The sequence below is a fragment of the Eubalaena glacialis genome, chromosome 11, assembly GCF_028564815.1.
Source record: "Eubalaena glacialis isolate mEubGla1 chromosome 11, mEubGla1.1.hap2.+ XY, whole genome shotgun sequence".
Classification (NCBI taxonomy): Eukaryota; Metazoa; Chordata; class Mammalia; order Artiodactyla; family Balaenidae; genus Eubalaena; species Eubalaena glacialis.
This window is the reverse complement of record NC_083726.1, coordinates 60,917,592-60,989,680: the sequence shown is the minus strand read 5'-3', so window position 1 is coordinate 60,989,680 and position 72,089 is coordinate 60,917,592. Positions and strand designations below refer to the sequence as shown.

Below are 72,089 nucleotides of genomic sequence, written 5' to 3'. Positions count from 1 at the left end.
ATCATTTTGAGAAGAAAAGCCCTGTTCCTGAAAGAATGGGTTGAAGACTAGCCACCTTAGGAGAAGCAGCCCCCCTTCTGCAGGGAACAGGCTGAAGGCTAGTCAGTTTCAGTGGAACAGTCTGATCTCAAATCTTACCAAAGTGCCAAACGAGTACTAACCTAAAGAACAACGCCTTAACCAGAAAGACAAAACCTTTGTATAGATCCCAAATAAAGCCTGGAGATCTTCAAATGCAAAGAGGGTGCAAGCTCAGATCCAGGAGAAAGCCACACATTCAAACTCCAGGGTAGGTGAGAAAAACAGTAAGCAACAATGGGCTCAAATGAGGGTACTGCACCTGTTTGCTCACCAGTCCCAGAACTGTCGGTAGTCTTCTCTGGTCCCTGTATGGGCCACCGAAATGTTCCCCTGAAACAAATAGACTGCCAGGTATTTCTCCAGCAAACATGGGTTTACTGGGGAGCAGCAGAGAACCGCAATTCAGGGTCTGCAACCATGGCAAGACACGTGTAAGTCCCTGAATGGCAAGGGAAGGAGAACTCTTTTAAAGAAGGAAAAAGAAAGATTGGGTGCTATTGTGAACAAAGGGTCCCTGGCTTTTCATTGGCTGGGTCCTTGACAGGAAGGAAGAGGAGTCTCTGTCCTTCCTGCTGAGCTCTGTTTTTGTTGTTGGGCGTGAGAGCTCCCCTCTCTCTGAGCTTCCAACTCTATTTAACTGAGGTTTCTGTTGACTCATTTTTTTACAATCATTGCTGAATTTTCACTATTTTATACATGTTCTATCAAGAAGAAGTAATAAGAAGAAACAAACAATAAATAATCTTCATTATAGGCATTAACTTGGGAAATTGTATATTGAGTGTGTCTGAGGCCCTGCTTGTTGCTGGATCCTAAAATAAAGAACCAAAGTGGGGGACAGAGATATACAAACATTTTTGAGCAATCATTCCCTCAACTGGATCTTCATAATTCTTTCCTATATTAATTATTTAAGGAATATTTAATGAAAGTATAGAAGTCAGGCATTCATCAAAATAGACTGTGACCCAAAATTTACTATGTCTCTGTATCTTCATTTATTTGATTAATTTTATTTACTCTCTGTGTAATATGTTCTGGTCTTGTGGTAGGCTCAGGTATAAATAACCTTATTCTTTAGGGAATCTACAATTTAATGTGGGAATCAGATCCTTGGACAGATAATTAAAATCTGGAGATTTTATTTTATTGTTTATTGTATGCGAACAATAAACATAGAGATTTATTGTGGGGTGGGGTGCCTGAGAGTGGGTGTCGGCGATCAGGGAAAGTCTTCTTAGGGTTATATGGAAAATATATTTAAAGGACATAAGATTGGAGTCAGGGAAACTGCTGTATCACTTTATATTATTGATGGGGCTTGAAGTATGCAAATGTAAATTTTAAAAGGCTTATTTAAAAATGACAGGTGAAATACACAGAACATAATAACTGATTAGTATGAGGGGAATGTACCAAAGGAGGTGTGTCTCATCTTTTTTAACTTGAATGATGTGTGTGGTGATGGTACAAACACATAAAAAGTAAAGGAGCTCTTAGCAAACTACAAATAGAAGGGAATTTCCTTAACTTGAAAAGTAACATCTACCAAAAACCTAGAGCTAAGATCATATTTAATGGTGAGAAACCAGAAGATTTCTTGCTAAGATTAGGAACAAGGCAAGGAAGTCCCCACTACAAAACCTTTTCAACATCCAGCTGTAAGTCTTAGCTAATGCAATAGACAAGAAAAGGAAAGTGTTATGGGCTGAATTATGTTTTTCAAAACTCATATTTTGAAGCCCTAACCCCAGTACTGTAGTATATGACTATAGAGTTGAACCTTGAACAACACGGGTTTAAACTGTGCAGATCCACTTATACACGAATTTTTTTGTTCAATAAATGTATTAGAAATTTGTTTGATATTTGCGACAAAAAACTTGCAGACGAACTATGTAGCCTAGAAATATTGAAAAAATTAAGAAAAAGTTAGGTATGTCATGAATACATAAAATGTATGTAGATACTACTCTATTTTATCATGTACTACCATAAAGTATACACAAATCTATTATAAAAAGTTAAAATTTATCAAAACTGATGCACACACTTTACAGACCATACTTGGCACCATTCTCAGTTGAGAGAAATATAAAAAACATAAAGATGCAGTATTAAGTCATAACTACAGGAAATTGATTGTAGTACACACGGTACTACCGTAATAATTTTGCAGCCACCTCCTGTTGCTGTTGTGTTGAGCTCAAATGCTGTGAGTATCCACTTAAAAACACCATGTGACACTAATCATCTCCGTGTGAGCAGTTAGTCTCTCCGGTGAACTGGGTACCACAATAAAAAGTGATTTTTCCCAGTTCTCATGTATTTTTCATCATGTTTAGTGCAATACCTTGAATAACTTAAGTAACACCATGGGACTCCTACGAAATGCCACTAGTGATGCCAGAAGTGCTCCTAAAAAGCAGAGAATAGTCATGACGTTACAAGAAAAAGTTGAATTGCTTGGTATATACTGAAGATTGAGGTCTGTAGCTATGACTGCCTGCCATTTTAAGATGAATGAATCCAGTGTAAGGACTATTATAAAAAAAGAAAAAGAAATTTGTGAAGCTGTTGTAGTAGCTATGCCAGCAGGCATGAAAACCTTGCACTTTGTGAAATACTTTATCTTGTATTAAAAATGCAGCTTTTATTGGGTGTAGGATTGCTATAAGAAAGCCATATCTTACAGACTCTGATATGATTTGAGAAAAAATGAAGTCATTACACAACAACTTAAAGCAAAAGGAAGGTGGAGGATCTAAAACTGGAGAATTTGATGCCAGCAAAGGATGGTCTGATAATTTTAGAAAGAGGTTTGGCTTAAAAAGTGTCAAGATAACAGGGGAAGCAGCTTCTGCTGACCAAGAGGCAGCAGATGAGTTCCCAAATGCCATTAAGAAAATCACTGAGGAGAGAGGATGTTTGCCTGAACCAGTTTTTAAAACAGATAAAAGTGCCTTATTCTGGGGGAAAAATGCCGCAAAGGATATTTATTAGTAAGGAAGAGAAGCGAACACCAGGATTTAAGGCAGGAATGGATAGGCTCACCCTACTGTTTTGTGCAAATGCATTCAGGTTTATGATCAGGACTGTCCTTAGCTATAAAATTACTCACCCCCAAGTCTTAAAGGGAAGAGATAAACTCCAGCTGCCAATCTTTTGGTTGTACAGCAAGAAGGACTAGACAAGTACCCTCTTTTTTTCTGGACTGGTTCAGTTGATGCTTTGTCCCTAAAGTCAGGAAGTACCTTGCCAGTAAGGGTCTGCCTTAAACATTTTTTCTTTTTGATATTGGACAGTGTCCCTGGCCACACAGAACCCCATGAGTTAAACACCAAAGGTATCTACTTGCTCCCTGAACACACCATCTCTAATTCAGCCCCTTGATTAGGGGGCATATGGATCTTTAAGGCTCATTATACGTGATACCCTATGGAACGGATTGTCAATGCTATGGAAGAGAATGTCAACAGACAGAACATTATGAAAGTCTGAAAGGATTACACCATTGAAGATGCCATCATTGTTATAGAAAAAGCTGTGAAAGCCATCAAGCCTGAAACAGTAAACTCCTGCTGGAGAAAACTCTGTCCAGATGTCGTGCATGACTTCACGTGATTTACAACAGAGCCAATCAAAAAAATCATGAAAGATATTGAGGATATGGAAAAAAAGGTGGTGAGGTGGGTAAAGTGTTTCAAGATATGGATCTTGTAGAGAATGGACTTGAGGACACGGGGAGGGGGAAGGGTAAGCTGGGACAAAGTGAGAAAGTGGCATGGACATGTATACACTACCAAATGTAAAATAGATAGTTAGTGGGAAGCAGCCGCATAGCACAGGGAGATCAGCTCAGTGCTTTGTGACCACCTAGAGAGGTGGAATAGGGAAGGTGGGAGGGAGATGTAAGAGGAAGGGGATATGGGAATATGTGTATATGTATAGCTGATTCACTTAGTTATACAGCAGAAACTAACACAACATTGTAAAGCAATTATACTCCAATAAAGATGTTTAAAAAATAATAAATAAATAAATAAACATGGGAAGCACACATTAAAAAAAAAAGATATGGATCTTGGAGAAATTCAAGAGCTAATAATTGAAGGAGAAAAACCATATGATCACCTCAATAGATGCAGAGAAAGCTTTCAACAAAATTCAACACCCATTTATGATAAAAACCCTCCAGAAAGTAGGCATAGAGAGAACTTTCCTCAACATAATAAAGGTCATATATGACAAACCTACAGCCAACATCGTCCTCAACGGTGAAAAACTGAAACCATTTCCACTAAGAGCAGGAACAAGACAAGGTTGCCCACTCTCACCACTATTATTCATCATAGTTTTGGAAGTTTTAACCATAGTAATCAGAGAAGAAAAAGAAATAAAAGGAATCCAAATCGGAAAAGAAGAAGTAAAGCTGTCACTGTTTGCAGATGACATGATACTATACATAGAGAATCCTAAAGATGTTACCAGAAAACTACTAGAGCTAATCAATGAATTTGGTAAAGTAGCAGGATACAAAATTAATGCACAGAAATCTCTTGCATTCCTATACACTAATGATGAAAAATCTGAAAGTGAAATTAAGAAAACACTCTCATCTACCATTGCAACCAAAAGAATAAAATATCTAGGAATAAACCTACCTAAGGAGACAAAAGACCTGTAGGCAGAAAATTATAAGACACTGATGAAAGAAATTAAAGATGATACAAATAGATGGAGAGATATACCATGCTCTTGGATTGGAAGAATCAACATTGTGAAAATGACTCTACTACCCAAAGCAATCTACAGATTCAATGCAATCCCTATCAAACTACCACTGGCATTTTTCACAGAACTAGAACAAAAAATTTCACAATTTGTACGGAAACACAAAAGACCCCGAATAGCCAAAGCAATCTTGAGAAAGAAAAACGGAGCTGGAGGAATCAGGCTCCCTGACTTCAGACTATATTACAAAGCTACAGTAATCAAGGCAGTATGGTACTGGCACAAAAACAGAAATATAGATCAATGGAACAGGATAGAAAGCCCAGAGATAAACCCATGCACATATGGTCACCTTATCTTTGATAAAGGAGGCAAGAATATACACTGGAGAAAAGACAGCCTCTTCAATAAATGGTGCTGGGAAAACCGGACCGCTACATGTAAAAGAATGAAATTAGAACACTCCCTAACACCATACACAAAAATAAACTCAAAATGGATTAAAGACCTAAATGTAAGGCTAGACACTATAAAACTCTTAGAGGAAGTCATAGGCAGAACACTCTATGACATAAATCACAGCAAGATCCTTTTTGACCCACCTCCTAGAGAAATGGAAATAAAAACAAAAATAAACAAATGGGACCTAATGAAACTTAAAAGCTTTTGCACAGCAAAGGAAACCATAAACAAGGCAAAAAGACAACCCTCAGAATGGGAGAAAATATTTGCAAATGAAGCAACTGACAAAGGATTAATCTCCAAAACATACAAGCAACTCATGCACCTCAATATCAAAATAACAAACAACCCAATCCAAAAACGGGCAGAAGACCTAAACAGACATTTCTCCAAAGAAGATACACAGATTGCCAACAAACACATGAAAGAATGCTCAACATCATTAATCATTAGAGAAATGCAAATCAAAACTACAATGAGATATCATCTCACACCAGTCAGAATGGCCATCATCAAAAAATCTACAAACATTAAATGTTGGAGAGGGTGTGGAGAAAAGGGAACCCTCTTGCACTGTTGGTGGGAATGTAAATTGATACAGCCACTATAGAGAACAGTATGGAGGTTCCTTAAAAAACTAAAAGTAGAACTACCATACAACCCAGCAATCCCACTACTGGGCATATACCTTGAGAAAACCATAATTCAAAAAGAGTCATGTATCAAAATGTTCATTGCAGCTCTATTTACAATACCCAGGACATGGAAGCAACCTGTGTCCATCAACAGATGAATGGATAAAGAAGATGTGGCACATATATACAATGGAATATTACTCAGCCATAAAAAGGAACAAAACTGAGTTATTTGTAGTGAGGTGGATGGACCTAGAGACTGTCATACAGAGTGAAGTAAGTCAGAAAGAGAAAAACAAATACCGTATGCTAAGACATATATATGGAATCTAAAAAAAAAAAAAAAAAGGAAAAAAAAGCAATGGTCAGAAGAACCTAGGGGCAAGATGGGAATAAAGATGCAGACCTACTAGAGAATGGACTTGAGGATATGGGGAGGGGGAAGGGTAAGCTGGGACAAAGTGAGAGGTGGCATGGACATATATACACTACCAAATGTAAAATAGGTAGCTAGTGGGAAGCAGCTGCATAGCACAGGGAGATCAGCTCGGTGTTTTGTCACCACCTAGAGGGGTGGGGTAGGGAGGGTGGGAGGGAGGGAGATGCAAGAGGGAAGAGATATGGGGACATATGTATATGCATAACTGATTCACTTTGTTATAAAGCAGAAACTAACACACCATTGTAAACCAATTATACTCAAAGATGTTAAAAAAAAAAAAAGAGCTAATAAACACGACAACAGAGGAGTTAACAGAAGATGATTTGACGGAGATGAGTGCTTCTGAACCAGTGCCAGATGATGAGGATGAAGATGTAGAAGAAGCAGCGCCAGAAGACAAATTGACATTAGACAATCTGGCAGAAGGGCTCCAATTATTTAAGAGTGCTTTTGACTTCTTTTAGGACATAAACCTTTCTATTATACAGGAACTGAAACTAAAGCAAAAGGTGGAAGAAGGATTGCTACTGTATAGAAACATTTTTAGAGAAATAAAAAAACAAAACTGTCAAACAGAAATTATGATGTATTTCTGTAAAACTACACTGAGTGTGCCTGCCTCTCTTGCCCCCTCTTCCACCTCTCCACGTCTTCCACCTCTGCCACCCTGAGACAGCAAGACCAACTCCTCCTCTTCCTCCTCTTCCTCAGCCCACCCAACGTGAAGACAAAAGGGATGAAGGCCTTTATGATAATCCATTTCGCTTAATGAATAATAACCATCATGATGTACAGTTAATAAACTTATCTGCTGTGTATGTGTGTCTTTGTGTGAAACTCTAATAACTGTACAGCAAGAACTGTATGAGTTGTTTTTGTGCCATCATCATCATCATTGCCTAAGTATTCATCATACAGAATGCTGTGTGCAAGACTTGCATTGAAGTGGATAGCCTATCCTTACATAGAAATAAGGTGAGTGATATTTAATATAGAATTAGTAATGTGTAAATTTTCTTACTGTTTTATAACTTTGCTTTCAAAGAATTACATTATGGTACAATATGTGTATCTCTCTCTCTTGTAATTGGAGAAACTGCATATTAGCATCATAGGTAAGTGGGTTTTTAAAAATGTAACAATGTTTCTGATACTGTACTATGAATATGACTATAATACTGTATGTCATAAAATGTTTAAATGATTCATTCATTACTTGTGTAGGTTAGGACACCATGAAGCAATTATATCAATTACACAGTTTTCATAAAGCAATCATATTGCTGCTTCTTAGTTATCAACAGATGAATCCTTAAATAAATAAATCCTAAATAAATATGAATTTCTTTTTCACATGTCTTTTCTTTTTTTTTGAATTTTTGAGTTTTATTTATTTTTTTATACAGCAGGTTCTTATTAGTCATCCATTTTATATACATCAGTGTATACACATCAATCCCAATCTCCCAATTCATCACACCACCACCCCCACCCGCTGTCGCTTTCCCCCCTTGGTGTCCCTACGTTTGTTCTCTACATCTGTGTCTCCATTTCTGCCCTGCAAACCGGTTCACCTGTACCATTTTTCTCGGTTCCACATATATGCGTTAATATACAATATTTGTTTATCTCTTTCTGACTTACTTCACTCTGTATGACAGTCTCTAGATTCATCCATGTCTCAAAAAATGGCCCAATTTCATTCCTTTTATGGTTGAGTAATATTCCATTGTATGTATCACATCTTCTTTAGCCATTCGTCTGTTGATGAGCATTTAGGTTGCTTCCATGACCTGGCTATTGTAAATAGTGCTGCAATGAACATTGGGGTGCATGTGTCTTTTTGAATTATGGTTTTCTCTGGGTATATGCCCAGTAGTGGGATTGCTGGGTCATATGGTAATTCTATTTTTAGTTTTTTAAGGAACCTCCATACTGTTCTCCATAGTGGCTGTATCAATTTACATTCTCACCAAAAGTGCAAGAGGGTTCCCTTTTCTCCACACCCTCTCCAGCATTTGTTGTTTGTAGATTTTCTGATGATGCCCACTCTAACTGGTGTGAGGTGATACTTCATTGTAGTTTTGATTTGCATTTCTCTAATAATTAGTGATGTTGAGCAGCTTTTCATGTGCTTCTTGGCCATCTGTATGTCTTTTTTGGAGAAATGTCTATTTAGGTCTTCTGCCCATTTTTGGATTGCGTTGTTTTTGAGATGTTGAGCGGCATGAGCTATTTATATATTTTGGAGATTAATCCTTTGTCCATTGATTCGTTTGCAAATATTTTCTCCCATTCTGTGGGTTGTCTTTTTGTCTTGTTTATGGTTTCCTTTGCTGTGCAAAAGCTTTTAAGTTTCATTAGGTCCCATTTGTTTATTTATTTATTTTTTTTTTTTAAAGCTTGATGGTATTCACATTGCTTAATTTGTGTCATGCTTCATTTATTTTTATTTATTTATGGCTGTGTTGGGTCTTTGTTTCTGTGCGAGGGCTTTCTCTAGTTGTGGCAAGCGGGGGCCACTCTTCATCGCGGTGCACGGGCCGCTCACTATCGCGGCCTCTCTTGTTGCGGAGCACAGGCTCCAGACGCGCAGCCTCAGTAATTGTGGCTCACGGGTCCAGCCACTCTGCGGCATGTGGGATCTTCCCAGACCAGGGCTCAAACCCGTGTCCCCGGCACTGGCAGGCAGATTCTCAACCACTGCGCCACCAGGGAAGCCCCCCATTTGTTTATTTTTGTTTTTACTTCCATTACTCTAGGAGGCGGATCAAAAAAGATCTTGCTGTGATTCATGTCAAAGAGTGTTCTTCCTATGTTTTCCTCTAAGAGTTTTATAGTGTCAGGTGTTACATTTAGGTCTCGAATCCATTTTGAGTTTATTTTTGTGCATGGTGTTAGGGAGTGTTCTAATTTCATTCTTTTACATGTAGCTGTCCAGTTTTCCCAGCACCACTTATTGAAGAGACTGTCTTTTCTCCATTGTATATCCTTGCCTCCTTTGTCATAGATTAGTTGACCATAGGTGTGTGGGTTTATCTCTGGGCTTTCTACCCTCTTCCATTGATCTATATTTCTGTTTTTGTGCCAGTACCATACTGTCTTGATTACTGTAGCTTTGTAGTATAGTCTGAAATCAGGGAGTCTGATTCCTCCAGCTCCGTTTTTTTCCCTCAAGACTGCTTTGGCTATTCAGGGTCTTTTGTGTTTCCATACAAATTTTAAGATTTTTTGTTCTAGTTCCGTAAAAAATGCCATTGGTAATTTGATAGGGATTGCATTGAATCTGTAGATTGCTTGGGTAGTAGAGTCATTTTCACAGTATTGATTCTTCCAATCCAAGAACATGGCATATCTCTCCATCTGTTGGTATCATCTTTAATTTCTTTCAACAGTGTCTTATAGTTTTCTGCATACAGGTCTTTGTCTCCCTAGGTAGGTTTATTCCTAGGTATTTCATTCTTTTTGTTACAGTGGTAAATGGGAGTGTTTCCTTAATTTCTCTTTCAGATTTTTCATCAGTACTGTATAGGAATGCAAGAGATTTCTGTGCATTAATTTTGCATCCTTCAACTTTACCAAATTCATTGATTAGCTCTAGTAGTTTTCTGGTGCCATCTTTAGGATTCTCTATGTATAGTATCATCTCATCTGCAAACAGTGACAGTTTTACTTCTTCTTTTCCAATTTGTATTCCTTTTATTTCTTTTTCTTCTCTGATTGCCATGGCTAGGACTTCCAAAACTATGTTGAATAATAGTGGTGAGAGTGGACATCCTTGTCTTGTTCCTGATCTTAGAGGAAATGCTTTCAGTTTTTCACCATTGAGAATGATGTTTGCTGTGGGTTTGTCATATATGGCTTTATTATGTTGAGGTTGGTTCCCTCTATGCCCACTTTCTGGAGAGTTTTTATCATAAATGGGTGTTGAATTTTGTCAAAAGCTTTTTCAGCATCTATTGAGATGATCATATGGTTTTTATTCTTCAATTTGTTAATATGGTGTATCACACTGATTGATTTGCGTATATTGAAGAATCCCTGAATCCCTGGGATAAATCCCTCTTGATCACGGTGTATGATTCTTTTAATGTGTTGTTGGATTCTGTTTGCTAGTATTTTGTTGAGGATTTTTCCATCTATATTTATCAGTGATATTGGTCTGTAATTTTCTTTTTTCGTAGTATCTTTGTCTGGTTTTGGTATCAGGGTGATGGTGGCCTCAGAGAATGAGTTTGGGAGTTTTCCTCCCTCTGCAATTTTTTGGAAGAGTTTGAGAAGGATGGGTGTTAGCTCTTCTCTAAATGTTTGATAGAATACACCTGTGAAGCCATCTGGTCCTGGACTTTTGTTTGTTGGAAGATTTTTAATCACAGTTTCAATTTCATTACTTGTGATTGGTCTGTTCATATGTTCTATTTCTTCCTGATTCAGTCTTGGAAGGTTATACCTTTCTAAGCATTTGTCCATTTCTTCCAGGTTGTCCATTTTATTAGCATAGAGTTGCTTGTAGTAGTCTCTTAGGATACTTTGTATTTCTGTGGTGTCTGCTGTAACTTCTCCTTTTTCATTTCTAATTTTATTGATTTGAGTCTCTCCCTCTTTTTCTTGATGAGTCTGGCTAATGGTTTATCAATTTTGTTTATCTTCTCAAAGAACCAGCTTCTAGTTTTATTGATCTTTGCTATTGTTTTCTTTCATTTATTTCTGCTTTGGTCTTTATGATTTCTTTCCTTCTGCTAACTTTGGGTTTTGTTTGTTCTTTCTGTATTTCCTTTAGGTGTAAGGTTAGATTGTTTATTTGAGATTTTTCTTGTTTCTTGAGGTAGGCTTATATAGCTATAAACTTCCCTCTTAGAACTGCTTTTGCTGCATCCCATAGGTTTTGGATCATCGTGTTTTCATTGTCATTTGTCTCTAGGTATTTTTTGATTTTCTCTTTGATTTCTTCAGTGATCTCTTGGTTATTTAGTAACGTATTGTTTAGCCTCCATGTGTTTGTGTTTTTTACGTTTTTTTCCCTGTAATTCATTTCTAATCTCATAGCGTTGTGGTCAGAAAAGATGCTTGATATGATTTCAATTTTCTTAAATTAACTGAGGTTTGATTTGTGACCCAAGATGTGAACTATCCTGGAGAATGTTCCATGCACACTTGAGGAGAAAATGTAATCTGCTGTTTTTGGATGGAATGTCCTATAAATATCAATTAAATCCATCTGGTCTATTGTGTCATTTAAAGCTTGTGTTTCCTTATTAATTTTGTTTGGATGATCTGTCCATTGGTGTAAGTGAGGTGTTAAAAGTCCCCCACTATTATTGTGTTACTGTCGATTTCCTCTTTTATAGCTGTTAGCAGTTGCCTTATGTATTGAGGTGTTCCTATGTTGGGTGCATATATATTTATAATTATTATATCTTCTTCTTGGATTGATCCCTTGATCATTACGTAGTGTCCTTCCTTGTCTCTTGTAACATTCTTTATTTTAAAGTCTATTTTATCTGATATGAGTATTGCTACTCCAGCTTTCTTTTGATTTCCATTTGCATGGAATATCTTTTTCCATCCCCTCACTTTCAGTCTGTATGTGTCCCTAGGTCTGAAGTGGGTCTCTTGTAGACAGCATGTATACGGGTCTTGTTTTTGTATCCATTCAGCCAGTCTATGCCTTTTGGTTGGAGCATTTAATCCATTCACATTTAAGGTAATTGTCGATGTGTATGTTCCTATGACCATTTTCTTAATTGTTTTGGATTTGTTTTTGTAGGTCCTTTTCTTCTCTTGTGTTTCCCACTTAGAGAAGTTCCTTTAGCATTTGTTGTAGAGCAGGTTTGGTGGTGCTGAATTCTCTTAGCTTTTGCTTGTCGGTAAAGCTTTTGATTTCTCCATCAAATGTGAATGAGATCCTTGCCAGGTAGAGTACTCTTGGTTGTAGGTTCTTCCCTTTCATCACTTTAAATATGTCATGCCACTCCCTTCTGGCTTATAGAGTTTCTGCTGAGAAATCAGCTGTTAACCTTATGGGAGTTCCCTTGTATGTTATTTGTCGTTTTTGCCTTGTTGCTTTCAATAATGTTTCTTTGTCTTTAATTTTTGCCTGTTTGATTACTATGTGTCTCAGTGTGTTTCTCCTTGGGTTTATCCTGTATAGGACTCTCTGCACTTCCTGGACTTGCGTGGCTATTTCCTTTCCCATGTTAGGGAAGTTTTTGACTATAATCTCTTCAAATATTTTCTCGGGTCCTTTCTCTCTCTCTTCTCCTTCTGGGACCCCTATAATGCAAATGTTGTTGCATTTAATGTTGTCCCAGAGGTCTCTCAGGCTGTCTTCATTTCTTTTCATTCTTTTTTCTTTATTCTGTTCTGCAGCAGTGAATTCCACCATTCTGTCTTCCAGGGCATTTATCCGTTCTTCTGCCTCAGTTATTCTGCTATTGATTCCTCTAGTGTATTTTTCATTTCAGTTATTGTACTGTTCATCTCTGTTTGTTTGTTCTTTAATTCTTCTAGGTCTTTGTTAAACATTTCTTGCATCTTCTTGATCTTTGCCTCCATTCTTTTTCTGAGGTCCTGGATCATCTTCACTATCATTATTCTGAATTCTTTTTCTGGAAGCTTGCCTATCTCCACTTCATTTAGTTGTTTTTCTGGGTTTTTATCTTGTTCCTTCATCTGGTACATAGCCCTCTGCCTTTTCATCTTGTCTATCTTTTTGTGAATGTGGTTTTTGTTCCACAGGCTGCAGGATTGTAGTTCTTTTGCTTCTGCTGTCTGCCCTCTGGTGGATGAGGCTATCTAAGAGGCTTGTGCAAGTTTTCTGATGGGAGGGACTCCCTACCAGCTTTATAAATGGTTGATCTACTACTTTTAATATATGTTTTTCTTTGCCAATGAGATTTTTTCTTTCAAAATATTCCCATTTCTAGTGTAGCCTTTTCTTCTCTGCTTAGAGAAGTCCCTTTAAGATTGCTTGTAAAGCCAATTTAGTGATACTTAATCCTTTTAGCTTTTGTTAGTCTGGAAAAATCCTTATCTCTTCAGTTATTTTGACCATTCCTCTGCCTCCTAAAATCTATCAGTCAACCTTTCTATTAACCTTTAATTTTTTCAAAAAAATAGATATTGGGCTTCCCTGGTGGCGCAGTGGCTGAGAATCTGCCTGCCAATGCAGGGGACACGGGTTCGAGCCCTGGTCTGGGAAGATCCCACATGCCGCGGAGCGACTAGGCCCGTGAGCCACAATGGCTGAGCCTGCGCGTCTGGAGCCTGTGCTCCGCAACAAGAGAGGCCGCGATAGTGAGAGGCCCGTGCACCGCGATGAAGAGTGGCCCCCACTTGCCGCAACTAGAGAAAGCCCTCGCACAGAAACGAAGACCCAACACAGCCATAAATAAATAAATAAATAAATAAATAAATAAAGATATTGTAACTGCACCAAGTTGATTTCAATATACTTTCATAGTCCCAACTAGTCTTAAAATAATGTCACAATTAATAAAACCATAGCAAAACCATAGCAAACAAAAATTATGAGAAACCTCATGAGACACTTTATAATTTAGATCATATATAATTTTATTTATTTACTATAAGTATATAATTTATATACAAAATTATAAATTTTTATAAGATTATAAAATTTATTTCTATAGTATGTGAGTTTTTATCATTTGTCAGTTTTCTTTTACATTTTATGATAGATTATTGAATAATAAACCACTATGCTGCTCAAGCTCATGACTCTAAATAAGCCTCTTAAATCTGTTTTTGTCTGAATTTCCCCATTCATAAAATTAGAATAAAAACTACTTTCTGTCTTTACCTCTCACTGTATTTTATCTAAGGACATTTTATAGTCATAATAGCATAAACCTAAATAAATATAGTGCAAGCTTGTTTAAATACATATTTTTTTTCTTTTGTAGCTATATTTAAATTGTCCTATGTGCCTTCTATCCTTCATAGGCACAGATCTTTGTATTTCTAATTTGTCTGTTTCTGAAAAGAGAGAAAAATCTCCGTCGAAGATCTTAGAATTCTTCACTTGCATTCCAATCTGCAAAATCCAATGTAAGCAAAAGGGAGAAGAAAGGAAGGAAGGAAGGGAAGCAATAAAAGTTTGATTTCATTGTGTTTAGCAAATATAAGCAAGAATCATTCTGTTTTTAGCAGACAAACTGTGCCACTAAGAGTGTATGTTACCATAGGGAAAAAAATAATCGAAGAAATAAGGATATGATGTTAATGTGTAAAAGCATCATGTTTTGTCGGGATCTGAAGTCTTTCTCCTAATATAAGAAAGATAGATACAATACTTATATATTATTTTTCTACAATAGATAAGCTAATCATTTAAAATAAAACAAGACCATGAATTGAACGGATTTTATTCCAGGTAAAATCTTAAATGGATTATAACGTCTGTGAGAAATGTCATCCACTAAGGGAGACAGCTTTCAACAGCAGTAAACTGATAATAAATCAAGGGGGAAAAAAAGTCTCTTATTTCCAGATATTTTCTTAGAGTCTCCACTCTCCCAAAGCACAATTGGAGATCAAATCTGCACTATTTTCTAAATAAGCGTATTTGAAAAAGGATAACCAGTTAGATCTAACTCTTCACTAGGAAGACTTTTTAAAGATGGTAATCTCTTTATGTTAATTGGTGCTTTTTAAAATATTGGGGACAATACAATATGAAATGGATTTTTTCCATGCTGGTTCCTACTTATTTTTACTATAACAAGTATTCTGATCATTCATTTCTTTCATGTCACCATCTCTCCAGTTCTACCTATATCTCAGCTATGAAGAATGAGTCTAATAGAAATTTCTCAGAGGTGACTGAGTTTACTCTGCTGGGATTCAGAACCCATCCAAAGCTACAGATCATCCTGTTTCTAGTGTTCTTACTGGTCTATGTGGTCACTGTGGTGGGAAATATCAGCATGATAATTGTCATTAAGATGGACTCTGGACTTCAAATGCCAATGTACTTCTTCCTTAGAAACTTGCCCTATTTAGATCTCTGTTACTCCACAGTCATTGCTCCCAAAACCTTAGCCAACTTCTTGTCTAATGAAAAGAAAATTTCTTACAAAGGCTGTGCAGTCCAATTTTTCTTCTTTGCCCTGTTTGTCACCACTGAGTGCTTTCTTCTGGCTGTCATGGCATTTGATCGATTCTCAGCCATTTGTTCCCCGTTCCTGTACCCTGTGCACATGTCCCAGAAAGTCTGTGTTCGATTGGTAACTGGCTCCTATATCTGTGGCTGCATCAACTCTGTAGTCCAAACAGGTTTCACCTTCAGTTTGCATTTCTGTGGGGAAAGCAGATTGGACCACTTTTTCTGTGATGTCCCAGCCCTGATCAAGATCTCTTGTGTCGACACCTTTGTGAATGAGATTCTACTGTTTATTCTGTCTGCTCTCATCATCATCACCACCACAACTATCATTCTGGTTTCCTATGCGTATTTCCTCTCCACTGTCCTAAAGACCCCCTCAACCGCGGCAGGAGTAAGACCTTCTCTACCTGTGGCTCCCATATAGCAGTGGTGAGTTTATTCTATGTGACTGTGTTCTTCATGTATGCCCAACCTGGGGCCATCTCCTCACCAGAGAAGAACAAGGTTGTAGCTGTGCTCTACATGCTTATAATACCAATGCTAAACCCTCTAATATACAGTCTGAGAAACAGAGATGTGAAAGATGCTGTGAAAAGAAAATTACACAGGAAATGATTCTCTCACTGATATTTGTAAAACTATTATATAATGGACAAATTGTCTTTTCTAAGGGTCTTAGTTACCCTTGTTTTTGTAAAATTACTACTATATAAAAGATATTTATATATCACAACCAATATTTTTCTGTTTTATAAAATGATATTTCTAATAATATAGGTATATAGATCATTTTATTTGCTTAGAATGTATGAAGACATTGTATGTTCTCAACTTGTGATGTTATAATAATATTTTCATTTCAATATTACTTTGATTAGGGAGTAAATATTAAGAGCTTCTATTATTCATTGAAATAATATTATATCTGTGTGAATAATATTATAGTTCACACAGATATAATGACTATTCTTTAATTCAGGACAAAAAAATCCTTTTTATTCTATAACGCAAGTAAACTGATAATCGTTTGGACAAGATAACCGCCCCATTGTGTAAGTGGAAAAATTGAATAGTAATGGCTGGTTACATAGAACACTTTTGATAAAAGGTCTATCCTTTTCCAAAGATCCAGGTTTTATTCTGAGGAGTATCATCCATAGAGTTGCTACTCCTATAAAATGGAGGCCCATAATATAGTATTTGAGGAGCAATTCTTCACATGGAAAATGTGTCAATAACATTTTACCAATTTTTATTTCATCATTTTCTTCTTAATATAAAATGATATATTTTATAATAATAAAAGCTGATATATAAAAAATAGGTCCTATATGCCATATATCATTTTTAATCACTATTTTCAAATGAGGAAATTGAGACTAAGCAACTTGGTGGAGCCAAAACTCTACACCAGTATGGCTCCACAATTCTAATTACCCAAATATATCTTCCAAAGCATGTGGCATATTCTAAAAGTGTAATCTGACAACCTAGAAACAACCATTTCTTAATGGAGGTATCGATATGTAACCAGTCTGGGAACTATAACAAATTTGAGCATTCTCCTTTTATTATGTGTGTAAATAATATTCTGTGATTTTATTTCAACATTTTAATCAATTTTTTTTGGTGTACAGCAGTACAACATTTGCATACAATTCTATTTATTGGTCTTTTCTCTTTCAAATTATTATGTATATTTTGCACTGAAAATCAAATACTTTATAATGTTAATTTTTATATATTATTTTAAAATATTGGTTAATATAAAATGCTTTTTCTATATGATGTGGACTGAGGTCTTTACCTCAAATTTTTTTCTCCCAAGTAGCCAATTTTTCTAACATTTAAAAAATATAGAGAGGAAATGAAAGTTTTTGCCCTACTTTCTCTTCTTTTATTTCATTTCTTTAAAGATATGTGACTACTAAATAAGAATCCAGGAATCTAATCAAGCCAAAAGTATTAATGGGAGTGAACCACTTGTTTTAAAATTTTATACACATGGTTTGTCACTGTTCTGACACTTACCCACGTCATGTCAGACCAGAAAGGTTAGTTCTTTCATTTCTCTTCCTCTCACACATGGGTTGTACTCAGTTTCATAGTGGCAAGGTTTTTTTTCTCTTTGCCTTAATTAGTATTAATAATTGAATTTAGGCAGAATAAGAATTTCTTCTAAGACCTCATGGCTTCCCCAAATGCTTTAGTTCAATTTGACACTCAGTCCCCACCAACTAAAAAAAAAGTTATACTTGTTTCCAATTTGCTACTGTTACTTCTGGCAAATAAATCCTACAGATAATTCATGATAGGATGCACAGCCAGGCAGGATCAAGAAATTACTGGTCTTCTAGTAAAATATTAGTGAATAGGGCCCAAATTACATAAAAATTTCTAATAATAATAATCTATTTTAGTTTATGAAATTTATTGTTGTGATCATATAGTACATTTTATACATACTAGATGTATTTCAAATTTTTTGTTTTCTTCCATTGATTTGCTTGACTCTGTGCTGGTATCGCATGCTTATTGCACAATAGGATTTAATGCCTGAGAGGGCTACATCTTTTTAAAAATTTCTCAGCTAATATTACTTATTATTTCAATCAACTTCAGAATTCTTTTGCATTAAAAATAATTCTTCTTTGCATTTTAGCAGACTTGCATTTAGTAAATCACTGATTTGTTTACAACCCTCATTTGTAAGAACAGGGTAAGAGTATTGCTTCTGATATCAGAGAGGCTAGCTTTAGGGCCCTGTACTGCCACCAAGCACAGATTTTGAGAAATTTTTGAATGGCATTAAGGTTGAATGAACACTATCAGTTTCCTTACTTCATTCAGCAGATGTAAGGATTACATAAAATACTATAAATCAAGCTTCTGGCACAAGACAGTTTTCAATTAATAGTAGCTTCAACTATTATTATTACCATGATCATCATCTATTTTTAAATTTGGTTTTTATTGAGGCAACATTGGTTTGTGACATATTATATAAGTTTCACTTGTACAGCATTATATTTCTACTTCTATACACTACAGCATGCTCACACCAAAAATTCAGTTTCCATCCATCATCATACAGTTGACATTCTTTACCCATTTCATCCTACACCTTCCTCCCCCAACCTGTTCCCCTCTGGTAACCACTATCTGTTCTCTGTATCTTCATGTTTCTTTTTGTTTTGTTGATTTGTGGCATCATCTTTTTTACAAGACTTAGCGATGTTGTAGAGTTTCTATATTTGAGAGCCACGAGTTTTTCTGTAAACATATTATTATACATTTCATGTATTAGTTGCTATTGTGACAAAAATCTTCATTAGCTTTTGTTTCCTAATGGATAATTCGACCACTAAGAACTTTAAAAATTACTGTGTATTTATTTTATATGAGCTCAACTTGCTAAACTTTCATTCAATACTTAGAATTTTTAAATTAAATATGGATTTGAGGCCTGCCTAGAAAAAGAGTCAAGTTTTGAAAACTTTCCATCAGCACTTTCTCAGAGTTGATATTAATGAAAAATACTTTCTATATATGTTAGGTACTGTATAAAGTACACATGTATTTCTTTACTCCTCAAGTCAGACTTATGGTGAAGGCAACATTATGTATATTAAATGTATAATTTATATTAATATGTCTTATGAGTATAGAAATTGTGTCTTAGAAGAGTTAAGTAATATGCTTGCCGTCACATTGCCAGTAACTACCAAGGCCAGGGCTGGACCCTGAACTTTCTGACTCCAAAGCCCATAGAGGTAAAGATTATGTGGAAGTGGCTCAGAGACAGTTTTTTGGGGTTTTTTTGTTTTGTTTTGTTTTGTTTTTTCACACACACACACTGTATTTTATTTTTACAAGAGATAAATAAACTGACACCAAGCATTGTAAATGGATGACCACAACAAAAGCAACAATGATTGCAATTACCAAACACGAAACACACTCATACTATGTCATAATATTGACATTCAGTCCATCAGAGACAGTTTTGTCCTCTATAGGTTTTCATGTTGTAAAGGTATTTGTTAACTAAAATGTATTAATAATTTTATTCACATCTCATTAACATTTACTTTCTTGATATATCATAAACTGAATGTGTTAAAGTATTGCTTGGGTTATTTTGGTCATTCTGTCCATTGCAATAATTTTTGCTTTATTGTATTATATAATATATGCCATTTAGTTACATATTTTATTAATATAGATTCATTTTTTGTCATATTTATAATTGCATTAGCCTGAACTCTACTTTATTTAGTATCGATATGGCACTAGACTTATTTTAAAAATCTTATCGGGTATATATTATTAAAACATTAATTTAAAATTTTTTATATAGCTTTTTATAGCTGTGACTTTTTAAATCTCATCAATGGAGATTCAAACATATGCATATCAGAAAGGACAATTACCATAAATTAAAATACGAATGCAAGAAGAAATATTTTGTTAAAAATATGGTAAGCATGTGATGAAACTATTCGTAGATATGATTGAATACACAATCATGTCTACAAATATGATTGAATCATAGGGTATTTCTCAACTTTAGAAGATAAAAACAAGTCATCTCCAAACAGGTTCTGGCAAATTATATTCCCATCATCAGCATATAAAATGCCACATTGATTCTCATCTTTGTCAAGAGCTGGTAGCAATCACATTAAAAATTTTTTTACACAATCATGGGTCATGATATCTCATTGTATACTTACTTCACATTTCCCTGATTTTACTGAAGGTGACAGAATATGCCAACCCCAAACATGCCACGTTGTCATAAGGATTATTTTGACCTAAAGGTACTTTAACAAAACAAGCAGGTGCAAGAGGGTCTCTGAGTCTCCTCTTTTTCTTCCTGAAAGCAGGAGACAAAACTCTCATGACATTCTTATCATCAAGGATGGAGAATTGAGACTGAGAGAATTCTGTACAACACAGACCTTGTTAAAATAATTCTTAACTTGTTTTAGCCTCCCCACTTAGTTTAGTTACTTTTCCACAATTGGCTCTATTTGTTCAACTTAGTATAAAGCGTTTAGGATTTGCCACTTCTTTGGGTCTTCATGCGTTTGTAAGTGCTCCTGTGTCACGTTAGACATATTAAATAAATTTGTGTGCTTTTCTCCTATTAATCTGTCTCATGTCAATTTAATTATCAGGCACAGGCAAAACCCTAGAAGACAGAGGTAAAATTTTGCCTCCTCTACATTATCAAGTGTGTTTTATGCCTTTTTTGAGTTGATACAATGATTTTTCCCCCTGTTTTCTATGAGTGTGGTGAACTACATTAGTTGATTTTCTAATATGAAACTGACTTTGTATTCCTGGGATATAATCAACTTCGTCATAATATTTTGTGCTCTTTATATACTGCTGAATCAATTTCCTAATGCTTTAAATTCTACTTTAATATGATAGAAGGAGTTCCAAAATATTTTTTTCCCTAAAATTAAGTACCTAATTATTGTGAAGTCAATGATACGATCCAGGCAAGGATGTGCAGAACCGCTCAGGATTCCTGGAGGGTTCTTGCTCCAGAAGCAAACATTTCATGCAGCTGCAGTTTGCCGCCATCTGGTGGCTATTGTCAACTCTGACTAAATCTAAGGCAAAGATTCTAGGTACTGTGATAGAATGGAACTTCCAGAATGATTAAGAATTCCAATTATTTCCTAGTTACTTGGTTTCCATCCCCATCATATAGTCCTGAGCGGGGGAGGTTGGCTGGAAATAACTAGCAATGTGCAAAGCCCCCAACACCTCCCTGTCTCCCAAGATAAAGTTGCCTCTGGCATTGTCAGTCCTGTTTTTCCTCCTCTCCTTCAGTTCTTGCCCTCACCAAAATGAGTCCTGTAAGATCTCATCCCTGTTTCAAAAAAGGGATGAACAGAATGTATATCTCAGAAATAATTAAATTTCCTTGTCAATTGCATTATTATGAATTTTCATTAAATCTTTAACGGTGGTTATTTTTAAGTCTTTTGTCATTTACAGACAGTTCTGGGTGTACTCTGATGCTTTTGCAAAAATGTTCCTATAAAAGGGTTTCATCTTCAAGGAATTCATGGAAAAGACTCTGACAAGTACAGGTTTCTGGTAACTGACTATACTGCTGAACTGAATGAATAAGCATTTTCAGAACTCTAATGGAAAACTGATGAATTCATAAAACTGCTAACAAAAGATCAAGATGAAAAAAAAAATTAATTACATGGGACTGAGTGAACTGATGAGGATGATTATAATTTTTGTGACTTTCTGTTTGCATTAAAAAAAAAATCCCACAAGGACTCAGAGGTAAAAAATATACAAATCAATTATCACTGCAAAGTAAAGGAGCTGTTACAGTGGAGGATTACTGGACTGAATGTCAATATTATGACAGTATGAGTGTGTTTCGTGTTTGGTAATTGCAATCATTGTTGCTTTTGTTGTGGTCATCCATTTACAATGCTTGGTGTCAGTTTATTTATCTCTTGTAAAAATAAAATACAGTGTGTATGTGTGTGAAAAAAAATCTATAAATATCTGGGCATCACACAAAAAGACAAATGAAATATATCAAAATAGAAACTAAACAGTTGTTTCTGGGTGGTAGGACTAGGTATAAGGTTTTCCTCCTTTCAGTATATCTATGTTTGTATACATTATCCAAATGATCTGTAATAAGGATGTTTACCTCTTATATTGAAAAAATTTTTGGTCGTTGAAAATGTAAACATGTAAGGAAAAGAAAAAAAAAAGAAAATAGAAAATATTTGCCAATTATATTATATCTGAATTTGTCCTGCGATACATTTTCAAAGGGTTTTATTGAATTTTATTTAGAATTATTGTGTATATGTTCATCATCAAGACAAAGCATTATTTGGTTTCCTCATACTAATCATGGCACATTTTGGACTCAAGTTTGTCTTAAGATCATTAAAAGATGGGGAATTTTTTTCTCCTTTTTTTATTCTGAAAAAAAGATCTTATAACATTGAAATTGTTCCCTCTTTCAAGGTTTGCAAGAACTGACAGGAGTTGCCATATGAAAAAGTGTTTTTTTAATGAAAAGAATTTTGACTTATGATTCAATTGTTTTAGGGAGTTACCAAAAGGGGTGATGATCAAAATATTTAACAGCTTATTCAGTAAGCATTATATAAAATATAATATATATATTATACATATAAAGGTAAAGCAAATAAAGGTTGCTGTTTTAAGTTGATAGCAACTTAAGCTTGAATGCATTCTAAATAAATTTTAATTCACCTCACGTGTTATGTTTTTGATGTTGTATTTTACATCTTTTTATTTTGCGTATACCTCAACTAATTATTGTAGTTATTGTTCATTTTACTACGTTTGTCTTTTAATCTTCATAGTAGCTTCACAAGTGGTTAAACCACTACTTTTACTATACATTTGCCTTTACCAGTGAGATTTTTACTTTCAAATGTCTCCTTTTTACTAAATAGTACTTTTTCTTTTCAGTTTAAAGGAGTCTCTTTATTTATTTTTTATTCTTTTTCATATTCTTTTCCATTATGATATATTATAGAATATTAAATATAGATCTTTGCATTTTTCTCCTTTTTTAAAAAATTAATTAATTTATTTTTGGCTGTGTTGGGTCTTTGTTGCTGCACGCAGGCTTTTTCTAGTTGTGGCGAGCGGGGGCTACTCTTTCTTATGGTGCGCGGGCTTCTCATTGTGGTGGCTTCTCTATGTTGCGGAACATGGGCTGTAGGCGCACGGGCTTCAGTAGTTGTGGCACACGGGCTCTGTAGTTGTAGCTTGCAGACTCTAGAGTGCAGGCTCAGTAGTTGTGGCACACGGGTTTAGTTGCTCCACGGCATGTGGGATCTTCCCGGATCAGGGATCAAATCGGTGTCCCCTGAACTGGCAGGAGGGTTCTTAACCACTGCACCACCAAGGAAGGCCAGATCCTTGTGTTTCAAAGTAGGACCTTGTTGTTTATCTATTCTATATATAACAGTTTGCATCTGCTAATCCCAAACTCCCCATCCATGCCTCCTTCCCACTCCCTCCGCCTTGGCAACCACAAGTCTGTCCTCTAAGTCTGTGAGTCTGCTTCTGTTTCATAGATAAGTTCATTTGAGTCACATTTTAGATTCCACACATAAGTGATATCATAAGGTATTTGTCTTTCTCTTTCTGACTTCACTTAGTATAATAATCTCTAGACCCATCCATGTTGCTGCAAACGACATCATTTCATTTTTTTATGCTGAGTAATATTCCATTGTATATATGTACCACATCTTCTTTCCATTTGTCTGTCGATGGACATTTAGGTTGTTTCCATGTCTTGGCTATTGCAAATAGTGCTGCAGTGAACATAGGGGCGGATGTATCTTTTTGAATTAGAGTTTTCTCTGGATATATGCCCAGGAGTGGGATTACTGGATCACATGGCAACTCTATGTTAGTTTTTTGATGAACCTCCATACTGTTTTCCACAGTGGCTGCACCAATGTACAGTCCCATCAGCAGTGTAGGAGGGTTCTCTTTCTTCCATACCCTTTCCAGCGTTTGTTATTTATAGACTTTTTAATGATGGCCATTCTGACTGGTGTGAAGTGGCGCCTCATTGTAGTTTTAATTTGCATTTCTCTATGAGCATCTTTTCATGTGCCTATTGGCCATCTGTATGTCTTCTTTGGAGAAATGTCTGTTTACATTGTCTGCCCATTCTTTGATTGGGTTTTTGTGGTTGTTGTTGTTATTGAGTTGTATGAGCTGTTTGTATATTTTGGAAATTAAGCTAAAAGAGACACTTTAACACTTCTTGTAGGTCCAGTTTAGTGGTGATGAATTCCTTTAACTTTTGCTGGTCTGGAAAACCCTTAATCTCTCCTTTAATTCTGTATGATAACCTTACCAGGTAGATTATTCTTGGTTGGAATTTTTTTCCTCTCAGCCCTCTGTGTATGTCATGCCATTCTCTTCTGTCCCAAAAAGTTTCTGCTGAAGAAATCAGGTGATCATCTTATGGGGGCACCCTTGTATGTAACAAGTTGCTTTTTGCTTGCTACTTTTAAGATTCTCTCTTTATCTTTAGTTTTTGACATTTTAATTTTAATGTGTTTGGTGTGGATCTCTTTGCATTTATCTTTCCTGGCACTCTGTGCTTCCTGCACCTGGATGTCTGTTTTTTTCTCCAGGTTAGGGAAATTTTCAGCCATTATTTCTTCAAATAGTTTTATTCCCCTTTCTCTCATTCTTTTCCTTCTGGGACCCCTAGAATGTGTATGTTATTCTGCTTGATGTTGTTCCATATGTCCCTTAAGCTATCTTCACTTTTTTAAATTCTTTTTTATGGTTTTTGTTTGTTTGTATTTGCTGCTTCTTTGGATGATTTTTTTCTGCCCTGTCTTCCAGGTGATGAAATAAAATTTATATTTAAAGGCAGGACAAGAAAAATTAAACATAAAATTCTCTCTCTGTAACTATTCGGCCTCCTCCCTCCCTCCCTAATGTGTAGTGTGCATCTGCATTACACATTAACCAGAGATCCTAAAAATGGGAATGCCTGCTTGACCATAAAGATCATCTTCTTCCTTTCTTCTGATGCTAGCAGTGCAACTTCTTAAAAGAACAGAGTTCTTTGCCAACTCTGTAGGGGTCATAGTGACTTTCTGTTTGCCTTGCACGTGCTTACCTGGACTATGTATCTTTGGTGAGCTTTATGTAAATATCTATGTTTCATTTGATGTGCTTTTAACTTCTAACAGGTGGAACAGTTCTCAGAGCTTTCTGAGAGGCTGTCTCCCAGATTTTAATCCTCAGTTTGGCTTGAATAAATATTCCTTTCTTCTTCATAACTTGATTGTTAATTGAATTTTCATTGACACAGGTCACTGATCCTAGTTGCTACTTATCTAGTGTGCCTCTGAATCCCTCCAGAGTGTTTTTCAGTTTAGCTATTGTATTCTTCAGTTCTGTGACCACTGTTTGGTACTTTCTTATATTTTTTGTCTCTTTGTTGAAGTTCTCAATGTGTTCATCCTTTCTTCTCCTGAGGTCTCTCAGTATCTTTATGACCATTACTTTGAACTCTTTATCAGGTAGATTACTTATCTCTGTTCATTAAGGTCTTTTTTTTTCTGAGGTTTTATCTTGCTCTTTAATTTGGAACATATTCTTTATCTCCTCACTTTGCTTGACTCTTTGTGTTTTTTTCTGTGTATCAGGTGAAGCAGCTATCTCTCCCAGTCTTGAAGGAGTGGCCTTGTGTAGGAGATGATGTGTGGGGTCTAGAAGTGCCATCCCCCCAGGCCACCAGAGCCAAAGGGCATCCCTTTTGTGGACTGCGTGTGACAACCACCTGTGATGGGGCCCTGACTGCAGTGTAGGGGTAAGTGGGGAGCAGGGAGCTCGCCCGACTGGCTGTAGCAGGGCTACGACTGCAAAGGAGTCTTTGAGGTTTGTCTGAACCCCAGAAGGGTCTTTCTTAGCTGCCTCCTTCCTTGGTTCTTTCTGATAACCTTCTAGTTGGTCCGCAGTTAGCTTTTTGCTCTCATGGAGCCACCAGCCTCCTCTTAATTGTTTATCACCAAATATTTATTAAGTTTTGGAGTTCACTTAAGCTTGAAATTTCCCACACATTTTTTCCAAATAAAGTCAGTTCACTTGGAGAAAGCTGTGGAGGCCTCTGTTACTATGGTACACCTTTCATTCTAGGTAAAACCTGTGTACACTTGTTCTGGAACTGGAGCAGGAACAGTGGACCAGTTCACTCAGAATGACACCCCTGCTTTAGGAGCCAGTATTGGAGTGAGGTCAGTAGCCTATGGTCTTCTGAGCATAGAGCTTCTGTCCTTTGAGGGAACTGCAGCAGATGCAATTGGGGCCCAGTATTCTTGGCCTGGCATGCTTAGGGTAGAGCTTTTACCCTATGAATGGGGGCTGGGTAGAGATCACCAGACGTTTTAGCTGCTCTTGCCTTGAATAGAGTTTCTTCAATATGGAGCTGGAGGGGATAAGAAATGTTTGCAGCTGCCACTCTCAAGGGGATATGGTAGCCTTTGTTTGGGATCTAGGGGCAGAGGGATCTCTATGTTCTTGCCTGCACTTGCCTGAGTACACTTTGTCCTATGCTGGGGTGAGAGAGGGCAGGGAGAGAGTGGGTCCTGGCTCAAATGTCATAGATTCTCGCTATTCTTCCTGAGATTTAGTAAATTTTATTGCATTAATATTTCTTGGTTTATTGTTTATTTCCAGATGTTTCCCTGGTAGTCTCTTCAAAAGTCAAACGTATATTTATTATAAGAACTAAGCGTCTCAATCTTCAACATTACCAAAGATAAAGGAAAACAAGTCTAGGCAAATACGTATGAACATTCATACCAGCTTTATTTACAATATCTAAAAACTGAACACACATCAATTGCCCATTTATTTAAGAGTGCATAAACAAAATTTGGTATATGTGTACAATGGAAAAATGGAATACTACTCAGCAATAAAAAGAATGAGTTACTTATACGTGACAAAATAAATAAATCTCGGAATAATTTTACTCAGTGAAAGAAGTCTGACAGAAAAGAGCACATAATGTATGATTCCAATATATATCATTCAGATCATTGGTTATCTGGAAATGGGTTTGGAGGTGAGCATGGACTGGAAAGAGGCATAATAAATCTTTGAGAAATGAAGGAAATGTTCTGTATCTTGATGTGGTGGTGTTTTCATTGAAGCCAAAACTCACAGAATTGTGCACTTTGAATGCATACTGTTTATTTCACACCAATTATTCCTCAATAAAGTGTTTTGGAAAAAATAATGAGCAGATCTTTTTTTAGATCTAAGAATTTGCGTTTTAGAGCAATGACTCAGAAACATCTTTTTTTGAATGAAGCTTTAATTTTCACCTAAAAAACGATAAGCTACACAAGGAAATGGAAAATTTACAATTTACTTATTTATAATAATTATACATATTTATTATTTAGAATAATAAATAAGTTATTAATTAACTAATTTATTATAGATATTTCTTACATAAAAATCTGAATGTCAAAAGTAGGCTAAAACTTTTTAACATAATTGTTGTTGGTGTAGCAGCAGCTGAGTGAGGATTCAATACCATGAACACTATCATTTAAATTAAGAAAATCTTATTAGCTATGACACTACAATCAGCTATAATTATAAATGTAATGCGATGTCACAAGATGAGTTTAAAGAAGTAATAATATTATAGACCAGTGTGGTCTTTAAGTTATTTAGGCATATTATACTAGCACTCCTTTGGGTGTAAAATACAGAATCTTTCATGCAGCACTCCTATAATGGAACAAACCTTCAATGAAAGTGGTTCGTAATTGTTTTTAGTTCCAGCTCACCTAAATCCCAGGTATAGGGTCTTTGCCCACTGGACATTAGTAATCTTACATTAAACTGAGAAACCAGAGTCACTGCAAAGTCAAGACAGTTGACTGTCGAGCACATAGGCAAAACCAGAATTTGAAAGCTCAGTCTGAATCTTGAGCTTATTTTCTTAACTCTTAATGATTAACTATTATTATTCATATTTTCCTCCTCATTTTGTGAGGCAGCATTTCCCCAATGAGAGATGCTCAAACACTAGAAGTCATCATTGACTTCCACCCATTTCTCATTTTATCAACCATCAATCAATATTCAGCTTAGATTACCTGTAGTTTTAAAGATAGTTCCTCTCTTCACTGTCTCGTGTAAGACTACCATCATTAATGCCACTGTAACCTCTTACTTGGACAATCACACACTTTCCATGATTATCTACTTCTTCCATGAATATTTATCTACCACAAATTACCAGTGTGATTTTTATTAAATTCCAATTTGGACACAATATATACTTTAAAAAAATCCCCAGTGGTTCCCCACTTCCAACACAATAAAGGACATCTTCCTTTTCTTGTTATATAGGTCTGCACGATTTCCATGAATTTCCTTATCTCTCACTCCTTCTCTTGTGTATTAAAAATCAGGTATTAAACTTCAGGAAGTTTAACATGTAGTTATTTAATTTCCTTTGCACAGAAACTTTTCTATTTCACCTTGCTCAATTCCACTTATGTTTTAAAATGTACTTACAAAGTTTTCCCTGATCGTTTAGATCAGTCATCTTTAGAGGCTGCACTCTCTTTGTATTTTCTATACGTGCCTTTATTCACTGGGTTTACCATATGAATGCTAGCTCTCTATTCAGCTATTTTCCCCTCAATTATTGTGAGCTCAAGTACAGAAATTATTTCTACCTAGGAATTTTTATAGGGCAAAGAGTACATCAAAATTCAGTAAATATTAATTTGATGAATGAATTCTCACTAACGCATATATAATAAAATATTAATTATCTTTACTCTTGTTTATTTTTATTATAGTTTTCATGTGAAAAGGGAGAATTTTCAAAAATACTTTGTCAGTTTAGTAGATATTCAAATGAGGGGGAGAAATAATAATGATTCAAGTCAGAGAAACCATAAAATAAATGTGTCACTCATTTAGCCTCTGGACAATCAAGAGTTACTTACACGTCACCCTTCAGACTCTGTGCACTGCAGAGTATCTGATTCTCTCACTAAGCTTTCACGAAGATGGCTTCAGGAAATCTGATATTTTGTTCTGTCTGGCTTATTACATCACATTGTGTTACCTCTACCAATTACCTACATATCCACATAACACGTGTAACTGACCCAAGATAAACAATACATCCCAACCAATAACCTCAAAGAGTCAGCAGCAAAGTTGGAATATATTTTCCTAAAAGCAAATTACATGGCAATCATTATCTTTACCCAAAATGAAGATGAAGTACAGAGAAAGTCACTCCATTCCAAAATCAACAGCCAGACAAAATATAGTCCAAATATATTCTTTGGCTGTAATTTCATGGAATTCAAATAAATAAGCTAAGACTAAAATTTCTAAGCTCAATGGTACATTTGTTTTGAGTCAGTGCTTCCGCAAGTTGTTACAATGCCCAGGTCTTTCAGTTATATTACTGTTCAAATAGAATTAAATAAAAATATCTCTTCCCCCAGGATCTTCCTCAGAGCCTCTTTGACATCTTTGTTTCTCAAAGAGTAAATCAAAGGATTCAACATGGGAGTGACTAGGGTGTAACATAATGAGGCCACTTTACTCAGCTCAGGATTTCTGTCAGGAGTGAGATACATAAAAAATACAGCACCATACAGTACACTCACGACTCCCAGGTGAGAGCTGCAGGTGGAGAAGGCTTTCTTACGTGCCTCAGTGGAGGGTATCTTTAGAACTGTGGACACAATATACAAATAAGAAACAATAATAACTATGATGGTAGGCAAGATAATGATGCCAGATAAGGAGAAAGAAACCATTTTATGGATGAAGAGGTCAGAACAAGATAGTCTCTCAAGTGGGCGAGTATCACAGTAAAAGTGGTCAATGGCCCGAGAAGCACAAAAAGATAAAGTAAATGTCATGCTGGTCTGAAGAATTGAGCTGATACAGCCACAAAAATGGGAACCAGCCACCAACTGAGCACAGAGACGCGTTGACATGTGGACAGAGTAGAGGAGTGGGCTGCAGATGGCAATGAAGCGATCATAAGCCATGGCTGCCAGGAGAAATCCCTCAGACACAATGAAGAGGGCAAAGAGAAAGAACTGGGTCACACAGCCTGCAAAGGAGATGGACTTGCTCTCAGACCAGAAGTTGATCATCGCCTTGGGTACAATAACAGATGAACAGAAGAGATCAATGAAGGAGAGGTTGCCCAGGAAGAAATACATTGGCATGTTCAGCCGGGGATCGGTCATAATGATGACCATCATGCCGACATTCCCTAGAAGGATCATGGCATAGACAAGCAGAAATATCAGGAAGAGGAGAATGTGGGGCTCTGGGTGGACCCTGAAGCCTACAAGAATGAAGTCAGTCACTTTTGAGTGATTGCTTGTTCCCCTGTCAGCCATGCCAGAAACCTGCTGAGAGGCAAAAGGCAAAATAAATGAAATTATGGCTTTGATTCTAGTGCCATCAATACTCTCTGAAATGTAGAAATACATTATTTACACCTTAATGAGATATTGCATATAAAAGAATTTTTATGTCAAGAAGACGCAAGAATTGGGGTTACATATCATCTGGCTTCTGAAACTGTTATTCTATTAAGCAGTGAAAGAAGTTCTTTGGTTATTTTATTTAAATCATATTTTTGCAAGGAAGTCAGTAAGAAAGTAGCATATTTTCTCGTGTAATTTTACTCACATTCTGAATTTCTATTCTTAATATATTTATAGTTAAAAATTATGTGTATCTAAAATAAGAGTATTACATACAATCTAAATTAGGAATATTACATATTATCTAAAACAGGAGTAGTACATATAATATCAATGACAGTGTTTGAGCCATTATGATAGCCAAGTCCATGTCTGAATCACAACACAACAGTAATAACAGTAATAAATATATTTAAAATATTTTAACCTTATTATACCTCAATTTATTTAGTTTCCATTATAACTGTATCCATCTTTGAAAACAGAATAAAAATAGATGTTATTGGTATGTTAAAATTATTAACATCAAAAAATCGCTAAGACTAGATAAAACAAAATTCTCTAAAGCTATTTCCAAATATATGTTCATTTTCTCAGATCAAAGCCACTCCCCCAAATACATGCATTTTTATTGCCTCATTATAAATATTGAACTTCCATTAGTAATTGTTTAATTAAAAATATCATAATCATTTAGCCCTCTTTTTGAAGCAGAGAGAGAATCTGGTGACCATTCCAATCCTTACACTGCAGTGAATGACTTTCTACCAAAGCTGCATCAATTCAAGGGATCTCACTCTTTAGTTAGGGTGAGTAAACTTAAGGAAAGTACATAAAGGAAAGTTCCTCTCCTGAATTCTAGTATGCTTCGTACCACTTAAAATAAGGATAATGGGGGTACTCTTGCATATTTAAGGACCATAGCAACCTTGTGTTGTCCAGAGTCCATGATCATGAGCTAGAGTATCAACAGTGGTGTTTATGTGGGCCTTAGTTATTTTCACTCCTGTGAAACCTTCTTCAGGATATTTCAGCATTGAGGTTTTGCTCACCCTCGGTAATGGATTCCACTGGGAGAGAAGTAATCATAAAGTCAATTATGAAGACATAAGTGCAGACTCCAGGGCTGTTATCCATGAGGACATCGACAAAGAAAAACTTTGTGGTAACTGTCACAGCAGGCAAATTGATAGGCAGAGAGAAACAGACTGAAAAGTCTGTACTATATGAGAAAATTTTATATAAATAAATATTTAATATTATGTAGTAAATTACATTTGCTATGATTTTAAAAGGCAAAAATTCACTCCAAATCATGGTTTTCCTGTATTTCTTGATGCATATATATTTCATGGCACACAAATTCCATCTAAATCACAAACTCAAAGTCAGATAATGCTTTGCTAATTTTATGCTTTCTTATATTTAAATGCTAATCAGTTAGAAAATATCATGGAATAAATGATAGTATTCAATAAAATTATTTTTTAAATCTCTAGCAAAAATATTTATGAGATCAGTACTTATATTTTAAAATTCCTTAATAGCTACTGTGTGACTGCAAGGGTAGATTAAAACCAGAGACATTATACTCTATTTAACAAGCCTAATATTATAAGGATGTCATTTTTCCTAAATATTTCCATAAGTTAACTGTAATCCTATTTTTAGAAAATCTATTTTTAATTAAAAATTATTTTTAGACTTTATTTGGAATTTTTTCAGTATATAGATTGAAAAATGATATGGGGCTAGAGCTTCTCTTTATTATAATACAGTATTATTATGAGTGTAAGAAGAGAAAGCAGTTTAGGAATTTTAAACAGGAAAATGTTAATAATTAAGGTGAATAGAGGCCCATGAAATTTGGAAAGGCTGGAGGAACTTCTGGCCGAAACTCTTGTAATGACTCTTAGAACAATATAGAATTAATTCACAAAGAGAGGCTACCATTGTAGGTACGATTTAAAAACATAGTACCATTGACTGTGATCCAAGGATCAGATACACAGAAGCAAAACTATGTCACTACTTTCTTATCCATCAAAATAGCTTCTCTAGGAAGTTGGAGGTTCAACAAGACTTCAGAGAAAAACCCACATGTTTCCATGACTTCCTAACCGGTAGAAAAGTCAAAATGAACAGAACATTGATCCCGAATACACTGTGCCCTTCCAAATTCTAACTCTGTATGGATCTAATTGGTATAGTAAAATCTGCGTCAAGAACCTTAGTGGCAGGAGACATATTAACTTTTTAACATCTCCATCTAAAAAGCACCTGGAGAGGAGCTTTGGTATCTAATCCAATATACTTTTTCTCATTCCCCAAACTTCTCACAATACCATTAGCAATAACAACATGCTAATGATTATAAATACACAAGAAACACTTACTGGCATTCACAATAAGTGGGACGAACCCTCAACAAATTCAAAGACTGAAATCATTTAGTATATGTTCTTTGATCATGGTCAACTTAATATAGAAATGAATAACAGATAACTAGAAAGCATGGACATTAAAAATAAACACTGCCTAAAAGTCCATGGATAAAAAGGAAATCAAACTATCTTTTTATTTAGTTTAAACCAAACTGTAATAAATTATGATATATCTAAACATCTGGGGTGCAGAAAAAGAGGTACTTAGTGGGATAAATAAAGCCCTATAAGTAACTATTATAAAGGAGAAAGGCAGGAACATAAATAGACTAATTGTCTATCTTAATAACATGAAAGAGAAAACAGCCAGTCCAAAGAAAGTAAAATAAAATAAAAGAAGGTAAATAATATAGGTAAAAATTAGTTATATAGAAATATATAGATAGTATAGGATATTTACATGGCTTAATATTGAGTTTTTGAAAGATTAGTAAGATGTATAAAACCCTAGCCAACTTAACAAAGGAAATACAGCAACACTGAATCACAAGTATCAGGAATGAAAAGGGGATAGCACTACAAATCCTCCTAATATTAAAAAAAAAGGCCATAGTAAATAATATTTTTTAACCAGAAATGATGATTTTTTTAAATAAAGGTATTTTAAATAGAATGAAATGATATAAAAATGATAAATATGAATTTTTAAATGTCAATTAATTCACTGATATAAACTACTGTATATAAAATAGATAAACAACAGGGTCCTGTTGTAACATACAGGGAACTATATTCAATATTCTTTATTACAGGATGGGGGGGAGGGGAGAAATTGTTGAAAATACTTTGTTTGAAAATCGCATCAGTTCAAAGTGATATACCTGACTTTCTGGTGTTTGGGGTTGGCCTGCCTCAGTTTGCCCCGCTGGATTAGAGCGAAGAGCATCCTAATCCAGACTTTAGGCAGCGCAGCCCAGACCTCTATCAAAAAAAGCAACTGGGAGAAAGGTCCATTTGCATCCGCATTCACAGGTCCACCAGGCCCAGCCCCTGGAGGGATTGCCTGGAATACAGACAGGCTACCTCCCGCCACAGCCACTTAGGACTTTTAGGGCACCTCAAGAGAGGACTACAGGGTCACTGTTCCCCGGACCATGAGCAGGTGCAGCTAGACACTGGCTTGGTTGCAAACCGAAGCAAGTTGTCTGTCTAAACCACAAACCGAGTTTCAAAGAGAACACTGCTGTCTGTTTGGCAAACCCCCAAGAGGTCCTTATCTTTTTTTGTGAGGAGCCTTAGAAGCAATATGGATGACAAAGATTCTGACAACTGTTGAGGCCAACTGTGTGCAGATCCTGACCTCCCTAGACCTTGCATGGATAAAGGGGGCACTATGGGTTTTGCCCCACTTTACAGAAGAACAGAGAGAGGCTCAGGGAAGTGAAGTAACTTGCCCAAGAGGAGAGGAAGAGTAGAGATTTGAACACAAGACAGCCTGACCCCTCTGGGTAATGGGGTTATCAAGCATCTTGCTCAGTGGTCACCAATAAGGAAGTGGCACTTCCCAGGATGGGAGAAGGAGGGCAAACCTCCATCAGGAATCAAGAAATGGGGAGTGACCAGTGTCTGCTGATTAATATTATCCGCCAAAATGACAATGAGCCAGAGATGCAAGCCAGCCCATGGCCTGAGCAGTAGAGGACCCCTGGGAGCCCCGCTGCCAGGCAACTGGAATTGAGACATTTCAATCTCAGTTTTTTTCCAGGAAACGCTCAGGACCTCTCTGAGCCTCCACGTGTTTGGCTGTAAAACAGAAATACTACTGCCTTCCAGGGTTCCTGTGAGGATGAGCTGAGAGCAAGCACGTAAGGCACCAGCCTAGTATTTGACTCCAGCTTTGCCAGCACCCAGACGGAGGCTTGTCAGCTTTCTCATCTCCAGCTTGCTCTCCACTCACCTTAAAACTACAGGTCCAAGTACAGAAAAGTGGTTTCTAAGAGAAGGGCCTCTCCTTGTTTCCAGGCATCCTACTCATATTGTTGGGAAAACATCTCAAGGCCACATAGGACTTTAAGAGACAAAACTAAATGACAGTAATCCCACCTGTAACTGAAATTTGTGGTAATAATGCTGAATTTTTATTTCACCCCAACACAAAGCTGTGCCACCACAAAATCTGCAGCAGCCTTGTTCCGAGCGTGCATGGGACTTGGGGGAGCGTGGATTCTGAAGGAAACCCCGGAGCTCCACCCCACCCACTGCCTAGTGGGGTGGGAAACCTCAGGTGGAGCCCAGTCCTCGACTCCTGCACCATTGACCGCGGCAGCAAAACCCTGAGCCAGACAGGGTCTGCGTCTCCTTGTCCAAAACATGACACAACTTCTCTGCAAATATGCTCTGACACTCCGGCACTTCAGTGACCTGCAGAGAATCACTCTCGCCAAGTGTCATCGATGACACAGCTGAAAACCAGAAAGAGTTCCTTTCCTAGCCACAGGACTACTGCAATCTCCTGCTTCATACTGTACTTGGGGAAACCGAGGCCCAGAAATCTGAGCCTCACAAGGCCCCCCAGAAGGTGAGGCCAGAGAGGCTGGGACAGGGACTCCTCACTCCCCAGACCATGCAACCCTAACAAATTAAACCACTTCACTTTGAGCTACTCCCACTGGCCTTAAGGAGCCCGCGCTGGGAGGTTGAGGTGTACACAGAGTTATAAAGAGAAACCCAAGTTGGAGCCTCAGATTGCTAATCAGTAGTAAAATATCCCTCCGACCCTAGTCCTGCCCTGAATTCACAGACTGAGAAGGTAAAGGAAGAACTGTGCCGGGCTAGCACCCGACCTTCCTGGGCGCAGACCCCCGCCCCCACGGCAAGGCACCTGCAGAGGCCACTTGGCCATCGAACCAAACAGAGAGGGTCCGGTCCCCACCCCATCCCCAGGCTGTCTCTCTGGGGAAGAACAGTCATTTAAGATGACGAGATACATTTTCTCTGAACTAGGAAAGCCTTCAAAGAGAACCAGAAAGGGCTGTTTCATCTCCACCTTCAGGCACATATCCAGGCAGCAGCAATTGCCACCAGAAGCAGGAGCCAAGCCACTAAAAATGTGGAAGGACACAGAGGCAGGAGAGGGGCGAGGCAACAGGGAGGAGTTACTGATCAGAGGGCTGGGAAATGGGGCCCGGCTGCTCCGCTCCTACAGAGCCCTTTGCCCTGGGCCGGACACTCACACGGGTGTGGGAGACGGTAGCCGAGCTTTCCTGAGGCCAAAGGTCCTCCCACACACAGCCTGGCCGCCCGCAACCGTGGCGCTTCCCGTAACGTGACCAACAGTTTACAAATCCCTTCAGAGGCTTTTATCCACCTCAAATCCAGGAGGTAGGATCATCGTCTCCATTCTACAGAGAAGGAAACTGAGGCACGCAGAGACGAAAAGCCAGGATCCATTCCAAGCACATATTCCTCTGCGAAGTCTTACAGCCTCGGTTGAGAAAGGTCCCCGGACCCTGAGAAGGGCAGGACTAAGAGCCAACCAGGAAGGCTCTTAGCCCTGGTCCTCTGGCCCAGCTGCCTGTGCCCCTTCCCAGCGGGCAGGCAGCACGGAGAAGCCCGGGAGGAATTCCAGCCCCAGCACACACGTGAACGCTGCTCAGGTTTGGGGCTGCCTGTTGTCCCAAATAAGAGGGGAAATTTCACTTTTGCGCAAAAGGCCTTTCGGGGTTTTGTTTTGTTTGTTTTTTCCATGAAAAACTTCCCGCTCCCCGACAAGGGTTTCCAGGCTGGGATGCGGCGCCTCCAGCCAGCGCCACAGTTCCAGCCTCTAATACTCATAACTCCGCCGGAGAGAAACTTTTCTGGGGTCTGGAGGGTCCCGGGCCCACTGCTGATTCCACGCCTCCATCTCTTAACCAGAAAATCACCACCCAAAGCCCCACTGCAGGTGGGCTCGGGATCTCCCTGCTCAGAGCCGGACGCCAGCTGGAGGAGGGCTCTAGAGTGGCGGCCACCCGTGGGGGAAGGGGTTGCGCGCCCGAGACCCGCGCTGCCCGGCCGGTGCCTTCCTTACCGTGCAGGCCGTTGGGGATGCTTCGGTGGTGAGATGGCGCCAACAGGTCGTCCAGGGACATGCGAGTGGCGACGGCCTTGTTTGCAGGCCCTGTGCGGTCCGGGGGGCAGCAGCGGGGCCAGGAAGTGCTGGTGGGCGTCTGGGCTGTTGCAGTCGCCCATGTCTCCCGCCGCGCCGCCCGCCATTGGCCCGCTCAAGCCGGCCTGGCCATCGATGGAGCTGCGGGAGCCGCCGCCGCCGCCGCCGCCGCCCGCGCCCCGCGCTCCCGGTCCAGCAACAACAGCTCCAGGTTCCCGCGCAGCAGGGCCTCCGGGTGCGCCTCGAGTTCGCGCAGCTTCCGCGGCTCGCGGGCCACCTCGTGCCACACGGCGCCGGCTGTGTGGCGCCCCAAGGACTGCCACAGGGCGCGGGCCTGCGCCCTTTCTGCCGGTCGTCATCCAGGAAGCAGCAGGCTCGCGCAGCCGCCGGTTTTCGTCCCGCAGCCTCCAGTTCCCGCCCTGGAGGCCGCGGATATCCGGCGGGTGCTGCCGCAGCTGCCGCTTCACATCGAGCATCAGGCCGCCGCGCTCCAGCACGAGGCCCACCTTCTCGGACGCCGGGCGCCAGCTCCTCCTCGCTCCAGGCGGCGTCGGAAGAGCTGAGACAGGTGCCGGACCAGGAGCCCTTCTAGTTTTCCAAAGGTCGGGTGAGTTTACTAATTAATAATTTCTTCTCTTATTTTTCTTTTTGCATTATGATAGAAAACACATTACTGGTCAGAGAGACATTTAGGTCCCTTGCAGAGGGAATGGCCACTACTCCGGTTTTCCTCCCCAGGAGAGAATTTCTCTCAGGACCCATCACGGGTATACTTGTTGGTCTAATCAATAAAAAAGTACAGAGAACTAAAGAGAGAGAGAGAAGCTACATTTTTCCCCTAGTACTTGTTCATTTTAACAAATTTAACTCATGATCTAAACAGTGAGGAAATGCAATCCACGTTGCAAAATTACTTCCTGGTAAACAAATATTTGCTTCTTTTCATACTTTTGTTTATTCATGAATTATTTGATTTCATAGTTGGTAGAAGGTTTACTCTACTGTAAGGAGTACAAGGAATCATATCCTGTCATGAGACTGTCTCAGATTCTCCAAACTCATTTCTTTTAGATGGTTTTAGTTACATTTCTGTCTTTTAAAAGAAAAATGTTTCTGTTGAAACCAGAAATGTGTTTATGTAACAAATGAAGTGGTTTGAGTTTCGTTTCTGGAGAATTGTCATTTTAATTTCGTGCTACTGTGTTACTGTGGTTTTTCATGGTGTTTAATGAGTTCTCTGCTGGTACATTTGAAGTAGTGAACACCTTTCTTCTTTAGGAAAAGCTGCTTTAAAAAAAAAAAACTTGATTACAATGATTCAACAGGTTAGTAATTAGTGGTCTTTCTCTTGTTTTCAGTAGGTGGTACTATAGCACCAGTTTTTGGTTCCTCTTACCTGAGCTGCCTCTGGTTATATTAGAGATTTGATACTTTCCACCCTCCACTACCTCTGCCAGAGGTACTTGCCTGGTGCCCTCATTGTTGTTGCTTGTGCATCCAGGGTCACTGGTGACTTGCTGCTGCTGTGGCGAATGTCACCACCTGGGGTTCTGGGATGGCTGGCATCTCTGCTACCTTCGGGGTCTCCTGGGATGCAGGCTCCACCACCCCAGGGGGAAGGCAAAAGTTTCGGGGAAGCTGTGGTCACGGGTTCCTCTTCTGCATCTAGAGTTGCTGAGTTCACAGGTGCCGCTGCTTTGGGCAAGGGGCCAGAGTCACTGGTGCCTCTAAAGAAATGGGGTGGCGGGCTCTGCTGTTGCCTGATTTCTTGTGGCTCTGGTCGCTATTGCATCCTGCAGGCCTGAGTCATGTGTGCCACCTTCCCTGCAGCCACCGGCTTCTCTGGGACTACAAGCTCAGCTGGGGGTCTGGGACCACATGTGCCAACTCTGCTTATCCCCTGGTTCTGCCTCCTCCGTGTTTCCAGCCCACCCGCCCACCCCCGCTTTAGATGTGCAGATGTGTGGCATTCTCTGGTGTCCTGGTGTGCTGGGCAGAGGTACCTTTGTTGAATTATGGATGTTTTACTGGTTGTAGATTGAAGGGGAGAAACAAAGAGAACGTCTCACATCACTATGGTGCTGACTTAAAATTTTTTATATGGTGTATCTTATTAAAACTTTGATTTTTAACTTTTTTATGTAGCATTTTATAGCTGTGACTTTTTAAAACTTCAGCTTTTCCCCCCACTCCCACATATATAGTAGGCACCATACTTTGAAACGGGAGGGATTTATCTCATTTACATTGACCGTAAAGATTGTTCTTTACTTTTGCCATTTTAATATCTTTGTTCTATGTTCCTTTTTTTTTTGTATTTTGCTTTTAAATAAATAATTACCCATTCACTTTCATCTTTGAGAAATATAAGCTTAAATTATATGCATCACTTATGTTTATATAGAGGAATTTACTCTCTGTTTATGTTTGTTTACCCTCTCTTATTTAAAATTGAATTTTCTTAAATATTTGATCTATATATTATACATTTAGAACTACAGAAGACTGTATTATAATTTTTCTTCAACCACCAAACATAATTTAGAAAACTCAAGAGAAGTCTATTATATTTACCCACAATGTAGTATATCATCCACAATATATTATATATTATGCTTTGAATTTCAGTTTTTCTATGAAATCTCTTATAGCTGAGATTTTTATAAATCAGATTTCCTTTTCTTTGTCACAGATGTAATTCTCTTAAAATAAAGGTAGTATATCTCATTTACATTCATTGTTAAATCTATTTTACTTCACTTTTGTCATTTTTTATATTTTCTTATTCTATGTATGTTCCTTTTTTGTACGTTGTTTTAGAGAAAATAATACTTCTGCTGTTTCCATCTTTGAGAAGTATAAGCCTCTATTACATCACTTGTGTCTATAGTTAGCAAATGTATCACATTTTTACCTTTCGACTTTTAAGATTCAACAAATGATTAAAACTCATCTTTTACTTTTAGAAATAGTATTGTTCTCCGAGCCTTGTAAAATTACACATATGTCAGTTGTTCTTATATGTAAACAAATGATTTGGAATGTAACAGATTTTTTTCCAGAAAATATTATTGTATCATTTAACAGATGAGAAATAGAGGTCATTATAATTTTATAGATATTTAACTTATATACTTTATATGCCCATATATAGAAATATTTTAATTTTTAAAAGTCAAGTAACACTTATGAGAGTCATATATTTCTCTATGCTGTGTCATCTTTTCTGTTGCACTTTAAATGGATCGTATTTGTTTATTTTTGTTTCCTGCAGTAGCAAGTGAATGTGTCCTTAACAAAGACTACATCCTATTTTCAGTGACTCTTTCTAAGGGCTTAGAGTCTCACTTTGACTGAAAAGTTCGATTCCTTTAAACAGTTAACATTAGTAAGAAAAAGAATTATAAAATATGAGGAAACGGATTAAAAAATAAATAGAATGGTATGATCCAGCCAAGGACGTGCAGAACCGCTCAGGATTCCTGGAGGGTTCTTGCTCCAGAAGCAAACACTTGATGCAACTGCAGTTTGCCACCATCTGGTGGCTATTGGCAACTCTGACTAAATCTAAGGCAAAGATTCTAGGTACTGTGATAGAATGGAACTTCCAGAATGGTTAAGAATTCCAATTATTTCCTAGTTACTTGGTTTCCATCCCCATCATATAGTCCTGAGGGGGAGAGGTTGGCTGGAAATAGCTAGCAATGTGCAAAGCCCCCAACACCTCCCTGTCTCCCAAGATAAAGTTGTCTCTGGCATTGTCAGTCCTGTCTTTCCTCCCCTCCTTCAGTTCTTTCCCTCACCAAAAATAAGTCCTGTAAGATCTCATCCCTTGTTTCAAAAAAGGGATGAACAGAAAATGGAAAATATTTGCCAATTATGTTATATCTGAATTTGTCTTATCTTAAGATACCTTTTCATGGGGTTTTACTGAATTTTATTTAGAATTATTGTGTATATGTTCATCATCAAGACAAAGCATTATTTGGTTTCCTCATACTAATCATGGCACATTTTGGACTCAAGCTTGTCTTAACATCATTAAAAGATGGTGGATTTTTCCTCTTTTTTTAATTCTGAAGAGGAGATTGTATAACACTGAAATTATTCCCTGTTTCAAGGTTTTCAAGAACTAATGGGAGTTGCCATCTGACAAGGGGTTTTTATTATAGGAAGAGTTTTGACTTATGATTCAGTTACTTTAGTGGTTACCAAAATGGGTGATAATCAAAATATTTAACAGCTTGTTCAGTAATCATTTATACAAGTGTTTGTATATCAATAAATAAATCAATAATAAAAATAGTCCCTTTTGTATACTTACTAACTTCTTACTAGTGATGAAGTTTTTAACACAAATCATTCTAAAGTTTTCTAAACCATTTATTGATTATTTTTGCAAATTGTTGTGGGAAAACTTTGGTTTGACATACTATCACTAAATGCTGTCTGAACCACAGTTTGTATTCCCCACAGTTATCAGAGGGGACTAGACGAGACCAAACATTAAATTGAAAGTCGTTAGATGATGTGATATTTGAAAAAGTACAGTCTTCTTTCAACAAAATTGTTCATAATGCTGAATACTCTCCTGGCTTCTGCTAAACTAATATCAATTATATTTACAATTTTCTAACTCTTTGTCTTGTTCCTGAGCTTCAGATAAACTCTTTCAGACTTTCATCATTAAGGGTGATGTTACCCCTAGATTTTTCACAGATGCCTTTTATCAGGCTGAGGAAAGTTGCTGAGAATTATCAGGAATAAATGTCTGGCTTCGTGTGTACATATTCTCCTTTCTACGTTTTTAACATAGTAAATTACATTATTTTTGAACATTAAACCAGCTTTGCATTCCTGGGATAACATCTACTTGGTCATAGTGTATTATCCCTTTGATCCTTTGTTGGATTGAATTTACTAAATTTTTGTTTAGAAATTTTGCATTAATGTTCACAGCAGATATTGACCTGTAGTTTTCTTCTTTTGTTCTGTTTCTGTCTGGTTTAATGCCAACTTTTTACTGGCTTCATAGAATAAATTAGGAGGTATTCCCTCATTTAAATTCCATGGAAAAGTTTATGTAGAATTGTTATTAAGGTCTTACTTATGTATTTGGTAGAATTCAGCAGTGAACTGGAGTTTTTCTTTGTGGGACAGTTTTTAACTATAATTTTAATTTTTTGAATTACTCAGTGAAATAAACTGGGGCAATTATTGGGCTTGACACATTTAAAGACATTTCAGGAATCACTGTCCTTTACTGCCTACTCTCCAATGTCTTGAAAAATATATATATATTGGTATGTATATGTGTGTCTATGTGGCGTATGTATCAGAGGGGAGAAGGAGAGAGGGAGGAGAGAGAGAGCCAGATCGAGAGTGAGAGAAAGAGACCCTCTGTTGTTACTTATTTAGAAAGTGGAGTAAATCTGGTTCCTTTTACTTTTTCTTGGCCAGAATCAGAAGTCAACTCCTTTATTTTGCAAATCAAATTGAGCTTCTTTTCCAATCTGCCTGAGTAGTAGAAAAGCAGTGATTTTAATTATGTATAAATGTAAGGAAACTAAAGGAATGCCTGGGAATTGGGGGTGAACCTGGTTATATAAGCAGCATTTAGTGATCTAGTTTTGGTATCCACTGGCATCAGAAAAATAAGAAATGAGTTATATTTATTACATGTTTGTGTTGAACAGAGACAGAAATTTCTGCAAGTGATATTTGTAAAACAATGCAATGAAGGGTGAAAAATATCCTTCCAGAAGAATATTTATAATTAATAATAACTTTGATTGACTTTGAGTGAGAATATTGCTATTCTGCCAGAAGAAGACCAAATTCACTGGTCCTCAAACTTCTAAGTAGGGACTGACTTCATTAGAGTCAGTTGAGAATCTTAAAAAATAAATGAATGATCCCTGCACTCGTCTCAATAGACTTTTCAATATTGAGACTAATTAAGAATGAGGTGTGATCCAGGAATCAGTATTAAAAGCGAAACAAAACAAAACCTCCCCAGCTGATTCTGAGGAATGGGGAAGTTTGGCAAACACTGACCTAATTGACCTCCAGGGCCCTTTTTGCTTTTCAGAAAGACCACACATTTATATATGTGTGTGTGTGCATATATATATACATATATATATATTTCTAATTTACTTTCTTGTTTGTAAGAATAACTACATGGCTAGATCAAAGGATTTAGAACTTATTATGGTAGGTAATACGTAGGAGGGATTTTTAGTTCGGTCTTTGCATAATATAAAGAGTAGGATATTTCTTGATGTCAAACTGAAGAGTCGATCTAGGATTCTCTTTTGGTTCTAGTAAGTAAAAATGAAGTACATGAGACTTAGAAATAAATAGGTCTACTTACTGAGTGCACTCAGATAGTTGAATAAATCTAATCTATATTGTTGAACATGTTGCAATTAACTGCACTTTCTTCAAAGCTTCCTTTAAAGGAATAATGAGCTATTAAAATTCTTCAATGAAGCTTCTTTTGGTATCTCCTGGATCTCAAGTAAGGTACTTGATTTTTAAAAATCTCAACTTTTTCTGAAGATAGTTTTCTTAATTTAGAAAAAAAATTTTTTTTCTGTTCAGTCTCTCATATATCCACTCTTTTTTTTTTTTAAGATTTTTAGAAATTTCATGTAATGTCTGAAACATTTATATTAACATATTTCCATACAAATAACCCAATGAAAGTTTAGTATTAGTTGTTTTGTTTGTTTGTTTGTTTTTATACTGTAGGTTCTTATTAGTCATCAATTTTATACACATCAGTGTATACATGTCAATCCCAATCGCCCAATCATATATCCACTCTTAATGAGCACTTTATATTTCCCAGGTCCTACATATTTTATTTAATTTATATACATCACTTAATTTAATCCTTTCAATACCATCTTATAGGATAGATGTTCTAAGACATATTTTGCTGATGAGAAAACAGAGTTTCATGGAATATGAACAATTTGCCCAAGACTACTTATCCAGTGAGTGGCAGGACATGGATTAAAACTTAGATTTATGTGAATTAAATGCCACACTTTTAACTAATAAGACATTTTTGACTTCATAAAAAATAGTAACAGAAGCTAAATTAGTTTCACTTTTTCTGACTCTATTGTAATTTTGATTTTATAAAAATGTCCAAATTAAAATGTGACTTCAAATATGATATTAATTTCCTTGATGGGAAGATTTTTTTTGATATTTCAGAAATTAAAGATAGTAATGGGCACAAATTTATAATATAGAATTTCTTCTTTTCCACTTGGATTAAATTTTTCAGATATATTGAAAATTATTGATGTTTTATCCACATACATCTTTAGTGTTTGATATTAAGCATTGATAGTTATTTTAAAAAGCAAAAAGCAAAACCTGTGCAACACGGATTTTGTTTGCTCTCTGTATTTGTGTTAATGTCTTCTGTTTCACAATGTATACAAAGACAAAAACACTTCTTAGGAAAGTTAATCTTGTACTTCAACCATAAAATTTGCTTCTATATATACAGAATAATTCATATATCTGAGATGTTAATGCTTGACAATAAAAGGAAAAAGATGTGCTGGAGTTTGGCTGCCAAAAAGGGAGCAGAGCTACTAGCAATCAGAGTTAAGTAGTAAATGGAGTAGGCAGTAGAGGTTGAAGAGTGTCTGCTTAGTGTAGGAGGTAAGAGTTGATTTATCATTTCAGATGACCTTCTTTAAGACTGGTGCTTCATTCCACCTCATGAAGCAGTAATCGCATGTTTCCTAATGTCTTTTATATAGCAGAATGTTTTAAGACCACCAAGTTAACTGCATCTTATGGTGGGAAAAGGAATTGACCTAAGTTTTCAGCTGATACTCATTCCTAAAACAAAAGTGATTTTTTTAGGTGCTTGTTTGCTTGTTGATTTACTTGACTAACATTTATTATGCATTTAAGGTGTTCTAGTAACTGCAAAAATTGCTTTTCATACTCAGTTTCATATTATTCTCACAACAATCCTATAATTAGGTATTATTAGTACCTCCCATTTCACAAAAGAGGACTTCAAGGCATTGAAAATGTGGGTAACGATCTTAGATTCTTTTAGACTGAAAGAGGTGAAATTTGAACTCAGTCCATCTGATTCCAAGGCTCTAAACAAATGGCATAAAATGACTCATAACATCACTGTCCCAGACGTCCTTTGTCCATCCACATTTCTCATATCATTGACATTGAATATATTAGAAAAAATTATATATAATATATTTGGGTACTGATACTTCCAAAAGTAAAGTTATTCAGTCAGATGTAGTGCCAAGACAACCTCATCTTCTATTAGCATTTTTTTCTCTCATTTGCAGCAACGTGGATGGCCTTGGAGGGTATTATGCTAAGTGAAATAAATCAGACAGAGAAAGACAAATACTGCATCATATCACTTATATGTGGAATCTAAAAAAATACAACAAACCAGTGACTATAACGAAAAAGAAGCAGACGAAAAAGAAGCAGACTCACATATATAGAGAAAAAACTAGTGGAAGCCATTGGGGAGAGGGAAGGGGGAAGGAGAAAAATAGGAATAGGAGAGTAAGAGGTACAAACTATTATGTATAAAATAAGTTACAAGGATATACTGTACAACATAGGGAATATAGCCAATGTTTTACAATAACTATAAAAGGAGTATAACCTTAAAAATTGTGAATCACTATATTGTACACCTGTAACATATAATATTGTACATCAACTATACTTCAATAAAAGAAGAACCAAAAGTTGACAAGGCTTTCTGTAGGGTTCGTGATGATCCACTCATTTTCTCAGATAAGTCTCAGCTATGAAGAATGAGCTGAGTAGGACTTACTCCGAAGTGACCGAGTTTATTCTGCTGGGGTTCAGAACATCTCCAGAAGTACGGATTCTCTTATGGTCACTGTGGTGGGAAATATCAGCATGTTAGTTGTCACTAAAATAGACTCCAGACTTCATACACCTATGTATTTCTTTCTCAGAAATTTGTCCTATTAAGATCCCTTGATCATTATGTAGTGTCCTTCCTTGTCTCTTGTAACATTCTTTATTTTAAAGTCTATTTTATCTGATATGAGTATAGCTACTCCAGCTTTCTTTTGATTTCCATTTGCATGGAATATCTTTTTTCATCCCCTCACTTTCAGTCTGTATGTGTCCCTAGGTCTGAAGTGGGTCTCTTGTAGACAGCATATATATGGGTCTTGTTTTTGTATCCATTCAGCAAGCCTGTGTCTTTTGGTTGGAGCATTTAATCCATTCACGTTTAAGGTAATTATCGATATGTATGTTCCTATGACCATTTTCTTAATTGTTTTGGGTTTGTTTTTGTAGGTCCTTTTCTTCTCTTGTGTTTCCCACTTAGAGAAGTTCCTTTAGCATTTGTTGTAGAGCTGGTTTGGTGGTGCTGAATTCTCTTAGCTTTTGCTTGTCTGTAAAGCTTTTGATTTCTCCATCAAATCTAAATGAAATCCTTGTGGGGTAGAGTAATCTTGGTTGTAGATTCTTGCCTTTCATCACTTTAAGTATATCATGCCACTCCCTTCTGGCTTGTAGAGTTTCTGCTGAGAAATCAGCTGTTAACCTTATGGGAGTTCCCTTGTATGTTATTTGTCGTTTTTCCCTTGCTGCTTTCAATAATTTTTCCTTGTCTTTAATTTTTGCCAATTTGATTACTATGTGTCTCGGCGTATTTCTCCTTGGGTTTATCCTGTATGGGACTCTCTGCGCTTCCTGGACTTGGGTGGCTATTTCCTTTCCCATGTTAGGGAAGTTTTCGACTATAATCTCTTCAAATATTTTCTCTGGTCCTTTCTCTCTCTCTTCTCCTTCTGGGACCCCTATAATGCGAATGTTGTTGTGTTTAATGTTGTCCCAGAGGTCTCTTAGGCTGTCTTCATTTCTTTTCATTCTTTTTTCTTTAGTCTGTTCCACAGCAGTGAATTCCACCATTCTGTCTTCCAGGTCACTTATCCGTTCTTCTGCCTCAGTTATTCTGCTATTGATTCTTTCTAGTGTAGTTTTCATTTCAGTTATTGTATTGTTCATCTGTGTTTGTTTGTTCTTTAATTCTTCTAGGTCTTTGTTAAACATTTCTTGCATCTTCTCGATATTTGCCTCCATTCTTATTCCGAGGTCCTGGATCATCTTCACTATCATTATTCTGAATTCTTTTTCTGGAAGGTTGCCTATCTCCACTACATTTAGTTGTTTTTCTGGGGTTTTTTCTTGTTCCTTCATCTGGTATATAGCCCTCTGTCTTTTCATCTTGCCTATGTTTCTGTGAATGTGGTTTTTGTTCCACAGGCTGCAGGATTTTAGTTCTTATTGCTTCTGCTCCAGATATTATTGAGGCATCCAATCTTCAAAAATTAAGACCTAACTTGGTGGCCACTCCCCATCAGAGAATGCTGTGGCTTATAAATTCATCTTCCTTATTGTTCAACTACTGTCACAGAGGCCTTTATAGTACCTGCTTGTGTTGGAGGGTCTCCTGCAGAGGTGGGAGGTGGCTGTGGCTCACTGTGGGGACAAGGACAATGGCCGCTATGCTTTTTATATGATAATTTTTATTACTATTTCCCTATTGTGGACTGAACCAAGAAATAGTGTGAAGAAGAAAAACATGGCAATTTCTGAAGACTCATTTAACTGTGACATCTTGTGCATGACAAGCAGAATTGTGAAACCAGAGTGAGTAATGACAAATCTCTTGTTTTAGATGTTTGTTTTATTTTCTGCAAAACATGATAGGGATCTGGTCATTTGTGTTAAGTATGATTCAAGTCAGGGGAATAGAACAGGAAATGGAGTATGCATTAGTTTGCATGGACTTTTAAACTTAGTCTTTAAAATAGTCTGTGATATATAAAATTCTTGAGAATTTTAAATGAGAAGTCCTTAAAACATAGACTGTCTAGTCCATGTGCACGTTTCTTACTGGTACCAATTCACCACCAGAATCCAGCTCTCTTTATTCCAAATTCCATATTTTTTTTGCACAATACCTTACCCAAACCTAGATTAGGTAAGAGAAAAATATTTCTTAATAAGTAGGTTTTATTCCCCCTAATCCTAAGGGTTTATATATTTGGTAAGGAAATTTTCTGATTAACTTTTTGTTTTGAGGAGAATATCATCTTAATTATGCAACAGGGCAGAATCCTTCTAAGATATCCTTTTCATTTAAAGTGTCTAATGTGCCTTCTGGAGTTCATAGTTAAAAGAAATTTACATCTCTAATGCAGCAAACCCTGGAGACCAATCAAAAACTCACATAGCACTCTTCTGTTGTTGCCATTAATCACCTTGGTGCTTAGAGAATATTTATACAAATATTTTTAGTTAAAGATGAAGTCACCCCCAGGGTAGCAGGTTTGGGGCCAGTCGACTCTGATGATTTCCAAATAGTGTGATTCCCAGTGGATGTCTAAAATAACACTGCATTTTCGCAGTTAAGTGTGCCAGTTAGAGAGATACCTAAGAGAGTTGGAATCATGCCTTTGAGGTTAATGAGAAAATGGGACTCCACAGGTCTCAAAGTACAGTTGGGGTGTAGGGTAGCTAATTTCTCAAACTTCCTCTAACAATTTGATCTGTTTTACCATAATTAGCTATAGGTTATACCAGGGCAACCAGATGATTCCCAGTGGGGAAATAAGACTTTTGCATCCTGCTATGAATTATCTTAAATAAAGCCCATGGAAAATAACTCACAATTTTAATCTGTCTCATTGGGCCCTATTAAAAAGTAAATTTAGTCAAAGAACAAAATGAGAAAGAACTTTAAGAAATCTCTGAATAGGTGATTACAGGGCAAGATAAGCTTGAAATAGTTTTAAGTAGTACATTACATGTTTAAAAATATAGAGTCAGAGACAAGTGTTTACTTAAGTTTTCATACTTGTCATACACACACAGACACGCACACACACATACTCACAAGAATTGCTTGGGTGAATGTCAGCATTACTGGAGTAGTTTCCAAAGAGTCCACATGTTAAAAGTAATTTTAGTACATATTCAAACACTATTATTTTCTGACTCCTTCCACAGGGAATTATATCTGCCCTTGACCACATCTTCTTTTAAAGAAATCTATTTGAAAGAGTGATTTGTAGCTTCCTGTTTAAATTCATTTTACATTTCTTAACGTCTGGAAGTTCGTTTAAAATTTATTTACAGTTATTTTTCCTCCAGTGGAAATAGCCATCTTATATTATTCATCAGGTTTAATAAATATAATCTAGAATAAATTGGGGAAAAATAAAAACTCTTTTTCTAAAACCGTTTTCTTTATATATGGACAAATTTGAATCACTGTTTCTCTTCTAACACTCACATGTAAAGTAACATTTTACCCAATTTCTTGGCATTTTAAATATATATATTTACATATGTATTTTAAAAATCAGTTTGAATAGTAAGATGCAATTAAACCATTTCTCCTGAGATGCTATTATTGGGAGAATGAATGAAGATATTGCCATTAGTCAATCAGATAAACACATTACAATCTTTACTTCACTCAGTTAATATACTCATTATTTGTATTCCCTTCAAGGTCACGTATACAGATTATAGATTTTATATATATTATCTCAGGGCTATTGTTTGATTGATTAGATTGAGCAGTTGCTTTGAACCACATTAGAAACTATTGTCATATGATGCTCTAGCAATATTCTCAGCTAGTCCTTTTAACCAGAGCAGCCACACAAGAGAATAATTAATTTTACCACTCATGATTTAGGATTTGATATCAACTAAATATCAAAATCATATCACAAGCAACCTGTAATAACAATTACATATGCACAGGATTTGAGGAATGGCTACCAAAAAAATCCTTGTCCAAATCTTCTCAAAGACATCTATTATACTCAGCCGTCTTTAAAGAGATTTCTCCCTGTCACCCACCAAGAGTTCAAAATAACTCTGGGAAGATAATTATGGGGAGGAATTCTCTATGATGATTAAAATTGGTAAATATGAAAGAAGAGAGTGAAATGGTGAAAATGATGAATCTGTAATCTACATAAAACAATGCGTAGGGTCTTTCTACTTATATTTTCAGAATAATTGAAAAGGAAAACAAGGCACTATGTTAGCTGTTCATCAAAAATAAAACATTTTATACCTTCCAATTGAGGCTAATTCCAGACACTAAATAATTAAGCTATAATTCAAAGGTTTCTTTTACATTTCCCAGAACCTCATATCATTTAGAGGTGGAAGACTTATTATTTTTAAAAAAAAGAGGTAATGTTTAAATTTTAAAGCTTTTCCTTAAAGTAGAAAAATATTCTTGTTATCATTTTTAGTGAAATAAGGGAATTTCAGTTTTGATGATAGGTTATCAGATGATTATGGGACAGAAATTAATTAATGATATATTTAATTATAGTTGTCTATCTTATAGCATTAATGCATATAAATAATCCCCCCAAAGATTGGAAACCATATTCTACCTAAAGATAGAGGGTGGGATCAGGAAGGAGTGATACAATGGATATTTAAATTTTAGGTACCCTCTTTTATTGTTTATTTAACACTTTCAAATGCATAATGTTTTGTGTTTTTTAAATGTCAGAGAAGTGCTTTAAATAATTTAATTTAACAGACAGTTCAAAATGAATTCATTCTTTATGCTTCCTAAATGAATAACCAATTAGGATACACTTGAATAAGTTTAATCAAATGAGAATTTCATATTTTTGAAGGCAGTCTATTGCATTTTCACATGGTTCTGCTTCTTAGAAAGATTTTCTTCATACTAAGAGGAAAGGTGCTTTCCTGTTAGTTCCTCCCATTGTTTTAAAAGCTACCTTTTTCTTCTTTAAGAATAAATTAGGGCTTCCCTGGTGGCGCAGTGGTTGAGAATCTGCCTGCCAATGCAGGGGACACGGGTTCGAGCCCTGGTCTGGGAAGATCCCACATGCCACGGAGCAACTAGGCCCGTGAGCCACAACTACTGAGCCTGCGCGTCTGGAGCCTGTGCTCCGCAACAAAAGAGGCCGCGACAGTGAGAGGCCCGCGCACCGCGATGAAGAGTGGCCCCCGCTCGCCACAACTAGAGAAAGCCCTCGCACAGAAACAAAGACCCAACACAGCCAAAAATAAATAAATTAATTAATTAATTTAAAAAAAAAAAAGGAATAAATCAAACCTCTTGTCCTTTTACATGTGTAATGATAATAACTTTGGGTTTCTTGTATAATATTCAGCTTCCCTAACAACTTCAGTCAAACCTTATCTGTCAAGACCAAACATAGCAATCCTGTCCATCCTTATGTTCTTGCTCTATTATTTTACCTGGGTCTTTCAAATGTAGTAGCACTTAAAATTGAACAGAATTATTTATTTATTTATTTGAAAATATTTGTTTGGTGCTCGCTTCTTGAAAGATGTAGATAAAGTCTGTGGACTTCTTGGATTGAATATTTTGGAAATCACTGATGACCATGATACGCTCTTAAGCAGCGTATAAGTTATTGTGGAGAGGGATTCCAGGGAGTTATAAATGCTATTGAGAATAATAAAGTTAGGTGACAAAAACGAGTCATTTGTGACACACTCTTTCTTTGATATACCCATAAAACAGTGAAGAAGCAAAGGAGGGAGTGATCCTGTTTCTTTGGGTAACTTTTAAATAATTTTAATAAAAGTAATACTTTTAATAAAATTGCATATGTCACATTATCTTGAGAGCTAAAATGTCACGAAGCGCTAGATATTTTTTTTAAAGTGTAAAAATGTTCAGACTTGACTATGTTAAGATACAAGCACTGTAAATTCTGTCCACCAGATGGCACTGCTAGGGAGCTTTTCATGGACAAGTCCTATACTCTACAGTGAAATAAACTGCCTCTGAACTTAACTAACTGGTAGGATGTGAATATAGTTATATGTCATTTCTTTCCTTACAAGGCATTTATTCAGCAGTTAGTAACTTGGACTGATTGTATTGTGTATATTGAAAACACATATAATTTGGTAAAAATTTGTAAGTATACAAAATCCTATTCTGGGTTATTATACTTATTATCAGATTGGTCAATGTTGCCAGATCGATCAATAATTACTAACAAACACTTGGCATCTGCTTTTCCCTAGTGACAACTGTATATAGAAATTGAGAAAATATTTTTTGAGTCTTAACTAAGCATTATTTTTAAAAATTCAAAAATTAACACCGAATGACTGTATGCATAGTGCTATCTAGGAACGGGTGTAGACACTGATTATATGCTTTGGTCTGTGTATTTGGGAAATTTCTCTTGAGTCAGGTGATCTGGTCCCAAAGATTACTTTTGCATTATATAATTTGTTTGGCTTTTTCCTTCTGACGAAAGTAGAAAAACTTCATAAAATTAGAAGTCTCAGGAATCCTGCCAAATGGATGACTCTGAATTGTTTATGCTATAATATGTGAGCAATATTTGTTGAAGAAATTTTCATTATTCTGAATTACTCTTAAAGGATATGCACATGTTAGATTTGTTTGATTAAATAACGGAATTATTAAAATCTATTTTAATTCATGAAATTTGTAGGGAAAACCACTGAACATTTTAACCATTAAAGACATGTCAAACTAGAAGAAGAATGTATGTCAATAATTAATTTTTTCCAGGAGAGTAAAAAGATGGAGTTAAAAAAAATAGCGATATCTACGTCTGTAGAACTTCAGTTAAAATGGCTTTTGAATTATTGAATTTTTCAGTTACTGGTAAGGAATACCTCATCTCAGAATAATGTAAGCAAATGATAAAAGGGGGGAACATTATTGTCTGCAGTAGAAAATTGCAACGTATGTATTACTAAAGCTGGGTTCACCGGCCTGTAAGTCATAATGACTCAAGATAATGCAGCTCTAGACAGTGTTTTCTTCTCATTGACATCACAGTAAAGGTTACTCTCTTACCTTGTGCTACATCTCTTGCGAGCTCCGGAGTTCTATATTCCCAAGTTCAAGTCTGATTGAAAAGATATCACCTTCTTCTGTTTGCTTAAATAAAAACTCAAGTTAGTCTGATTGGATCTTTCAGAGTCATGTATCAGAGTTTGAGCAAATACCTTCTGAGGCCTTGGTCACAAGCCCCGCATGTTCTATAAGTGCTAACATGTAGTCTGAGAATTGGGAAGGTGTGTTTTTCCAATGAAAAAGAAGGCAAAGGGACAATGGTTGCTCAGGAGATAAAAATTCAAAAAATGCCTCATACACATTAGGATTAATAAAGGAGGTAGAAAGGAAAGCATAGTGAAATGTATTTAAAATAGATTTCTCTCCTGCAACCCATGGTTGGTGGAGCGTCAAGAAAATGTACAAATTGAGTATTTTCTACTTCTAATTTCCTATCAAATTTCTGAAACTACAAATACAAGCTGACTAAGTTGATTTGGGGATTGGGGTGAGGTTAGGTAGATTAATACTATGACTGAATTAACATTCCATATCTGGGTTTTCTCTTTAGCCTCTTCATTTTTTTCCCTTTTATGCTTAAGAAATTTTTTTCACCCTAATCAGTTTATTCTTCGAGTTCGAACTTCCTGAATCTTGTTTCCACTATCAACAGAAAGCTTATATTTGGGACCAGGCCCTGAGTAGTTAGGTATTTGCCTGAACAGGTTAAACACTTTTCCAGTGTAGTTGCAGACCTCATTGCTACATCTATCTTAAGACAATGTGGGGAATGTCCTATGAACAATTGACTAAAAAATTTGAGCATGTTTTATAAATGATTTTTCTTCATATCTGCAGCAAGCAGGAAGTGAACCACTGCGCCATTCAGCCTGAAGAAAAGGGTATAAACTGAAGAAAAAAATGTAATAATATAATATTTAAGATCATGAATTTTTCATTTACAAATGGTGTTACCATTGGCAAGTTTCTTAAATTCTCTGTGCCTCAGTTTTTTCATCTTTATAATGGAAATAATAATACCCTCATTGCAGTGTTATGAGGTAGAACGGAGACAGACTTTGTAAAACACTCAGGACAATGCCTGGCAATGCCTGAATATTTGATCCAATTATTATTGTCCTGAAATAGGAAAAAAAAATAAAAATAAAAGTTTTGGTGACTGTTGTATGCACTCAGACATGGTCATGGTTTAAAGAAATTTATATTTCCACCAACAGTGCAGGAGGGTTCCCTTTTCTGCACACCCTCTCCAGCATTTACTGTTTGTAGATTTTTTGATGATGGCCATTCTGGCCGGTGTGAGATGATATCTCATTGTAGTTTTGACTTGCATTTCTCTAATGATTGATGATGTTGAGCGTTCTTTCGTGTGTTTGTTGGCAATCTGTGTATCATCTTTGGAGAGATGTCTGTTTGGGTCTTCTGCCCATATTTGGATTGGGTTGTTTTTTTGATATAGATTTTTAAAAAATAAAAGTAAGACTTACCCCAAAAAAAAAAAAAAAAAAAAAAAATTTATATTTTGCAACTATCTCCATGACTGTAGTTTGGAATAGACTGATAAGGTCAATCCTAGTGGATGTAGAGAGGTCAATTAAAGGGTAAAAAATGATGACAATTTGGACTATACCAGCAGAAAGAGAAGTGGATGGATTTTCATACGTTTCCTGTGTATAGTTGTCATTATTTTGTAATCGATTGAATATAGTGACAAAGAGAGCTATGTTACAAGGACAATTGTAAGAGTCTTCCATAGTAGTTTGTGCTACGATATAGAATGGAAAATTTTGACATATTTTTCAAGGTGGGGTTCACTCATAAGTTTGCTTTGGACATGTCCAGTTGAGATGCCTTGAATTTCCAAGTGAGATATCAACTAGAAACTGGATTTCAAATATCAAGTTGGTACTGTGGGATGTTAGTGGTTAATGTATTGAAATTACAGGGAAGTATCTTAAATGTCATTGGTACATATGTAATATTAGAGACTGCATATTATCAGCCAGCTTCAGGAATTTGTCTTTGTGTTCTTATCCATCATTTACTGAAGGAGTTGGCTAAATATGATTTTTTGAGGACAAAATAGGCTTAAAAATGATAATTGTCTTCAGAAACTTTACAGGAAACCTGTTAATAAACTTTTACCAAAAAGACACACTTTTACAATTTCAAATATGCCCAACACCTGTTCTTCCTCTGTCCTTTCTCCATTGCTTTGAAATGGTAGCTTCTTCTAACAAAGATGTTTCCTGATGTATGCTCTTAGAATGGCAAACATCTCCTTCTTCTGAAAAGTGAAGTTTGGGTTTAATATTTCTAGTATTCATTAGAGGCTTTCTTACTAAAATAGTTGGACATTTTTGAAAGAGTAGTGAAAGAAGAAGAACTCTGAAGGTAAAGTGAATAAGTTCTATATATATTGTATTTTATGAATTTATAGAGCAGCATACTAATTATGAAGATTACCAAGTTGACATTAATGAGGTGCTCATTGTTTTTGGTAAATTCTCATACTTTGGAAATGATGTGAGGATAGATGATTCTAGTCATTCAGTTTTCTACTTAAGCCAGGGTATAACATAAATGCTATGCATGTCACTGGCTTTCATGTAACAAAATCAAGTATTTGTAACAGAATGCTCAATTCTTTAGGAACACAACTAGGAAATGGCTTTACTTTTTTCAAATCACTATTTACTCTTGCTCTTTTGATTCTTCCTTTTGTATCCCTGAACTATCTCTGTCAGGTTCTATAACTTGCAGGTATCTTTTAATTATTGAAACATAGTGAATTGGAATTTTAAAACATTCATCATATTTAATTGAGAACTCAGCCAATGCATAACAGCTTCTAGACCCTGTGTTGTCCAGTGAATTGATGAGTCAGGAGTGAGAGGAAAAGGGAAAATTTCCTTACTGGATGGGGCCCAGGGAGTTATAGGATATAGTTTTTAATGTGGTTCAGTTGTTGATATGCAGAGCTATTAGGTTTCCATTTTTCTGGTTCTTTGATATCTTCCATCAGAGCTTTGTAGTTTGTCTCATATAGAGATTAACATATTTTGTTAAATTTATACCTAAATTGGTTATTTTTTCAAGTATTCTCTACTGCATTCCTTTCAAACCCTGCTTTTAGAGATTCCTACAGTGAATAATTGGATGTGAAGTGGCCCTCACGTTTATGTTCATATATGCCCCCCAAGCTCCAGTGGATACAAGCAAGATCTGTCTTTAACATTTGAAGCTCTACTCAGATGGGAGCACTTCAGCTGCCCCAGGTGCCACATCTCAGCAAGCATCTAAATGGAGACTTTTGTCCAGGTTCCCCTTTTAATAGGCCTTCCAATTTCTACAGTCATTCTCATTTAGGCACCCTCAACATCCTCACACCCTCAATATAATTTGGTGTGCTTGCAGCCCTCCCTTCCCATCTAGTGTGAGAAGTAGAAGGAAAATCTCCTCGAGAACCTGCAGTTTTGTAAGTGCAACATTTCCAACTTGCCTCACACCCTCCTCAGTCTACCTTACATACAGGTGGATACATGTAGGTGGCTGGGGTGATTTTCTAACTTTTTAGTAAACCCAATTATGATTGGCTCATTTGCAGTCTTCTTTAGAATTTAAAGGGCCTCTTTCCTTCAGCTTTGTCCTCTTCTGAAATGGCTAAACAAGTGAAAAAAGCTCCACTCCATGCCTGTCACATGTTTAAAACAATAGATGCAGTGAATATAATATCAACTTTATCACATGATTTTAAAAGCCTTTAATGTCTTAAAGACATAGAGATAAATGTGATATCAGGTTTTATCATTTTGGTGGTCTGTGGAGGTACTGACTACTGAAGATTTCTGGTATTTAAAATCAGTTTGGGCCTTGGAAGTGATGTCAAGTAGTCTTGATATAGGGGAGCTGTACTGGGCATATCTCCCAGAAGCAGGCATGTACTGGAAAGCATCTCATTGGTGTCCATAACTTTCTATTACTTAAACTCAAGATCTGTACACATCTTTTTCCTTCCATGCATTTTACAATAGAGCATTTTTTGAGGTTGCTGTTTAGGAGCTTCTCATTCTTCTAAAACAACAGTCAGTATTGATAATGTCTCTCATGATATGTGTGGAAAATAGTCTTTTAAACTTTAACCCTGGGGAGGAGCTGCTTTGGAGCTCAAGCAATAAAATGCACACAAGTTTGGTAAAGAGATTTCTTTCATCTCTTTTTCTGGGAATTCAGCCTCATTTTGGAATCCAGGAGAATTGGAGGTTGAGAATACCCAGAAACTACCGGCATGACGTGGGTTTCTGAATAGTTTGGTAATAAATAGCAACGGCAATTTTCTCTAAGTGTTTTTGCAGAGCAGTGAGTGTTTTAAAATGAGGGCAATACAACAGAAGAGATCAGACAATCTGTGATGACTGGCAGCTGTTGGATTGGTGTGTGTGTGTGTCCACACACGTGTCCGTACACTGGCAAGTGAAGTATTTGTTATGTGTGACAGAGACAACTAAGGGCCAGCTTTGGTGGGGGAGAGGCTCTGCTGTTGCACAGGTGGTGCCCGTGGGGCCTTCAGTCAATCCACTTTTGTAAAGGTCCTCTCCTCTGTGGTTATCACAGTGTCCCATGTATAATCACAAACACTTCTCAACAGGAGATAACATACATTCATGTTGTTCAGTCACAGGAAATAAATGTATTTGTTCAGCTTCTACTTGCAGTGATGTTTATTCTCTGATTTTAAAATTTCCAGTTGTAATTCTATTGATAAATATTCAAGATTCTGACCATCACTGTCCTGAAACTTAGGACCTGGATGTTAATGGGACTAGAATGATAATTTGAACAAAGCAATATACTATGCATTCAATACAGAGGAAGGCAGGAAAATTGGGGACAAATAGAACCACAATTTAAAAACTAGACAGATAGGAAAAAACTTGAAGAGTGGTGTCATATTTTTATCATTGGCATAGCAAATATGTAATATATATTTCTGTAAAACTTCATGCAGATGAAAAACCAAAAAATGAGTGGATAAGAGCCAAGGAAGAATCTAGTTTTGGAAAAAGAATCAGTGTCCCTCACTGGATTTACAAGTTAAATACTCAGAGTTGTATTACAGTATACATCACTCATCAGTATTTATTAACTGTTGATTATTTAAGATGCATCATTATTAAGATGTATACAGAGCAGAGTAACTAGGGGCGTGTCCACTTAACTTAAATTACAGCATCCTATATTTGGCACTAAATTGTATTAATTACTTTGTATTCATTTTAAACTTTTTCCACAAGAAGAATATTTTATTTTCTTTAGTCAAATGGTGTGAAACATACTAACCTTAATCCTGTTACCTTTGTAGAAGGAAAAAATGGTGTCCAGGACACAGGAGATGCTCAGTAATTTTGCTGATTGAACATTGTTGATTGAACAAATGATAAACAATTTAAATCATTTGATAACAAATGATAAATAATCCTACCAAATAGTTCCCATTTGCTTAACCACATTGAAAAACATAGAACAAATCCATGTGTTTCTTAGTTGCCATTCTATAAATACGCTAATGACAGTATGTATTGGTAGAGGGATCATGAAACCTTGGGTAACCTCTCTGTACAACAGTGTAAGTTTCAGCTACTATGGCTGGTTAGGCCATTTGCCTAAGAAGGTTCCTGTGTGTTAATTTTTGAAAGGCTTCCTTCAGTTCCTTGCTCCTCAAGGTGTAGATAACAGGATTCAGAGCAGGTGTGACCACAGTGTACATGAGTGCAGTTGCTTTGTCTGTTTCTGGAGTGTGTGCAGACTTCGGTTGGAGGTAAGTGAACAAGGCAGTGCCGTAGAAGAGAGAAACAACCAGGATATGAGAAGAGCAAGTGGAGAAAGCTTTGCTTCTGCCAGCGCCTGAAGGGATTCTCAAGACGGTCACCAGAGTGCACACATAGGAGCACAGAATGAGGAAACAGGGGCTCATGCTAAAGAGCACAGAGAGAGCAGACATCACAATCTCATTGTGGGAGGTATCAACACAAGCCAGTTTCACTATGGGCATGATGTCACAGAAAAAGTGCTGGATCTTTCCTGTTCCACAGAAGGGCAGAGTGAAGATCCACGTGGTCTGGGCTGACTCCACCATGACCCTGGTGGTCCAAGATGCTGCATCCAATTTCAAACACACACGAGGGCCCATCAGGGGAGTATAATGCAGGGGGTGACAAATAGCTGCAAAGCGGTCATAAGCCATGGCTGCTAGCAGGCAACATTCTGTCAGTCCCAAGATAGTAAATACGTACATCTGAGCTGCACAGCCCCCCACACTTATGGTCTTGGTCTCCACAAGCAGGTGCACCTGCATCTGAGGCTCCACACTGGTGATATAGCACATCTCCAGAAAAGAGGGGTTAACCAGGAAGAAGTACATGGGAGTGTGCAGGGGAGGGGTGCTCCAGACCAAGCAGATGATAAGCAGGTTTCCTCCCACTGTAAACAAGTAAATGGTTAAGAACACAACGAAGAGCACAGGTTGTAACTCTGCTAGAGAGGAAACCGCCACAAGTGTGAATTGGGTGCAGAGGGACTGGTTTCCACTCATGATGGGCTCAGAACCAGACATCTGTGGAGACAGCAGAGACGGCAGATAACACCGAAAGGAATCCAGTCACCTAGCGGAGGTCTCTATCAAACTCAGAAAAAGGAACTTTCCTAGGATCAGCGGTCTGACATGAGAACCTACACACTTGCATTCCTTTGGCTAAAGCTTTTGAAATGACTGCCCAGTATCATGGATGCAGTATTTCTTCTTAACTCTGAGTTCTGGATTTTCACAGAACTATAGAGAAAACAATGGCTTTAAATTACATCATCTGATTTTTTTGTTTTTATCTTGTTGATATTCTAATCATATACACAGGCTGTTAGGTGAGAAATATATCAATACATGAAAACATTCTAACTGTAAAGGAGTCACAAAGAAGCTAAGTGTAGCGAGTAAAATATAAAGGTGCTATTTCTGGTATTCTGAATTCCACAATTTTCCCTTAAATTCACACTGAAGGGTTTGAAAAGTAGTATATTTCCAGCCACTTATCTATTCATTATCTTACATATTTATACTCATTTTGATTTGAAAATAATAATACCATAATTTGGTGGCTAAAATCCATGGAAACCAAAACTAACAGAATGTCCTTTCTATAACCTCAATGTAATTTTACAAGAAATTTGCATGGGAAAACATACCAAGAACCACAAGGTAAACTTTGTGTTCCTTGTCTGGCTTCTAGACTTCCTAAAATTCCAAATTATAACATGGTGATAGAACAGGCAGTATTTCTACTCTGACTAGAGACCATAGGGATTGCATCCACTGAACAGTTTAATTATATTTATTTCAAGAGGCATTTGTTCAAAAACAACAGTGATGAAAATTCAATGTAAATTTGGTTTTCATTATTGGAATACATTTTCCAGAAGTAATCTATTGCTGTTAGTTACATCACTTATATTTCAATGGGTAAAACCAAATTTTTTTTTAAAAAAACAAATGTATCTAATGGATTTACATCTTGCACTTTAAACAATTTTTGAACTGTATGGCTATTTTCCAAATTAATTTTCTGTTAGCTTCTCAGAGGACAGTGACTGTTCAGGTCTTTGTGATGTCAGTAGAACCAGTGCAGGACACAAAGCAGGCTCAGTAATCCCACAGATAGCATTTACTTTATTCATCGTCTATGATTATATTATTAGTAGTATAAATAATGGTCCTGATTGGAGAAACTTTACTTTTTTTTTGGTAATTACATATAAGTGAGATTATATAGTAGTTTTCTTTCTACATCTGACTTATTTTACTTAGCGTAATGCCCCCCAAGTAAATCCATGTTGTCCCAGGATTCTCTTCATTTTTTGTGGCTGAATAATATTCCTCTTTAACATTGGTCTTGGCAATGATTTTTAGAATATGAAAAGGCAACCTACAGACTGGGAGAAAATATTTGCAAACCACATATTCAGTAAGGGTTAATATTCAAAATTTATAAAAAAAACTCATGCAACTCAATAGCAAAAACCAAATAATACAATTAAAAGGTAGACAAAGGACCTGAATGTACTTCTCTCCAGAGAAGACATACAAGTGGCCAACATGTATATTAAAAGGTGCTCAACATCCCTAATCATAAGGGAGATGCAAGTCAAAATGACTTTGAGATATCATTTCACATCTGTTAGGATTGTGATTATTAAAAACACAAGAGATGTCTTTTCATGTGCTTGTTGGCCATCTGTATGTCTTCTTTGGAGGGATGTCTATTTAGGTCTTCTGCCCATTTTTTTGATTGGGTTGTTTGTTTTTTTGATACGGAGCTCCATGAGCTGTTTGTATATTTTGGAGATTAATCCTTTGTCCGTTGCTTCGTTTGCAAATATTTTCTCCCATTCTGAGGGTTGTCTTTAGAAATGCAAATCAAAACTACAATGAGGTATCACCTCACACTGGTCAGAATGGCCATCATCACAAAATCTACAAACAATAAATGCTGGAGAGGGTCTGGAGAAAAGGGAACCCTCTTGCACTGTTGGTGGGAATGTAAATTGACAGAGCCAATATGGAGAACAGTATGGAGGTTCCTTAAAAAACTAAAAATAGAACTACCATATGACCCAGCAATCCCACTACTGGGCATATACCCTGAGAAAACCATAATTCAAAAGGACACATGTACCCCAGTGTTCATTGCAGCACTATTTACAATAGTCAGGACATGGAAACAACCTAAATGTCCAACGACAGATGAATGGATAAAGAAGAAGTGGTACATATATACAATGGAATATTACTCAGCCATAAAAAGGAACGAAATTGGGTCATTTGTAGAGATGTGGATGGACCTAGAGTCTGTCATACAGAGTGAAGTAAGTCAGAAAGAGAAAAACAAATATCGTATATTAACACATGTATGTGGAATCTAGAAAAATGGTACGTATGAATCTACTTCCAGGGCAGGAATAGAGACATAGATGTAGAGAATGGACATGTGGACACAGGGTGGGGAGGGGAGGGTGGGATGAATTGGGAGATTAGCATTGACATGTATACACTACCATGTGTAAAATAGATAGCTAGTGGGAACCTGCTATAAAGTACAGGAAGTTCAGTTCGGTGTCTGTGATGACCTAAATGGGTGGGATGGGGGTGCTGGGAGGGAGGTCCGAGAGGGAGGGAATATAGGTGTACATATAGCTGATTCACTTCATTGTACAGTAGAAACTAACACAATATTGTAAAGCAATTATACTCCAATTAAAAAAAAGTATAGGATTAACAGATACTACTATATATAAAATAAACAATGAGGATTTACTGTATAGCACAGGGAACTATATTCAGTATCTTGTAATAACCTATAATGGAAAAGAATTGGAAATATAACTATATAGTTACATAGTTATATATATATAACTATATATATAAATAGCTGAATCACTTTTCTGTAAACCTGAAACTAACACAATATAGTAAATCAGCAAAACTTCAATTAAAAAAAATTAAGACAAAAAAAAAAAAGACGAGATAACAAGTGCTGGTAAGAAAAGTGTACCCTCTTGCACTGTTGGTGGGAATGTAAATTGATACAGCCACTATGGAGAACAGTATGGAGGTTCCTTAAAAAACTAAAAGTAGAACTACCATACAACCCAGCAATCCCACTACTGGGCATATACCCTGAGAAAACCATAATTCAAAAAGAGTCATGTACCACAATGTTCATCACAGCTCTATTTACAATAGCCAGGACATGGAAGCAACCTAGGTGTCCATTGACAGATGGATGGATAGAGAAGATGTGGCACATATATACAATGGAATATCACTCAGCCATAAAAAGAAACGAAATTGAGTTATTTGTAGTGAGGTGGATGGACCTAGAGTCTGTCATACAGAGTGAAGTAAGTCAGAAAGGAAAAACAAATACTGAAACTAGCACACAATTGTATTGCAATTATACTCCAATAAAGATGTTAAAAATAATTAATAAAATAAAGAGATGGGTCCCCACAGCTTTGTTAGCTCATTGCAAAACACTTAGAAGAATATGTCGCTGCCTACTAAATTAAAATAGTGTTTGAAATTCCAAGGATAAAACATTCTAAGGATTAAAAAAAAGAAAGAAAAATTGCTTATCTCTTTATGGCAATAACACTGTTAGATATTATAGGATACTGCTTTCATGCAACAGTATATGATCTTGGCACTGTTTACAATTTTCTCATAGTGAAACAAACCAATAGGCAAACCATTTAAGGTATAAAACAACAATAAAATACATGCCAATTATCATTTTAACTTGCTCAGTTTAATCATTTAAAAAAGATTATTATTAGTAAAATATATGTTTAAAATAAAAAATTTTTAATGAGTTAAAAAAATAAAATTTTAAATCATTTAAATTTCAAGGGTGTGGTACAAATTTATTCTATCAGTTTTGGACCAAAATCTATCCCACAAAAAAATACAAAAAATTTTACAGGGAAAGCTAAAACCTATGTTCCTCACATAGTCTTGGTGTATTAATAATTGTAATCCCAAGGAATTGACCAGTGTGCCCTACAGACCCACCACAAATATCTATTATTAAGAAATACATATTGGGGCTTCCCTGGTGGTGCAGTGGTTGAGAATCTGCCTGCTAATGCAGGGGACACGGGTTCGAGCCCTGATCTGGGAAGATCCCACATGCCGCGGAGCAACTGGGCCCGTGAGCCACAATTACTGAGCCTGCGCGTCTGGAGCCTGTGCTCCACAACAAGAGAGGCCGCGATAGTGAGAGGCCCGCGCACCGCGATGAAGAGTGGCCCCCGCTTGCCGCAACTAGAGAAAGCCCTCGCACAGAAACGAAGACCCAACACAGTCATAAATAAATAAATAAATAAATAAATAAAATTAAAAAAAGAAATACATATTGAATTGTAGACATTATGAGTTAAAGAAAATATAAACAGTTCCATGAAAATTCGATATTCTCCCCTATGAGGTAAAACTGTTTAATTAGCAGCAGTCCCTTCTGTCCCAGTGATCATTTTCCCCAAGGCCAGTCAGACTTTTAAATATTATTACTAGAATAGATCAACCATTTAGCGCCAGTGCAAAGCAGGTTAGCCTGTTGAAGGTATTTGCTTAATTCTGAAGATTTGAGATAAGTGACAGATTTCAAGATCAGTTTACAATTCTCACAAGATATTACTTATCTTTAAAAAATAATTAAACTTCTAATCAAAGAAGAAATATGGGGTTTTATGTGGTAAGATATATCCAGATATTTCTGTATGATTTATTTTGTTCCTCAATTTAAAAAAAAAAGTAGTTTTGTCTGTGCTTCTGTGTACAACAAAAACATTTTACGAAAAATAAACTTGGAAACTTATTTATATATGAAAAAAGGAATAATTTGATGCTTTATTAAAATAAAAGAAAACAAAAAAGAATAGAGCCTTTGTTCTGTCAAGGAAGCTACAGAATGCTAAGGAAGAAGAGTATTAAGAAAACAATTGTTGGGTATTTAAGAAATGCTATGTATTGTAACCATACAAAGTATTTTCAGTTCAGATATTGGGGTTATTTGCTCTCCAGTTTTTACTAATTTATAATATATTGGGGGTTGGTAGACGTGCTGTTCCAATTAGAGAAATTGAATGATGATCTGAGCTTCAGGTTGTACTCCAATACTGATGATGTAATTGCATTGATTTGTAATCATTTTTGTAAGAAAACATATATTTGTGAGAAAGCTGGCTAGAATTAGAAATAAAGTGTATTTTCTAGAAAATTTTGAAGCTGGCCTGCTTAATGGGAAGTGAGAAAACTTTTTGACCTCATTAGAACATAGCCAATTAAATTAGTGGACTTAAGTAAATGTCATTAAATTATTAAAATTCCATGCAACAGGTAAAATAGTACATTTTCTAGAGCTATGTAGCAATCCTGGCAACTCATCTACAGTTTACAAGTTTTTTAAAAAGACATCAGTATAAATCTGCGGTAGTGACTGCAACATCACTGCTGATGAATCTTGTTTTTTTGAAGATATATGCAATGTAATCAGTAGTTTTTTTAGGATATAGAAAGACTGAGAGTGATATTTGGAGGTACATTCTGTGACACTGTAAATCTCTAGTTCTCCAAAATTGTATTGAATTTAAATGTGCCCATGCAAGGTAGAATATGTACAGCACTAATTATCAAAGAAAGAAACTGACAGTTTTCTTGGCTAGCCTTACTCCTATCTCACAGTAGAGACCACGGATGGTACATTATATAGACCTTGGTCACTCAGGGACCAGCCATTCAACCTATTATTGCTTTCTGCCGCTTCAATATCAGAATTCTGAGAGGCAGTGGTAGTTGAGGTATTTTAGAGATACACTAAAAATTGTTGGACTTTTATTAAATCTTTTTTTTTTTACATCTTTATTGGAGTATAATTGCTTTACAATGTTGTGTTAGTTTCTGCTGTATAACAAAGTGAATCAGCTATACGTATACATGTATCCCCATATCCCCTCCCTCTTGTGCCTCCCTCCCACCCTCCCTATCCCACCCCTCTAGGTGGTCACAAAGCACTGAGCTGATCTCCCTGTGCTATGCAGCTGCTTCCCACTAGCTATCTATTTTACATTTGGTAGTGTATATATGTCAATGCTACTTGATACCTTCATCAATTCTCATTTTTTCCTTAAGACAAATGATGGAGTATTTTTAGAGTCAAAACGAGTTTAGAATTGTTGCAAAATGCTGGTGAACATGATAATGCACATGAAGCTATTTATAAGTTTTGCTAAATATACCAGGAATGATGTTGTTGTTGCCATTACTGATGATGTGAATGGTACTGAAGCAGGATTTGCAGTAGTGGTGAAAGGTAATGGTCCCAATCACTATTACATCTGTTACCTATTATTCTGGGGTACCGTCGGCATGGGCAGCCTGGGATCCCTAGTTCCTTTCCTTAAGTTATAGAGGACGTTGGTTTGAGAACTGCAGTAAGCAAAATAGATAGGTGAGATATTACCAAGGTACATATATCATTAGAGTAGAATTAAAATGTAGAATTCTTCAAATAGACTGTGAGTTTTCAGCTCCTCACTTTCAGAGGGGAAATCTATTTTAAATAGAATTTGAATGTAAAAAAGTAATGTTTTTAAAATTAAATTTGAAAAATGTATTGTAAAATAATTGATTTAATACTTACCTCACCCCAATATTTATAAAAAATGAAACATTGTTCAGCTCAGCTCCAGTGTAGCATTATGAATAATTGTTTTCCAGTGTATGTTTTTGTGATTGCTAATGTTTGATACACTATTGCTGAATAAGACCTGAACAGAAAATATTTATATAATTCTACTTTTGATCAAAATATTCTACTCTAAATAAGATAAAGTGTTTGAGATAATAATAATTGAATTAGTAATTTCATGACTGGATTTTTAGTGGGCACACAATAGTAAGGGACTAGCTCCCACTTGTGCCCATGCAGTTTTGGAGAAGATTGACAGTCTGTTGAGAATTTAGCTAAATTACTTCATAATACTGCTGACTCACTATCAATTTTGTATAGCAGCTGGCTTGCAGGGGACTTAAACTGACATTGACCCCTCCCTTGAGCACATACCCTAGACAACAGCCCAAGAGTCATAAGTAAATGTACGTTTCTGATATGACACCCCCAATTGTCCTTGTTATAAACAGGCTCCCCTGACTCCCGGGACCTTTTCCTTGTGCCCCCTTTGAAAAACACCCATGGGAAGCATACCAAAACCTTGCTTTTTTTGGTTTGAATTAACCAATCTGGTCTTAGCTAGGGAACCTCAAAGTACTCTACCCTCAGACCCTAATAAAGGCATGCATCTCAGGTACAGCCTTTCTCTCTGCCTGCACTCTGCCTTGACTTTCTCCTGTTGTCCCTCCTCCAGGACCAGAGAGTAATAGGCTTCTTTATTTCACTTTCCTTTGTGATCTTTTGTTCAACCAGGGCTCACCATCCTACACTCCTGAGCTCCACTTAACACATGTTAATTTAACAAAGTCACAACAAAGTGGGAAGCAGAACTATTTTGATGGATGGGAATTGAGATGAGTGTTGGAAGGAGGACTTCTCGATAACAAATCATATTTGCTCAGAAGTTTGCTTTTTTTTAAAGCCCAACTCAAATGATATGACTACACCTATATGCAGAGTAAGAACTGGGGCCCAGTGAAGTGAAATTATGGTTTGAGAGGCATTATCAAAAATCACATAAATTAGCAGTCCCATGAGGACTGCAGAAAAGCACCAAAATTATAAATATATGTTATGTTTATTTATCTATGTTTATTTACTATTTATATATATATATATATACATATATGTGTATGTACATGTATATGTATAATATGTATGTATAGATGTATATATGTGTGTGCATAGTGGATGGCATGGTGTAAAATGCACTCAATTCAGTGGTAATATGTCATTTATATAATCCAAGATTAGAAAAGTCAAACTAGCCCATAATTTATCTTTTTGCCTCCTGGATATATTTTTTAAAATTATTAGATGATTCTGTTTTAATTATTAGCTGTCTAAACTCTTTCTACTTCATCCTGAAAAATAGCATGCCTCTGATAAAGAATCTGAGCTGCACACTATGATCACTGATGAGAGAAAAACTGCACCTAGGTGATAAGCAATTAGTAGGATTCATGAAAATTATTTCTTTTGCTCTGATTTAATCTTATTGTGAACATTCTGCTTCAGAGAAATAGAATGGTAAGACAACCGAGAACAGAGATGCACTTACAGATTTTATTATTGTATTTGAGATTATATCTACATTTAAAGACTATCCTTTGATGCATATACTTTGATTCTGAGAAAGAAACTAGGCTAAGTACGATTTGTGAAAATCACACCCAAGTGACTGAATTTATTCTTCTCAGTTTTACAAACAACCCTGAGATGCAAGTTTCCCTCTTTGTTTTGTTCCTGGTCATCTATACAGTCACTTTGTTGGGCAGCTTCCTTATTGTCACAGTTACCAGTATGGATGCTGCTCTTCAAACACCCATGTACTTCTTTCTCAGGAACTTGTCACCTCTTGAAGTCTGTTTCACCTTGGTCATGGTGCCAAAGATGCTGGTAGATCTAGTGTCCCCAAGGAAAATCATCTCTTTTGTAGGCTGTGGTACCCAGATATACTTCTTTTTCTTCTTTGGCAGCTCCGAATGTTTCCTCCTCTCTGTGATGGCTTATGATGGCTTTGTGGCCATCTGTAACCCTCTCCGTTATTCAGTCATAATGAATAGGTCCCTGTGTTTGTGGATGGCTATAGGTTCTTGGATGTCTGGTGTTCCTGTCTCTATGCTACAGACAGCTTGGTTGATGGCCCAACCTTTCTGTGAACAAAACAGCATAGACCACTTCTTTTGTGATGGTCCCCCAGTGTTGAAACTAGTCACTGAGGATACAACCAGGTATGAAATGCAAGCACTTGCCTCCACACTACTATTTATTATGTTGCCCTTTTCCCTCATTTTGGTCTCCTACACTCATTAAAACCATCCTGATGATGCCCTCTGCTACTGGTCGCCAGAAGGCATTCTCCACTTGTTGATCCCACCTCATTGTGGTATCCCTTTTCTATGGAACGGCCAGCTTGACCTACCTACGGCCCAAATCCAACCAGTCCCTTAAGAGCAAGAAGCTAGTGTCATTGTCCTACACTGTCATCACACATATGGTAAACCCCATCATCTACAGCCTAAGGAACAATGAAGTGAAGGGGGCAGTCAAGAGGACAGTCACTCGAAAAGTCTTGCAGAAGTTAGATGTGTTTTGAGTTCCAGTGTGTAGAGTTTTTCTAAACAAAGTAGGAGCACCAGAACCCATGAACAAAAGCTTAAAAGGAGAGGAAGATTTGTCAGGGTCACTTACTATGATGGGTGAATCTCAGTGTCTCAGTCAGAGTACCAGCTCAAATTAGGATAATTGAGAGAACCTTTAGGAAGGGATTATTCACAAATTGTGGGGCAGCTCATATGATGGAAATTCCATGTCTCTTGTCCTGAAAAGCAAGGAGAAGGGGTATTAACTGGAGCCTGGGGAATGCTAAAGCTATAAGAAAAAGCCACTCACCAGGAGCTCTTTTCTTTAGGAGGGGAAGGCACCCATCCCAGCCTAATTCTGCTCTGACTCTCTCACATCTACTGCTGGTGTCTGTTCTTGAACAAACCAAATCTGAGACAGAGGGCAAGGATGTTCATTGATGCGGTATATAAGGGACCGTCTTCTGGAGCACAGATCAGGATGGAAAAAGTTATGAAGAGTAAATGAAAATATCCACCACAAACCACTATATATTCTTCAGCTAATGTTATGCAAAGACTAATTACGTAATGTGTTTTAAGTGATTTTTTAAAAAGATATTGAAAGGTAGAGATTTGTAGTTGCCAAGAATTCATGGTGCAAATTCTTTATATGTGTGGCTGGTTTAAATAAGGTTCCTTAATAAAATTACCTTAGCATTAATATTGGTAACATGATTCTGGACTTTGATCATTGGCTAAATTGGCTATTAATTTGTATTAATCAGCTATTATTAGAATTTAAACAACAAACTTTCCGTGACAATATCGCAGATGCAAAAGAGTAAAGATAACAATAGCTGATATGATTTATCAAGTCACTGTCTTTAACAAATGCACTTGAAACAACCCAAGAGATAAATTCTATTATATGTTTATTTTTTATAAAAGACAAATTGGATCAGAAAGTTAATTTGACAAGGCAAAGAGTTATTGAGAGGTGGTCACAAGAATTTGAAATCCAATATGTTAACCTCTTGAAAATCTCTAGTCACATTTTCATCATGGTAAAGTCCCCACTTACATGGGAATTTGGTCTTTCAGGCATGAAAGTGCCTTGAGACAACAGAGAATACAAAATGAGATTGAATCAATTTAATTTTGGAAAGTCTCATATTTCCAATAGCATTAGGATATATTGGCTTTGAATATGCAATTCATATGTAACGATATTAGTTGCTCTAAGTCTTCAGTAGCCAGTGTTTTTCTTAACTGAACAAATTTTTCTTTAAACAGTAACGACTCTCAATTATTCTTTGTCAATTTTCAGGAAAATTTAAAAATCATTGCAAATTTCCAACTTGTGATGACTATTTTAGTTTAATTGTGATTCCCTGAGGTTTGTATCCATTGAATGTAATGAGACTTTGGGGCAGGAAATATCAGTTCCTTTAAATCTTTGTCCTTCAATGGCCTTCTAATTTCTTAAGGCTAGCTCAAATATTTTTAAATTAATGTTACTAAGTTCAGTGACCCTCTGGCAAGACTATTGCAGTGGTTTCCTACTAGCTTTATGTGACTCATGAGTAGATTGTGAGATTGTAAGATCGAGTTGTGCATGTGTATGTGTTTAATAAACTAGCATAATAAAACATAGAGTAAAATAAGCAATATATGAAAAGAGCTTATGGGAGCACCTGCTACATGGTAAACACTATCTGATTGTTTGATAGTATTATTGTTAGAATAACATAAAAATATAGAGTAGACCCCCACATATTTAAAAAGGGTATGTTGTAGTTATGCATATATTATCTTCTGATTGAAATGTAAATTAATTTCTTCCTGTAAGATGAAAGCAAAAAAGTTCATAAGTCATGCACCTATTGCATATCCTGTGTGATTTATAATCTATGATTTTTGCAGGGAATTTATAGTATAATTACTATGTTTCAAATCGTTTTATTAAATTGATAAAGGTCACAGAACTGCAAGATCTTCATGGAGACATTCTTAAAAAAACTTTTCAGCCTCAATTTACAAGTTGATTTTTTTCCTTTAAAGTTCCAAAAGCTAATTAATAGTCATTACTATATCTAGAGTTATGATTGAAAAGATTGATTTGATGAGTTGTTCTCCCAGACAAGTGCTATTTACATTTTTGTCACTCACAGTAGTTCCAGAATTTACTTTGGGCCAAATATTCTTATCACTGTTGTTTGTTTTTTTTTTACGTAAAAGATGTTTATTGCAGCATTGTTTGTAATACAAAAAACCTGAAAACATTCTAAATGTCCATCAGTCAGAGATTAGACTTAGGCACTCTGGCAAAGTGAAGAGGCCTACATGACAGAACTCTATTTTCATGAGGACTAAAGAGTCTCCCAAATGTAATTTTTAAAAAAAAAAAAAAAAAAAAAAGAGCTTTACTGAGATATAATTCACACACAGTAAAATCCGCCCATTTAAAGTGAAAAATTCAATAGTTTGTAGTCCATTAATAAAGTTGTGCAACCATCATTAACTAATACCAGAACTCTTTCATCACCCCAAAAAGAAACTCATGAACAGTCACTTCCCATTTCCCCCTCTCCCCAGCCCCCGAATTCGTTAATCTGCCTTCTGTCTTTATAGAATTTCCTATTCTGGAAATTTCATATAAATGGAGTCATACAATATGTGGCCTTTTGCATGTGGCTTCTTTCACTTATTGTGATGTTTTCAAGGTTCATCCACGTGGTAGCATGAATCAGTACTTTATTCCTTTCCATGGCTGAATAATACTCCATTGTGTGGACAGACAACATTTTATTTATCCAGTCATTAGACTGATGGACATTTATGTTGTTTCTACCTTTTGGCTATTCTGAATAATGCTGCTGTGGATATTTTTATACAGGTTTTTGTGTGGAGATATGTTTTCAATTCTTGCCATATCAGTTGATAACTTCATGTTTAACATTTTGAGGAACTTTCAAACTGTTTTCCAGAGTGGCTGTATCATTTTTACAATATCACCAGCAGTGTATGAGGCTTCCAATTGCTCCATATACTTGTCAGCACTTCTTACTGTCTGTTGTTTTGACTTTAGCCATCCTAGTGGGTATGAAGTTGTATCTGTGTTTTGCTTTGCATTTTCCTAATAACTAATGATGTTGAGCATCTTTTCATGCAGACATTGACCATTGGTATGTCTTCTTTGGA

The 72,089-nt window shown here is 36.6% G+C and overlaps 4 protein-coding genes across 4 annotated transcripts; 2 read left to right on the top strand and 2 right to left on the bottom strand.

The window, feature by feature from the left end:
- Positions 1-15,161: 15,161 nt before the first annotated feature.
- On the top strand, positions 15,162-16,096 carry LOC133101161 (olfactory receptor 9S13-like). Its single transcript, XM_061205837.1, is given in 2 exon segments — positions 15,162-15,861; positions 15,864-16,096. Coding segments are annotated over 2 exon segments (933 nt in total).
- Positions 16,097-29,517: 13,421 nt separating this feature from the next.
- On the bottom strand, positions 29,518-30,498 carry LOC133101232 (olfactory receptor 9K2-like). The gene has a single exon (XM_061205895.1). The coding sequence runs from the start codon at positions 30,466-30,468 to the stop codon at positions 29,518-29,520; it is 951 nt and encodes a 316-aa protein (XP_061061878.1). The 5' UTR covers positions 30,469-30,498.
- A 28,193-nt stretch (positions 30,499-58,691) lies between these two features.
- LOC133101676 (olfactory receptor 10C1-like) lies at positions 58,692-59,654 on the bottom strand. Its single transcript, XM_061206653.1, has one exon. It carries the CDS (start codon positions 59,652-59,654, stop codon positions 58,692-58,694), a length of 963 nt encoding a protein of 320 aa, XP_061062636.1.
- A 6,189-nt stretch (positions 59,655-65,843) lies between these two features.
- On the top strand, positions 65,844-68,920 carry LOC133101675 (olfactory receptor 10A7-like). Its single transcript, XM_061206652.1, is given in 3 exon segments — positions 65,844-65,961; positions 67,961-68,630; positions 68,632-68,920. Coding segments are annotated over 3 exon segments (1,077 nt in total).
- Positions 68,921-72,089: the final 3,169 nt, after the last annotated feature.

Excerpts from the sequence above, each read along its gene's own strand:
- LOC133101676 (XM_061206653.1), bottom strand. The coding sequence starts at position 59,654 with ATGTCTGGTTCTGAGCCCATCATGAGTGGAAACCAGTCCCTCTGCACC.
- LOC133101232 (XM_061205895.1), bottom strand. The coding sequence starts at position 30,468 with ATGGCTGACAGGGGAACAAGCAATCACTCAAAAGTGACTGACTTCATT.